The 72089-nt window shown below is 36.0% G+C and overlaps 1 protein-coding gene across 2 annotated transcripts; it reads left to right on the plus strand.

Moving 5' to 3' along the window:
- The first annotated feature begins 17426 nt into the window (after positions 1 to 17426).
- Stx7 (syntaxin 7) lies at positions 17427 to 58456 on the plus strand. Of its 2 annotated transcripts, none has more exons than XM_076859724.2 (10): positions 17427 to 17536; positions 23831 to 23981; positions 48624 to 48693; positions 50574 to 50667; positions 51479 to 51616; positions 52451 to 52503; positions 53028 to 53124; positions 54010 to 54082; positions 55721 to 55803; positions 58274 to 58456. In XM_076859724.2, exons 2-10 carry the CDS (start codon positions 23897 to 23899, stop codon positions 58364 to 58366), a joined length of 786 nt encoding a protein of 261 aa, XP_076715839.1. In that variant the 5' UTR covers positions 17427 to 17536; positions 23831 to 23896; the 3' UTR covers positions 58367 to 58456. The 2 variants fall into 2 exon arrangements, with proteins under 2 accessions (XP_076715839.1, XP_076715840.1); XM_076859725.2 differs by lacking the exon at positions 58274 to 58456 and adding an exon at positions 57622 to 57736.
- The last annotated feature ends 13633 nt before the right edge of the window (positions 58457 to 72089 follow it).

A 72089-nucleotide genomic window follows, 5' to 3' on the forward strand; every position in this document is an offset into this window, starting at 1 on the left:
CAAATGATGTAGTAGGGTTTTTTGTTTGTTTGTTTTGTTTTGTTTTTTCAACAATTTTAAAAGTTTTCGCTTCCTGACAATGTTCCTTAGTCTTCAGCTAAGACTTGTTTCCTTGATTGAAGAAGATCCCTATGATAGAAGGTAAAAGTGCAAAGGGGGTTGAAATATAGTGCAATTTTTTTTTGGCATTTCTTTAATGTTGTATTATATGGAAGGGAGTATCTGTATTCTAAGTTGTGGCCTCTTCTTTTCCCATACTCTGCTGTCCCTTAGTGGTCAATCTGAGCAACACTGGACTGAGTTATCAAGAGGACTCCAAAGCTAAACAGGAAAGCCTCTTTAAAATAAGTCTTAAACACGTTGAAAGCGTGCCAGCTGGCTGGCTCGCTCCCTTCCAAGCCACACTTTTATAAAAATCACTCAAAGGAAGGTTTCTGAGCTGTCAATTTTATTGGAGTCACATGAGGCACTAAAGATTTCCTGGTCCCTTACACAGAACATCTCATCTCTAGGTCTGAAGTAAAACTTAAATGCAATTTCCAAATCATGTACCCCCAATGATTCTAGCATTCCACAGACCACTTTTTGGGCAATATAGTCCCAGGAGAAGTAGTACATTCTAAGAAAGAGGAAGATCTCTAAATTTGGAGTTAGATAAATCACATAGGTTCATTGCAGTCACACTTGCTAAACACTTTCCAGGTGCTTAGATAATCCAGGCATCTAAGCCAGGTGCTAAGAACACAAATAAAAGGGACAGTCCCTGGCCTGAATAAGTTCATAGTCTAGTTTCGGAGAGGCCAAGTAAATAATTGTAATGCCTTGAGATAAGTGTTCTAGAAAGAGAGGCAGAGCTCTTCTGTGAGGGGGAAGGGAAGGAAGGACCTTGGAAAAGCCAAGTTGAAGACATTCATTACTAAACATGTGCCAGTCAGAGAGACTCTGAACTGAGTTAAAACAAATGGCATTCAGGTTTTAAGTTTGTGGGACCTTGTACATATCCCCAAAGTCTCTGAGCTTCGATTTGTCATTTATATAAGGCTGTATGTAAACGTGTGAATTCCTTAATCATTTCGTTTTTTCTAGCATTCTTCACTTTTACCTGATGATGTGTTCCCAGCTTCCAGTCATCACAGTGTGTGTGTGTCATAGGTAAGATGTCACTGGTCAATTCCAAAGAGTGCTGTTTTATGTTCTTGTTCAGCAACATGATCCACATATCTTACACAGAGCAGTTTGCTCTTTGTTCACTACAACATGTTAAGATCTTAAGTACTCATTAAATTTCAGTGTTTCATTTCAGAACAGATCTATATAATGATTTTATGTTTGTTCCTGGCATTGACCATGGAACCTCATTTGAACCTGATTAACATCCAAAGGAAAATAACATGAAGAAGAGATCCACAGACAGAAAGAGATTGTTGGGGAAAAAAGGATAAAAAACAAAGAAAGGGACAGAGGGGACAAGAGAAAGTGATTCCCCACCACTGCCACCTTCATCTGTCAGTATTTTTCTGTCTTGATAGCCTAGCAACTTAAATGCCTCCTTTCTGTGGGGCTTCCTGAAGTAATGCCACAGTCCATGCATGGTGTTTATATCTTTCCCTGAGTGCTTACCTGGTGCTAGGTGCTCTTAAAAATGGTCTTCATTGTTAACTGAATGAATTGCCATGACTGTGAGAGGTACTTGTATAATTTCTACTTGATATGTGAAAACAGAGTTTCACAAATTTGAAGAAAAAGGGACAGAATTAGAATTCAAATCTTTTACTCAGCTTCTACACTTATTTGAAAGGAAGGACTTTTTAATTCCATTTTTCTTCATTTTCCTCAACTCATTGACTTGTGAATATTAGTGAGACACCAAAAAATTATCACTGATTTAAAGAAGGAAAAAAATAAAGAACTTGAAGGAAGAGTGGTTTAGCAGGTTTTGAGGAGAATGTGAATTGATGTTCCTCATAACTAGGATTATTTCACGCCTAGGTTCCGCTGGTTATCTACTAAGCTTTAAGATGTGTAGTAGTTGATTAACTATTGCAGGAAGCACTTGCATATTTTCAGTATTTTTGCCTTTAAGGATTAAATTAACCTCACCACAAATTGAATCCATGAAAATCAACCTCTGTTCAACTCAAAGAATTACTACCCCAGAGCAAACTATAGCACTGAGCTATGATATTCCCACTCCACCCAACTCCCTGACTCTCCACCTCTCTCTTATTTACTTTCAATTAGGAGATTAACATCCAAGGGAAAATAACATGCCTTATATATTTTCCCCATGTATTTTTTTGAAAGAAAAAATTGAATGTTCTGGTTTCTGTCTCTGTCTCTCTGTCTCTGTCTCTGTCTCTCTCTCTCTCTCTCTCTCTCTCTCTCTCTCTATATATATATATATATATATATATATATATATATATCCACATACACATACACACGCACGTGTATACTTGCGTATTTCAAAAATGGCATCATAATATGTACTTCACATTGTAACTGGATTTTCATGTTTAATATATTGTAGACACATTTGTATATCAATAATATGTTATTTGTTAATATGTAATATTGTATTATACATTTTTATACAATGTGCCAAATAATACATGATTTCACAGATTCCCTCATTTAAACTTCTATTGAGCCTGTAAGTTTCAATTTCCCAAGTGAGGAAACTGAGGCACAGAGTATTTAAGTTAATTGCCCAAGATCACATTTAGGATCACTGGAACTGGGTTTAAACCCAGGCAGTCTGACTTAGAGAACACATTCTTCATTACCATACTGTGTTCTATTAACTTTGTTAAATGACCACATGATATTCCATTGTTATATGTGTGTAAATGTCCGTAATAGGTCTCCTTGGCAAATGTTTATGTTGTTCCCAAATATTGGTTATTTCAAACAATAGTGTGATATGTCATCTCAACACCCTTGTCCAAGCATTTTGTCCCTACAACTTTCTAAGGGTGGAGTTGATGGGCTAAGAGTTAGTTTATAGCATTTATGAGTTTGCATAAAGGCTATATCAACTTACAGAGCTGCCACAATATGAGTATGTTCATTCCCCAACTACCCCTTGTCAACACTAAATATTATCATTCTTTCTCATATTGCCTTCTTCTAAACTGGCAATGCTGAATTTCACCTGAGCCTCCTTAGAAAATAGGGATGGCTAAAGATATCCCTCCATGTTTTGTGTCCTCAGAAATGATAATAGCAAAAAACAACCCTTCCTCTAATGACTCAGATAAGACTAACAGACACCCTTGTTTCCCTATGACAAGACCAAATACAGACCTTCCAAATTCCCTTTCTTTGCTGCATAAATGATTAACTGATTCTGATCTCTTAGTCAATATGAACAAAATGCTTACTAACAAAACTTCATTAGAGACTGTCTTTGAATTCTGGTTAACTTCAGCCCAAACCAGCAAACAGCCAGCCCCCTCTTAGTCCTTTCTGAGAATAGGGGCTTAGGGGTACAATGTTCTCTGATTTACTGGATGGTCTTGTCACGGGTGTGACATCCCACTTCTTGTTTACCCTTCTCAGTAAAAGGAAAATCTTTTGCCTGATCCATAGGACTCTTGCAGATTTTATGGTCAAAGTGTTCTCCATATTGCAATAGTCTCTTTCCCTACTGCAAGAACTTTTCAATTCAGAGCCTCTTTACTAAGTCCAGATTTTTTGATTTGATAAATCAAATAACAGCAATGAAACAGCTTGTTTTATTTGTATTTAGTTTTTTCTTATTTTCTTCTGTTTGCTATTCGAATTAGATCATTGGTTATGTAAGTTCTTTCTTTGTAAAACTTCTCAGATGTGCTCAGTCCCAGGTGCCTCCTAGACTTCAGCCATTTATTCCCAGGAGATTCCAGTTACCAAGGATATTGCCTTATGAAACTTGTGGGCCTTTGGCCTCCCCAACACTGAGCTAGTTTCCACAAAACCTCCATCTTGTGCTCGTAGTGAGTCAGAGCAGCGCCAGCATATAGTTCCAAACCAATCAGACCCATAAATGCCATGGCTTCTCTCCCACTAGGCACAGTTCTCTCTTTTGGATCTGACTTTCCAGAAACCTGGGAAACACAATCCATCTAAATCTAGAGCTTTAGATTTGAAAAGGTGTTGTTCTCTTATAGTAAACTCAATGCTTAAAATAGAGATTCACAGGATAAGAAAAATAAGGGAGTATTTAAATGCTTAAAATGCTTTATTTTTCAACTTATTCTAGAAGTGTAGAGAACTTAGTGCCCATTGGAATGCACTTAGATTCCTGAGAATCAAGTAAAGAAAGGAGGCAATGGCTAAATACCTCTCCCTATTCCCCCTTCCCTCACACACCTCTAAATTTTATCCCAAGGCAAAGTGCTTCAGTAAGGCTTGTGTGGAAGATGCCCCTAGTCACTGGTACCAAGTGACTACACCATAGTTTCTTAAACATATGCCACTGTGTATTTGCTCTTTCTTCTGGTTTCACCTGCCTTTAACCTTGATCTTGCTGTCTTAGGATTCCTGCAAAATGTTAGTATGTATGTAAAGTGTGTCTTAGGCTTTTATACAAATTGTTTAGTATATAAATTGTTAGTATGTAAAGTGTGCCCTGGCCTACAATTTATGGGAATTGTTTAGTCTGAGATTTTACTAAATTTTCTAGTGTGGTGTTAGTTTTTCTAGAAATAGAGTAAGGTAATGTGAGGAATAAGAGAATTTAGTTAGAATGCGCTCAGGATAAGGAAAGTAAGGAAAGTTCTATCTTGTGGGTGGGATGAGGAGAGCTAAGGATGTGATCTAGTGTGGAAACCAGCTTCAGTGAGACCCGTGGGGATGTTCTGGAGAACATTTGTCACCTCAGAATTAGTTCTACTATAAGTCCAGGGGCTGATGTAAATTTATCCTGATTAAGGGATCAATTTACCAAGAAGACGTTACCATCTTAAAAGTGTGTACACTTTACAAATGAGCTTTAAAACATGTGAAGCATTTTTGGCTTATTAAAAAAATTTCCATATTCGTAAAAAAAATATGTGAAGCAAATTCCTGATAGAACTAGAAAGAAAAATTCAGCGACATTTGGAGACTTCTTAGTACTAAAGACTCTCTTAGAACTTAAGAAATTCAGAAATGGAATATAAGGGTAAAATCAAGTTATTGTCTCTTATTTTAATTACTCTAAAAAGTGAAGGCCGTCAACAAAATAACAAAAATAGAAAAATATAGTGTGTTCTTATAGCATATGAGAACACATAACATGTATATAATATGAAGAAAGATGCAGATCAATTTTAAAAAGTGGTATAAATTGTTTTTAAAAGAAGTACAGATAACAGTGAAGATAAAACACAATCATTTAAAAATTCTTAAGTCCAGGAAATGAAGAAAAAGGAAAAACAAAGAAAAAAAATGGAACAAATAGATAATCAGCAGAATGGTATACCTTAATTTACATATATCAATTATTCAAATGTGAGTGATCTAAACTAGTTAAAAGATAAAGATTTTAAGATGGAATAAAAAAAAACCAAGACCTGTTCTATTCTGTGTATACAGTACCACTGTAAATTCAAAGATGAAAGATAACCATAAAAAGATGAAGAAAAATATACCTTGAGAACCTTCATCATATGAGAGCTAAAGAGACCAAAATCATACCAGACAAAGTAGGTCTCAGAATGAAGATTATTGTTAGGGATAAAGAGGGACAGATAATGACAAAAGAGTCAATTCTCTGTGAAGATAACAACCCTAAAAATATATACACATAACAAGAGAATTTCAGAACAAGTAAGGCAGAGAGTAGATAAATTCACAGTTACAATTGAAGATATCAACCCTCTTTTTTGGTAAGCGATGAAGTAAGTAGACAGAAAATTAGTAAAATCCCCCCAAACACTGTCAACCAATAACTGCCATTTAAAAAATATTCCATCTAATGCAAAACTCATTCTTTTCTAGTGCACATGAATTATTCATAGTTCATATTCTGGGCCTCCAAACAAAGCATAGCAAATTTAAAAGAATAGAAATTGTTAGGGTTTGGTTGTGAGGTGCCCCACCAAAAGCTCATCTGTGAGATAATGCCAGAAGGTTCAGAGAAGACATGATTGGGTTGTGAGAGTCTTAATCCAAACAGTGAATTAATCCCCTGATAGGGGTTCATTGAGTGGTAACTGAAGCGGTAGAGTGTGGCTGGAGGAGGTGGGAATTGGGGGAATGGCTTTGGGGTATATATTTATATCTAGCAAGTGGAGCCTTCTCTCTTTGCTTTCTGATCATCACATGAGCTGATTTCCTCTGCCATACTTTTTTTGTCATATTCAGCTTCACATGGAGCCCTGAGGAATGGATCTGGCTTGTCTATGGACTGAGACTCTGAAACTGTGAGCTCTTAAACTTTTCCTTCTCTATAATCTATAATTGTTCTCATTGGGTCTTTTAGTCACAGCAGAACAGAAATCATACAAGTCTCTGACCATACAGAAATGAAACTAAAAATTAAGAAAAAAAATAACTGAAACACCATGCATATTTGGGAATTAAATGAGACACTTCTTTAAAAAGTCCATGGATCAAAAACATCTCAAGGAATAAAGAGATAATGAACTAAATGGAAGTGAAAATACAATCGTGTGTAATGCACCTAAACTAATACTTACATGGAAATATATGGCAATACATGCTAATATTAGCAAAGAAAGATCTCAAATTAATACCTAAACTTCCAACTGAAGAAACTAGAGGGGGGAAAATGAGCAAGTTAAACTCAAAGAAAGAAAAGGAAGGAAGTGATAATAAAGATTACAGTAGAAATCAATATATAATACTTTGAAGGCAGGAAAATAACAGGGGAAAAAATGAAACCGAAAGCTTTAAAAAATAACCAGTCATTCTGATAAACCTCTATATAGGCTGACCAAGAAAAGAAGGAAAAGAGAGAGAATATGTAAACTACAATATCTAGAATAAAAGAAGAGATAGTGCTATTAATCCCTGAGACTTTAACAGACGAAAGAGGGAATACTAGAGATAACATTACACATAAATTCAAAGAGTTAAATGAAAAGGACCAATCTTTAAAAGAAGCAAACTACCAAAACTCATTCAAGAAGAAATAGATGATCTGAATGTTTCCACATCCATTAAAGTGTTAGAATGTGTGGTTAAAAGTCTTCAAAATTAAACAAAACAAAAATCCAGGCCCATCTGGTTTTACTAATGTATCCTACCAAACATTTTAGGGAGAAATAATGCCAATTCTACAAAATCTTTTATAGAAAAGTCCTCAAAAATACAAACATAAAAATTCTTAACAAAGCATTAAATCAAATCCAAAAACATGATGTAAGAACCAAGTAGGATTCATCCTAGGAATGTAAGGCTGGCTCAATATTGGAAAGTTAATATAAATTCACCATATTAGTAGATGAAAAAAAAACAAACTATACAATCATCTTAATAGATGAAGAAAAAGAATTTTACAAAACTCAGCATTGACTAATGATAAAAATTCTCAGGCAAGTCAGGAGAAGGAAACTCTCTTAATAGAGGGAATGTTAAAAATACAATAGCAGACATTCGCCTTAGTGGTGAGAAAGGGAATGCTTTCTTCCTAACACTAGAAACACAGCACAGATGTCCTCTCTCACTATTACTATTAAGCATCATACTGAAAGTTCTAACTAGATGGATAGCACAAAAAAAAAAAAAAAAAAAAAACTCATGTAAATAGAAAAAGAAAAAAAACTGGCTCGATTTACAGATTAGTTTTAGATTTTGAGATAGAAGGAAAAAAGTCAAGAAACAATTGTAAAAAAAAATCTCAAGAGATTTCTGAGAAAGCTATTAGTGCTAATAGATTAGTTTACTAAGATCATGGGACAGATGGTCAATATACAAAAGCCAATCATATTCCTGGATATCAGGATTGACCAAGGGTAAGTTTAAGCAAAGACAAGCTACATTTGGGTAACACCAAAACAAATGAGTAAATTACACATGCCTTTCAAAATATGTGTAGGATCTGTATATTGAGATTTACAAAACACTGAAGAATAATAAAAGGAAATCTAAATAGATATAAAGATATACTGTCCATAAATTAAGAATAATATTGTTATGGATCAATTCTACCCAGTGGGTTCTATAGAGTCAATTCTATCTCAATCAAAATTCCATCAAAATTTTGTAGATAGTGACTACCTTTTTCTAAAATTAATGTAGAAAAGACAAGAAACTGAAATAGCAATTCTGGGGTGTGTGTGGCAGAATGGTCTGAAAACATATTACCTAATTTCAAAATTTATACTAAGGCTTCAGAAATCAAAACTGCATATGTTATAGAAAATACAGACACATGGATGAATGGAACAGAATCTAAGGAGTAGAAATAGACACACTATAGAGAAATATAGTCAACAGAGCTTGACAAGAAGTACAAATTTAATGAAGAAAAAAATAGTATTTTCAGGAAAGTTGTTGGAATAATTAGATATCCACATGCAAAAAATGATCTTAACACATAGTTAACATATTATACAAAATTAACTCACAATGAATTGTAGACCTCAGTTTAAAATGCAATACTATAAAACTTTTAGAATAAAATTTAAGAGAAAATCTGAGTTAACTTTGGGTTTGATGATATACAAAATATTATCAAAGGCATGATCCATAGAAGAAAAATTTGGTAAACTGAAGTTTATTAAAATAAAAAAAAATATAAGAATGACAAACAGATCTTAGTTTAAATACCATTTCCTAACAAAAGGAAAAAGGGATCTGTAGTAAAATGACTTGATTATAAGAATGAAAAGACAAAACAACTGTGAGAAAATATTTTCAGATGATACTATTTGATAACAACCCAGAATTATTAAAATTCAAAAAAAGGAAGACAATCTAATATTTAAAAAAATAGTGAAAAGATCATAAATAACACTTCAGTAAAGGAGATATACAGATTTCAAATAAGCATGCATATAGATGTTCAGTGTCACTATGGAAATAAAATTAAAATCACAATGACATACCACTACACTACATAACAATGAGAATGAATATTTAAAAAATGATTATATCAAACTGACAAAGATGTAGAGTAACAGAGATCCTCATTCATTGCTGGTAGAAGTACAAAATGATACAGCCAATTTGGAAAACAATTCAGTGGCTTCTTGTAAAATTGAATGCACATTTATGCAAACTAACAACCTCATTTCTAGATATTTATGGAGATGCATTAACAACATATTTTTACCAAAACCTATATGAAGTAATTTATAGAAGTTTTATTCATAATTGCAAAAATTATAAACAACAAATAATCGAACAGAAAAATTAGTGCTATTATATTTAAACAATGGAATACTAGTCAGACATAAAAATAACAAAGTATTGATTCATAGAAAAATGTAGATATATCTTAAATGCATTCTGCTAAGTAAAAGAAGACAGACTCAAAAGGCTATATATTTTAAGGACAGGGAAAAGGTTAGAATGTACTTGTGGTACTGGATCAGAGTTGGAAACATCTATATGAAATCATGTTTATTCTCTGTACACAAAATCAAATAAAATTATGGATGTGCGTACACATGAATTTATAAGTATACATGTATTTCCTAGCTTTGTCCACTAAGAGATCATAGAAGCAATGATATCCCAGTAATAATAGGAAGGCTAACAACCAGATCTTGGTATAAATATCATTTCCTAACCAAAGCAATAAGGAATCGGTAGTAAAATGACTTGATTCTAGAGCTGAAGCAGGAAAAATAAGGGTAGAAGATAAGCGTAGATTATCTTGCTGCAGTAAGTAAGGAGTGAAAAAATGGGGTCTGTCTAAGGACACAGGAATGAACCTGAAAAGAAATCCCAATGACAGAATAATTAGGAAGCAAATTAATTGTAATCTAAAGAATAAAATATCTGTAAATCTATTCTGATATAAATAAATGACAGAAAAATAAATTTGGGAGAAGTGACAAATTCTTATAGAATAAAATAGAAAAGCAGCCTTAGAACACAAATGTTAAAATGTGCTGAAGAATGTGAAAATTGGTAGGCAGAACTTTAATGAAAAAAAGAGTATGTTTATAGTTTCAAAATCTCTCTCCTCAAAGTATTGATTTTACTATACTGGTTTCAACATGTGCCCATAAATTTTTAATATTCTTTCCCAACTTTGTAGGGCTTGCTTCTCCTCCTTTTGATTGTAGATGGAATTTGGTGATTTTGTTTGTTTATTTGTATTGCACTGAGGCTTGCACCCACGAGTGCTTTACCACTAGGTATATCCCCAGTATTTCTTCTTAACTTTTATTTTGAGATAGGGTCTCTCTGTTACTAAGGGTCTTGCTAAGTTGCTGAGCCTGGCCTGCAACTTCTGATCCTCCTGTCTTAGCTTCCCAAGTGGCTGGTATCATTCTTTTGAATACAATATGGAAATGGAAAAAAACCAAAACAGTACGTTTGTTTTGAAGAAAACTCCATAGACACCACCTTGACTCTATTGATGACGGAGCCGAACACTACCAATAATAGATCCTGCTGATACTACGTCCAGGATATAGTGATAAGGGTGAGAACACTTCATCTCTGTGATATTTTTTTTCCCAAAAATCTACAACCCAGTCTAAACATGTGAACACAGACAAATAAATTTTCAGAGACACCCTGACAAATAAGGAAAGATAGAAAACCAACCAATATGTTATGCTGGATTGAAACCCAGATCAGAAAATGGATATTAGTGGAAAATGGAGGAAGTTCAAGTGAAGTCAGTAGTTTAGTTGATATTACTGTACCAGTGTTAATTACTTTGTTTCGTCAAATGTACCATGGTTATGTAAGATGTTTACCTTCAGGATATATGAATGAGATGCAGGAGAAAGAACATGCTCATATACAGGATGCTGGGACAGCAAACATAAACTGAGACTGTCTTAGGCTAACTGGACACATGGTCACTCTATTTCGCCAGTATAAAGAACTTAGATTTGATTTTGAGAGCAGTGTTTCCCATAATTCACATTCCAAAGTCTTCACAGATAAGAAATGTAGAAAAGTTCCACTGTCAAATACATTCAGAAGTACTGGGTAAAAGAAAGATACAATTGTTTCTTTACTGAACCACTTCTGAAAGGCTTTAATTTATAAACGTGATTCCATGAAACTTCACAAATGTCATATGTTTCTCAAACATTTCTTCATTTAAAAAAAAATCCCCTGATTCCTTATCCCAGCCCACAAAATTTTCCTCCCACCAATTTTTTTTTTATTTTTAATTTTTTCTGGGTATTTATTTATTTTTAATTTTTAAATTTGTTTTAATTAGTTATACATGACAGTAGAATGTGTTTATGCACTTTGATATATCATACATAGGTGGGATATAATTTCTCATTTTTCTGAGCAAACATGTTGTAGAATCATAATGATCATGCAGTCACATATATACATAAAGTAATAATGTCTGTTCCGTTCTACTATCCTTCTTATCCCCACATCACCTCCACTCCCCTCCCTTCCCTTCCCTCTACCTAATCTAAGGTAACGCTATTCTTCTGTAGTGCCCCCTGCCTTATTGTGAGTTAGCATCCACATATTAGAGAAAACATTGGGCCTTTGGTTTTCTGGGGATTGGCTTATTTTGCTTAGCATGATATTCCCCAACTCCATCCATTTACTGGCAAATGCCATAATTTTCATTCTTATGAGTAATATCCCATTGGAGATATATATATATATATCCATACACACACACACACACACACACACCATATTTTATTTATCCATTCATCTAAGCTCTTTTATTTTTTTTATTGGTTGTTCAAAACATTACAAAGCTCTTGACATATCATATTTCATACATTAGATTTAAGTGGGTTATGCACTCCCATTTTTATCCCAAATACAGATTGCAGAATCATATCGGTTACACATCCACATTTTTACATAATGCCCTATTAGTAACTGTTTTATTCTACTACCTTTCCCATCCTCTACTATCCCCCCTCCCCTCCCCTCCCATCTTCTCTCTCTATCCCATCTACTGTAGTTCATTTCTCTCCTTGTTTATTTTCCATTCCCCTCACAACCTCTTATATGTAATTTTGTATAACAATGAGGGTCTCCCTCCATTTCCATGCAATTTTCCTTTTCTCTCCCTTTCCCTCCCACCTCATGTCTCTGTTTAATGTTAATCTTTTCTTCCTGCTCTTCCTCCCTACTCTGTTCTTAGTTGCTCTCATTATATCAAAGAAGACATTTGGTATTTGTTTTTTTAGGGATTGGCTAGCTTCACTAAGCATAATCTGCTCTAGTGCCATCCATTTCCCTGCAAATTCCATGATTTTTTCATTTTTTAGTGCTGCGTAATACTCCATGATGTATAAATGCCACATTTTTTTTATCCATTCATCTATTGAGGGGCATCTGGGTTGGTTCCACAGTCTAGCAATTGTGAATTGTGCTGCTATGAACATCGATGTGGCAGTATCCCTGTAGTACGCTTTTTTAAGGTCTTCAGGGAATAGTCCGAGAAGGGCAATGGCTGGGTCAAATGGTGGTTCCATTCCCAGATTTCCCAGGAATCTCCATACTGTTTTCCAAATTGGCCGCACCAGTTTGCAGTCCCACCAGCAATGCACCAGAGTACACTTTTCCCCACATCCTCGCCAGCACTTGTTGTTGTTTGACTTCATAATGGCTGCCAATCTTACTGGAGTGAGATGGTATCTTAGAGTGGTTTTGATTTGCATTTCTCTGACTTAAGCTTTTTCATTTTTAAGCAACATATTTTAGGGCATGGTGTGATTGTGGGGATGATATAAAGCCTGAAGTGCTGGCTTCATATTCCTGCTTCAAGCCATTCAGTAACAACGTTGAGTGAGGATGATGAAGTAGAGTAGAATTAGATGTACCAATCACAATGTCTATGGCAGTGGGTCAGGACACAGACAATGTGGGACAAAGAGGGCTCATATAAACAGCATTTAGGAGGTAAAATTAGAAACAAACTGCTGTGGTTTGAATGTGTCCCACTAATTTATGAGTTAGAAATCTAATCCTCCAATTTATATGCTAATATATTTGGAGGTGAGGCCTTCAGGAGGAATAAATGGGGCCATGCAGGTGGTGCCCCATGATGGCATTAGTGGCTGTATAGGAAGCTAACGTGTTTTCCATGTGTGGTAGCCTGAGGCCCTGACCAGAAGCCAAGAAGAGGCTGGTGCCACACTCTTGGTCTTCCCAACCTCCAGAATCATAAGCCATAATAAACCTCTCTTCTTTATAAATTACTCAGTCTCATATTTCATTATGGCTACAGAAAATGGACTAAGACACAAAAATACCACTCTGCTATCAACATAGGATTTCTATGGAATGTCTATGTCTTACCCCATGTTTAAAGGTTAGAGCAAAATCTATCCTAGGCTTAGTGTGGTTTTTTTTTTTTTTTTTTTTTTTTTTTTTTTTTTGGCACTTGTGTGGTCTTGGAAAACAAGAGACTGCAGAGACATGCAAGGTGCTTAAAATTAAGTTGTAATAAAATTAGTTCTTGTCTAGAATTTATGAGCAAATTCCCTGCTTCATTTATTTATTTTGTGTCACTTATTTCTCTAGTTTCCCACAAAATCAGTGATCACTGAAAAAAAAAAAAAAACCTGCTTCTGCTGTTTGCTCCTCCTCCTCCCCTTCCCCTCTTCTCCTTTGACTTCTTCTAATTCAATGACTATTAAATGAATAGGGAATTATTCCCTTCTGCTCACTAGAATTGATATTCCAGACACAGGTGATACTGCAGCAGGCAGTTTGCCATCATACAGGGCAGAAGTTATATACGAAAATTTTATCTTAGCAGAGTGTGGTGATAAATGCCTATAATCCCAGCAGCTGGGGAGGCTGAGACAGGAGGATCCAGAGTTCAAAGCCAGCCTCAGCAACAGCGAGGCACTAAGTAACTCAGTGAGACTCTGTCTCTAAATAAAATACAAAATTGGGCTGGGGATGTGGCTCAGTGGTTGAGTCTCCTTGAGTTCAATCCCCAGTACCTCCTCCCCTACCCCCCCCCAAAACAGAATTATTTTTAGTAAGAAAACAAATATTCTAATAACAATTCACACTCAATGATTTACTTTTGATTGCTCCTCAAAATCTTCCCAAGGAGGCCTATAACCCCCAAATGACTAAATCTGAAGTGCTTTAACCATAGGTAATTCACTTCCGCAATTGTGAAAGGATTTGTTTTGCAATAGGTGAATTTATCACTTGTTGATTTAACAACTAATAGACTTAATCACTTGCTGGTAATTATTGAACTCCACTTGGCTCAAGAAATCTTTCTTTATTCCACTGACAGGAATATACTAAAATGGAATACTATAAATGTTAGAAATGCTTTTGAAATTCACTGATCCTCTGGGTTTCTAAATTTTGCAGGGTTATTAAACTATACTTATTTTATTCCATGTGAATACAAAAGGGAGAAATCCTATTCCTAAGTTTTAAAAAGATCAGGAAAGAATTCATTCATGACATATTGTAACAATAGGGGACAAGCCCAGGAGTGGGATTAGGGCTGCTAGCTTTGGTCCTAATATAGTCAGTAACTAGCTGCACAATCTGAAGAAGACACCTAGTCTCAGGGTCTTCCATAAGGCATTGTACCTTCCCCTCCTGTAGTCCAGCATTCCAGCAAAGTTAACATGAATGAATGTTTAAAAGTAGCCTAGAGCTTCACATAGATGTAAGTTCCTTTTGTGATAGTTACTTGAATGGCTGAGACAGTCTTCCTGAGTTCACCAATATATTCTAATTCTCACATCCAAAGCACAACTTTGTTCTTAAATTACTTTATTTTTTTTTGATAACTGACATTATAGATCATTAATTCCTCTTGAAAAGTCTTTCTTCATTCTCTATTTCACCTTTTCCTGGTTTGTTGTGTGTTTGTCTGATTCCTCCTACTCAGGGTTTTCCTTTCACTGCCCATTTCTTAAACACAGATAGTCTGCGACACTCCATACTGAGTTAGTGAGCTCATTTCTTCCCAGAGCCGTAGGCAGGACTCTATCCTGAACTCCAGCTCACATTTTCAAGTGCCAGGAAGAAAATTACATGGATATTTAACGTGGATATTTAACATATCTGGTTTTTAACAATATGTCAAAAGCTAAGTTTATTTTCACTATGTTCTCTCACCTTATCACTACTACACTCATACACAATTGCTGTATTAGCAACTTTACATCTCAGAGAGCCAGCTACATCATGTTCAGCTCAGTTCCATAAGTCATAAGATTAGGAAATATCTCTTTCATTCTCATATCTAATAGATTTCCAAGTCTTCTTAACGATTTCTCAAGTCAATCTCCACCTTTTCTTCTACAGTGTTTACCTTAGTTCAGTCCATCAAAATCTCTGATGTCGTTTTTGTTTTTTTTTTTAATTGAGGAATGCTATCATTTCAGTTACTTCCTAAGTAGTCTTTCTGTCTTTATCCTCAAATGTTTTTTCCCTTTAATTTTCCCAACCTCCCCACAGTTTTCTTCATGGTATAGAATTATGAGTACCTTGTACCTTTGCTTAAAATTCTTTAATAGCTCGACTTCTGTAAGGTAGTCATTGAACATGAATAGAGGTTTTTCATTTTAAAAACCCCATTTGCCTTTCCAGTCTCCCATGCTTTATTTATTAACTTACATAGGAATCCCTAAAAGTTTACACTTGCCTATTGCATTACAACATTTTACATATTGTTTTTTGCCTGAAATATCCTTTTCCATCTTGTATTCAAGTGAAATCTTATACCTGTTTAAAAATCCTGTCATACTTCCTCTTCGAAATTGGCCCTGCCCCAAAGTAAGGCATACCCATCTCTAGGTTTCTACTGTGCTTTATCCAAATCTCTATTAGCACATATTACAGTGTTCTGGGAAAGCTACCACTCCTTGAGATCCTTGATGGAAAATACTATAGCCTATTTGTCTTGAAATCTCTGCGCAATGGCAAAGAACTTAGAACATGGAAGGATCCTATTGAGCATTTCCTGAATGAATAATATGGAAGGAAATACTCTAGATTCTGAATTAGCATATTTGTACCTGTGCTGTTCATAATGATCTGTGTGACCTTGATGTGCTTTGAGGTTTCAGTTTCTTTAATATGTGAAATGAAGAAGTAAACCTAGATTTTCCATTAGGGACTCTCCACCTTTAATTTCTATTATAGAGGTTCAAATATATATAGTGTCTAATCACAGAATTTTTTAAAAATACAAGAATGTAAAAAAAGAAACTTCACACAAAAATCTGACTTCCTGTATGTCTTGAAAAAGCAGTAAATTTAACTGTATTGGGCCAATATTTCTCTAAGTCCCCATCAGGGACTGGGATATAGCTCCGCTATACAGCACTTACCCATCAGGCCCTAGGTTTGGTCCCCAGCACTGGAAACAAAGAAACCAAACAAACTAAAACAAAACCAAAAATCCACAATGTTTTTAGTTGAATCACACTGCCTTTAAGGGTGTATGAGCTCTGAATAACCAACATGCCCACTTCTCTCTAGAAGAGGAGCATTTACAAGAGCCAGAGAGTAATTTAGAAGAGCCAGAGAGTAACCCTGACCTTATTAATTTAATTATGTGTGTATGCATAAGAGCAAACAATCTATAATTTGCTCATGTAGTACTAAAATATTCTGGTTTTGTTTTTTGTCTAAGTGCATCCGGACTTTTGATATCACATATCACGGTGTTCTTTCAGAAAATATTACCTTACTATAGGCAAAGCTAAGCCAATACATCTTCTGATTGATTTGTTGGAGTATTTTGTTTCCTTGAAGCAATTGATGTTTTTCAATTAACAATTACATTATGTTTGAATAATTATCAGTGGAACATTTCTGATCGTTTTCAAACTCTTTGAAAACTATACCCTGCGTTTCAAAGATGACTTGAAGTGTACTAGGATGACTTGCATGCACTACGAAAATCTGTCTACCAAGTGAGCACTCGGAGGGGACTCCTCATTTATTCCTTCATAGTTCTTGCTAGGATTCCATATTTGTGTTCGCATTTTCAAATGGAGCTGTGAATACAGCCCACTGAGAGTTAAAGGTTAGCAAACAGGATAGGAATGAACTGATGGGGCGGGGTGAAGACACGAGTCCAGGGGTTAGCTTCAGCGAATAAAGAACGCCACCGCCCTCCATTTCCTGCGCTTCGGTTCTGCACGCAGGCCTTCATCATCTGTACTTCAAGCTTCAAAGAACAGCTCTCTTGGAATTTTGCTGGTACCTCCATTCCTTAGCTTGAAAAGAAGGGGTGGGAAGGGCCGCTGTCACTCAGCCCCACGGGCCAATGGGAGAGAAGTGAGCCCCGCCTCCTTTCCTGGGCTGGACTCCGAGCCTGCGCACTGGGCGCCGTCTCGCCACCGCCCATCAGCTGAGAATTGCTGCTGGGGGCTCTGGGACCGGCGGATGACAGTCGCCGCAGGTGGAGGAGGAAGCGGAGGAGGTCGGGGTAAGCCTGGAGAGCGAGCAGAGGTTTTCCATGGCTAGGTGTCCGGGGCACGCAGTGTCCCTGCAGCTGTCGCGCGTTTGTGAGCGTTGCCTGGTGGCCACCGCCCTGCGGCAGGCTCCCGAGAGGCGAAGGGCCGCGCTGCGGGGGCCCTGGGAGCGCCCGCAGCTGTCCACGCCCCCCACTCGGCGCGGCTGCGCGGCGCGTTCCGTTTTCCCCACACGCTCCATGGGGCTCCGGAGGGCCGGGCTGGGCGGGTCAGCACGACTGACCGGGTCAGCTCCTCCAGCCCCACAGGCTTCCCCAGTCTGGTCCGCCCCGCCTTCCTCGTCGGTCCAGCCGTCACCTTCCCGCCGACACCCTGGTCGCACTGCCGAGCCTTCTAGATCCAACCAGTTGCCCTGTTCCTCATTTTAACTCACGAATTGAAAAAAAAAAAAAAAAAAAAAAAGCCACTTAGGTTATAGAGGAACTGAAACACTTATGTAGCAAACGAGCTATTTGCATTTTTTCCGAGGCTCATCGTGTTCGGTTTTGTATGGCTTGATGATTGACAAGCTAACATTATTATTGTTATTATTATTATTATTATTATTATTATTATTACCTTCTCAGTACATGTCTTTAATAGTTATATAGGTAAAGATCTTTAAAACAAATTCTTTCAAGGATTCCCACCTTCCCACCTTGTTTTCAAGATTACTTAAATTCAGACAAAAAGCATTTCTGGTCAAATGCTGTCACTTTTTATTTCCTCTCAAATTTCTTATATTTGTTTGGAGACATTTTATGTGTGTGTGTGTGTGTGTGTAAATATGTATATATGTAAATATATACATATATGAAAATATATACATGTATGTAAATATATGTATCATTTTGATCACTTCAGATCCTTGTATTCTGATTATAACTATGATTTACAACTTGGCCAGAATTTGAAGGAAAGGAAGTAATCATGAAATGCTGTGCTGTTTGGTAATGTTGAAGGTGGATGTTTCTTTTGCTCATGTGTGCTCAGTGCCAAATCTGGCAAAGATAGATATGAATGTTAAATTGTGTCTTGTGATGTGAATGAGCCTTTGGTCTGCAGGAACCTTTGAGAAGTTGGCCTCAGACTTGTGACCAGTTAAGAATTAGGCTGTAGTTCAAAATTTCTGTAGAAATTAATGTGACACTATATTAGCTCATTAAAGTCTGTCTCATTTTTCTTTAAATATTTTATTTGTGCTGCTTCTGATTAACACAGGCAGTCCTAATTTTGTTATGATCCCTTAATCTGAGTGCTGGTGATTGAGAAATGAATCATATAAGGATCTGCAGTAAATGTGGGTAAAATTGGCTGTAGTCCCATAAAACTTGAAACTTTAGTATGTAAAAGAGTGAAAAAAAATTCTTGGTGCGGTGAACTAAAATCAAATACTATAGTATGATAGTTCAACTAATTAAAGAACTGAGTTAAAGAATGCACTTCATGTAGTTTGTGTAGAGAATACTCAATTTGTAGACTGAGCACCCTCATATTCACTGAGCATCTACTATTTATTGGGCTATGGGCCATCTCTCCCCTGTTTGTATTCCAGAGGTAAGAATAGATAACGAACAACATATTAAGTGGATCATTTCAAATAGCAATGAGTGTTTTGAGGCAGTAAGTTAGATTGGTGGAGAGTGTGAGGAGTGGTGACTTCTTATTTCATATCAGGCATCTCTAGCATATGATTCCACCTTGCTGGGAAAAGGAGCCAGTCACATGGAGATCATGGGATTCGAGTCTTCTAGAGAGAGAATGGCACTCAGAAAGGTTCAGGGCTGCAATAAACCTTTATCATTCAGGTCTAAAAGAAAGCAGTTGACTTCATTGTTTTAGAAATGATATTATTTACCATCAGACTGGGTGTGTGCTTTGAGGAAGTAAGTACATTTGTTTATTCATTCTACAAACATTTATTCAGCGTGTACTATGTAGCTAAATGCTGAGAATAGAACAGGTCCACAAATAGACAAAAACAAAACAACAACAAAAATACATCTACTTACAAACACACACACACACACACACACACACACATTTGGGGGCACAGGTGGAGGAAAGTACAGTATTTTATGTCAGTGCTCTTATTGACAAAGTGAAACTGACCACTTCTTTGCCTAGGCCAGATTTTAAAAAAACATGAAGCTTGTGCTTAATGGAAATCTTAAGGATGTTGCAATATGTCCAGTACTAACTGAGGATAGTGTTTGACATTCAAGATTCTGTATTAAAGTTCCCTTTGTTCATTATTGTTCCTTAGAAGCAGTCTTGAGAAACCTCTCTTTATGAGTGTTGTACTTTGATCTTCCCTTCCCCTTTTTCTCTTTACAGTGCTTTTATATCTTCATAGAAAGATAATTATTGAGATGATGAGTTGACCACTGTCCAGCAGAATTTTCTGCAGAAATGTAAATGAAGAATAAATGAGCTATCCAAGCTGCTGGTCACTAGCCACATGAAATTTTTGAACATTTGGAAGGTGGCTGATATGACTTGCATTTGTCTCTTAATTTTCATTTTAACAGTCCACTGACACCAGGAATTCCTAATGGGCTTTCAAAGAGTGCTGTAGTGCATAGCATCTTGGACTGGGACTGGAGATAGTGATAACATTTGAAAAATAGCGTTGATTTAGCCTACATGCAAAGATCGTAAACTTTTATAGTTATTTCTATATTCATTTGTGTGTATTTTTTTAGAGTAAAGTTAGTTATTTGGTCTCTTTATTTCTCTTGTCTCGTATCTCACATCTCAACAGAGGAGCCTTTTAGGTATCACTTATTAGTAGAAAAGGAATGTGTTGTTCAATTGTTACCTTGATCAACTCATGTTGTCCTAATTTTAGGAGTGAAGATAGCAAAAGTTCATATGGGCCCTACAGAAAGGTGGTAAATTGGCTAATTCGAATTTAATGGGTGCAACTGTCCTTGATTTTGTTATACAGAAAGGTTTATTGTTTTAAGAAAATGAGCTCTAAGATTTAGTTCAAATTTTAGCTTTCTTGTTTATCCTCAACAAGTTACTTGCTCTCATTATGCTTCAGTTTCTTCATGTGAAAAACCACAATAATTATATATCCTTCATAGACTTGCTGTAGGAATTAATGGAAAATGTTAAAAGCACATTGCAAATTGCTTTTTATTCTTCACTCACGTGGTCACGTCTGTGTTCTTTGTCTAAGAAGTTCTGGACGATGGAAGAGTAGCAGCTCTTTGGATAAATGAGCCCAGATTGCTCACTAACAGGAACTTTTTAAAATTTAGTTGCAAATTTATTTAGCATTTCAATTGGGATGATGACAACTGGTTGTCTTGTGTCTAATTGATTCTTTGGAAAGAAGATAGCTACTCTTGAAACACTGAGAAGACTTAGGCTAGATGTGCATGAGTTTTGAGGGTTGAGGAAAATACTACAAATCGGTACATGAATTAACAGGACTCTGATAATACTCTGTCTGTGGAGAGAGGTAGGTCACAGTTGACTGTGTGGTTGAAGAGTTAAGAGGCAGACCCTGCACATACATAAGCACATCACACCTTTCCTCTGTGTAGGCTTTAAGGGCATTTCGTTCCTGGACATGCATTATCTCATTTTGATCCTGGCAGAAGACCCAGATGATAAGTATCTTGCCCAAGGTCAAGATTTCCCATTGCCAATTGCATTGGCAGCTGTACAGGAAATAGGTGAGTTCACTTAGTTTCAAAGACATGTAAACTCTAAACTAAGACAAAGTTAAGAGTATGACTTAGAGATGTGGATGTGATACTCATTCTGTCCATGGTTAAAGTGGGTGGAATACTCCCCCAAAAGAACACATTAATAACAAATAGAACATTTTCTTATTCACAATGTATTTGTGTTAGCTATAAGCCAGTTTTTCTAGAGATTTAGTTGATAAAAGTCAAGGAAGAAAGATGTAATTGAGTGAAAAGAAAATTGTCTTTATCCATATAGTAGAATATTACTTGTCAATTTAAAAAGTCCTACATGTAGGACTTGGTTCAGAAGAGACAAACTGAACCTGTGAAACAAGGAGAATAAAAAGCATCTAGAAGCCCCCAGAACCTCAGGTGGCCCAGCACATTCCACAATGCAACAGAAATGCAGGCATGTTCTGCCATGCCATGGATTGGGCAGATCCCTGCTGTTCTACCAGCTCATTCAGTGTTCAGCGCTGTCCCTCAAGACAAAGGTACATGCAGTCGGTCCTCTGTACCCTTGAGCTCCACATCTGTAGATTGAACCAACTGTGTGTAAAAATTATATTGTTTGAATCACATCTGTATAGAACATTTACAGACCTTTCCCCAACCCCATTATTCCTTACACAATGCAGTATAGCAACTATCTACAGTGCATTTACATTGCATTGGGCATTATAAGTAATCTAGAGATGATTTAAAGTCCAAGAGAAGGTATATGTGAGTAATTGCAAATAAACTTTTTTCATAGGAGGGACTTCAGCATCCTCAAAATTTGGCTATCTTTGTAACCTCTTCTCCCCTATTCAAAATCTCCAGTGGTCTTTTTATTGCAATGTATTTTGACCAAGCTTGGCATCCAGGGCCCTTCCTATTCTGTGGCATTTGTTCTGTGTGGTAACTTTTATTATGAATCCTGGATTGAATCCCCTCTCCACAAGTGGAAGGGTTTTGTTACCTTGGACCAACTGGTGAATCTTTAAAAGCCACAGGTTGCTTACCAATCATTGGACATTCTCTGAGAAAGTCTTCTCATTTCAGATATGTGGTAGATGTTAGGTTGTTCTTCTCTTTTCTTTTCTATCCTGCCTCCCTTTTGTCCAGCCATGAATCATCAGATCCAGGACTGGGCAAGAGCCTCCCCTTCCTTTGGCAAATACTTGAGTCCTTTTCACATGTTGTAGGTCTATCAGCCCTGGTCTTCATGTTCTCACCTTTGTTCTCCATACTAGTAATACCCAAGTCTCCGGATCTCATGTTTCTCTTTCATGGATGCTTTTGGAACAAGGGCAATAGTAATTTTTCCTTTCTGTGGCCTTTGTCACTTTTGTTGAGCACATGACTTTTTATTGAATTGCATTGTTTTTTGTTGGTTTACCTTATTAATTTTATCCTTTCTCCTAATTGACAAGCTGGATTGGAGTTTTGTATCTACTAAGTGCTTCATTTAGTGGTAGACTTGGAGGAGGCTTTTTTTTTTTTTTAGTTTAACTCTTCCTTTTAGGAAGGCCTAAAAGGCTTGTATACTTTAATGATTTTAAGTACTCAAATACAGCTGATTTGGATTTAGTATATTACGGTGAAAATATATTCCTAAAGTAGTAATTTCTTGCAACATCAATTAGAAATTCAAATATCATTTACATTTTAAGTATATACAACACATAAGCATATGGGTATTAATTTTGGGGGAGTACACAGAGCTTAAATAAAAATAGATAATACATTGGCTTACTAGTATCTGATGACTTTGCAGTGTTCTGAGGCACATGTAGTGGGGAGATGGATGTAGTAGTTGAAATTCTTTGTTTTCACAGTGCTGTGCTCTGTGAATACCCCTTTGCAACTTCCTTCCTAAACCCAGAATGGCATGGTGTGGATTGAAGACAAGAAAGAAGTTCATCTTCCTTTCCTCCTGTAGCAACCCCTTGCTTTGCCTCATATTTTGAGATGCTGGCTGCTGGAAGAGAAGAGGAGTTCATTCTCCTTGCTGTCAAGAACATGATGAGAAAATTATAGGATATCTTTTCACTTCTCAGTTGTGTCTCTGCCCTTTCAAAATTTAATCTTTCCCATGAAAATTAGAAACCCATTAATTATGTGTCCCTGAGCTGCCCCTGTGTATGGTACATTAGATACAATGAAGTTTCTGGGAATAGCCCAAAGTCTTGTTTTCTGTTAATAATTACATGCCTAATCCATGCTGAGAGTTGTTTTGAATGTTGGAGAAAGATTAATAGCATGTGGGTCCTGCTTTAGAGTTGCTTGCAGTTTCTTTAAGGGGGAATTATACACAAAAAATACACCTAATCTTTCTTAGATCAAAGAAATTTTCAAAGAGAATGTACAGTTAGAACCTATTTTAATTGTTAAGCATGTTGAATACAACTTTGTCCCTAAAAGTCCAGCCTTGTTTTTTGTTTGTTTGTTCGATAGGCATGAGAGTTTTGCTAATGATGTATCATGTTGCCAGATTTCAACCCTATAATCTCCCAGATTGATGACTTGGAAAATGTAAACAAATCACTTTTAAAATACAATTATGTGACTATGTCTTTCTAGATGACCGCTTAGAAAACTGAACAGCCAATCAACATCTGATGAATTTAGTGAGTCAACAAATCAGCCATGTCTTACACTCCAGGAATTGGTGGAGACCCTGCCCAGCTGGCTCAGCGAATCTCTTCCAACATCCAGAAGATCACACAGTGTTGTGAGTTGAGTTTCAAATTGACTTCACTATTTGTTTTCAATTCTTAACTGAACTTAGTGGAGGTTCTTAGAAGGATAATTTCAGCAGTTGTTGGAAGGTGGAGCATTCTTCTAAGGACAGAGTTTAAAGTAATAGAACTCTTTAGAATGAATATAAGAGTTAAGTGTAATAGAAGAGATGATACTGCATTTTTCTGAAGAATGCCAGAGCATTCATGATACATTATTTCATTAATGAAATAAAGACTTAAAAGGATGAGAGATACCTGTATTTGTTCTAAAACCATTGGTTCTGTAGTAGATTTGAGACTTGCTGACTCAGTTCCATAGATTTAGAATTGAAGAACACTACCAAGAACTCAAGGGACACATATTTCTTAAGAATAAGATCTGACTAGCTATTGATTAGGTTAGTTTTATAAAGGCAAATACATGGTGTATAATTAAGAAACAAGGAAGAACTAAGCAGAGTAATCCTTTTTGTGTTGCTATAACAAAATACTGGGAGTGGTAGGTTATTAAGCAAAAATTTTTTTTTGTCTTTTGGTACTGAGTATTGAACCTAGGAATGTTTGACTGCTGAGCCACATCCTATCCCTTTTTTATCTTTTTTGTATCTTGAACAGTGTCTCACTATGTTACTTAGGGCTTCACTAAACGGCTGAGGCTGGCCTTGAACTTGCAATCCTCTTGTTCTCAACACCCTGGAGCTGCTGCGCCTAGCACACATTAATTATTTAACTCACAGTTTTGTACTTCTAAGAGCATAATATCCACATCTGCTCAGCTTCTGGTGAGATCCATATGGCAGAAGGGATCACATGGCAAGAGAGCAAGCCGAGGAAGCCAGTCTTGCTTTAGGAAAGCCCACTGTCATGATGACTACTTTAGTTCCAAGAGAGAAAATAATTAATTCCTCCTAGCAACATAATCACTTCTCAAAGGCACCTCCCAACTATTTGGGGACCAAGCCTCACCATGCATTTTGGTAGGGACAGACCATGTTCAATCCATAGCACAATGGACGTTTTAATCTATAGAGACAGATGTTATAGAAGATTCCCCCCAAATTATCCCTTGCTGTACTACTCAGAGACTGATTCAATGTGATGTTTTATTAGAAATTATTACTCCTCAGAGTATATGTACAAATTAAAGGAAATCATCTAGTTTGAGCCAACAAGATTTTATTTTGTTTTTTTCTTTTTTCCTAAATCACAGCTAAATCATACATTGTGAATTATTCTAGTCATCTTGCTATCATTGATTTTCCATCAGGGCATTGCCAGAATTCTTTGAGAGTAGGTATTCTTCAGTCTACGTCCTTAAGACTACTTCTTATTATCAGAATTTTAACACACTGCTGAAATATAAATGTTTGCAAATGACTGCATTGTTACTTTAACTAATCATTAACCTCCCAACAGTTAACACTTTACCTGTATGGTTTAAATGAGATGCTAGTGTTTTGGAGGCAAAAGGTGTAATTAGATTATGGATGGTTCTATAAAAGTGCCACTGTGTACAGCCATGTAAAATAACCCTTATTCTGATTGGGATTTTTCTTTGCTATTCTTAGAGGAGCAAGGAAGTGAATATCCCTGAGTATCATGCTGTCCAGAACAGGCAGTGTATAAAGGGTCCATTGTGGACTGTCCCAGTTTTTCCCAGGGCACCATCACTGATTCTGCCTTCCTCTTCCAGCCTCAGATCTGTTCTGATGGTGGCTACGGAGCCACTCCTTTTTGTGACTTCTCCTGCTGGTTAGAAATGTTGCTGATCTGCATCAGGTGAATCTAGGTACCTGTGTGAAAATTAAGAAAGTTCATAATTTTAATTTACACATGTGGGAAATCAAGACATTTGTGAAGAAAGGAGACCGAAGGCCTCCTTCCAAAAAAATAGGGTATGTCTCCTCTGCTGGCAACAGTAAATGTTGTCAGGAATTTGAGGAAGATAATGAGGAGTGACTACAGTGTTCTCAGATTGTAGAAGTAATAAGCACTAGGTGATGTGAAAGTACACGGATTGGAGACTATGTGTGAACTGGAACTGGAAGGAGATAAGGGAATCAGGCCACAGTTACTAAGAGCTCAGTTAATCTAGCCAGAAGTGATAAATTGGGCCAGAGTTGAACATTCATGGCCGGGTTGCTAGCTCTGTGTATGATTTTACTGTGATCCCCCAACTATCCCACGTTTAGAACTGTTAAGAAGACTGGGACCATTAAGTCAAGAGAAAGTACAGTCACCATCCTCGATAAGCAAAGCAATGTCCTGTGTGGAAGCTGTGTGTTCTGCATGAACATGGGCCTCCACACCTGTTCAGAAGCTGCAGGTAGCCAGGACTCAACTGAGAAGGGCTTTCAAATAATACAGGTTGTTAAGGGATGGGATCACCTCCCTCAGGAAGAGTGAAAGCACTGTTGCTAAGTGAACAGAAATGGTGACCAGATGCTTCTCAGGTCTGTTAATCAGAGTTTTAAATGCTGGAATAATGGTTCAGACTAAGTGATTTTTAATTTTGATATTGTCCCCATTTGTTCAGCAAATAATTCTTTTAACACCTCATACTTGCTAGAAAACTATTTTATACCATTGCAATTTAGCAATAAGTAAAATCTATAAGGTCCTATTCTCATGTCGTTTAGAGTGGATTAAGTAGGAACAGGTGATATAAAAAAATAATGAACAGTCCAATTTCCTATGAAGAAAATATAGTAAGGTAAAAATGATGTGAGAGCAAGTACCTGGCAGAAGCTACCTTCACTTAGGTAGTCCCTAAATAAGGACAAGGACGGGCTTGCAGAGAAAAGATATAGGGAAAGAACACTGCAGATGGAGGGAATGGCTAGTATTAAAAACAATAGTGTATTACTCAACTGTTAAGAGTGACTTTATGACGCTTTCCAGTAAATGGATGGATCATGCTAAATTAAATAAGCCAGCCCCCCAAAACCAAAGGTTGTATGTTTTCACTGATATATGGAAATTAACTCTCAATAAGTGGGTAGAGGAGAGGAATAGATAACGACTGGGATTGTAGCTCCATGGTAGGATCAAGGGAAGGAAGGGGGAATAGGAAAAGGAAAGATAGTGTAATGAATCTAAATAATTTCCCTATATACTATATGAGTACACCATAGTGAATCCCACCATTGTGTACATCCACAAGAATGGAGACCTAATCAGAATAAAATACATTCCATGCTTATATAATCATATCAAAATGAATCCTACTGTCATGTATAACTAAAAATAACCAATTTTAAAAAAGAGAAAATGACCTTTTAATGCTTTTTAAAAAATTCTAAAGCAGTCCAGAGCCTGAGATAGTCAGAACAATGGAGCAAGGAGCAAGGGTGAGAGGAAGAACCAAGCCAGTATGTCCAAAGTAAGCACCTGAGGCCAGAGTGGCTAGAGAGGGCTGGCTTAGTGGCATACAGCTGAAAATTCTAGTGACTTAGGAGGCCAAGGCAGGAAGATCACAAGTTGGGCAAGTCAGCAAGGTCCTGTCTCAAAATAAAAAGGATAAGGCTGGGGATGTAGCTCCATGGTAAAGTGTCCTTGGGTTCAATCCCCAGTACCACAGAAACAGAGTAGCTGGAGAGGAACCAGAGAGGAGGCTGTGTGACTCATGTAGGGCTTTGTAGGCTGTGTGGAGAGTTTAGATTTCATTCTAAGAGGGAGTAGAAATCAATTGAAAACTTTTAAGCAGCGAGAAATACAATCAATCTGTGCTTTGAAACTATTACTTTGACTGCTACTTAGGGAGAATAGCCAGGGGATATAGTGGTCTTTGTAGAGGTCTGTAGAGAGAGAGATGCTGGCTTGTACCAGGGTGATAAAAAGGATGGAAAGAAGCGATGGGTGTATTTTGGAAGCAGAGCCAGTAGGACTTGCTTATGAAAGTGAGTGGTGCTGAGAGGGAGGAGTCAGAGGTGACTCTGTAAGTTTTGCATTGAGCAACTGAGTGAATGGTAGTAAGTATATGTGAGATGGAATGGACTCGTCAGGGAGAGTTCTGTTTTGGCCTAGCAAATTTTGAGATGTCTTACGGACATCTAAGTGATTTATGAGATGTAGCTGAGTGGTAGACTGCTTACCTAACATGTGAAAAAAAGTCAGTAAGGGAGATAACAAATAGTTTAGGTATATGCCTTTGGAAATCAGAGTGTCATCAGGCATAAGTGGTTATTAAAACCATAAATTTGAAATAATCCTAAAAGTATGAGTTAAGAGTAAAGGGCTAGAGAACTAACAACTGTTAAAGCAGGAGGACAGGGAAACGCAACATGGGGAATCTGAGAAGACATAACTAGGGAAGTAAGAACAAAAAGAACATACGGTAGATTCCTAGAAATTAAGGAATGTTCAAGAGTGAGGCATCATCTGTGGCTAATGCTACTGAGAAACTAAGATAAAAGCAGAGAATTGGATTCAGCAAACTGCTAACTTTGAAAAGAGTGGTCTCATGTCTATTTTCAAAGTGTAGATTTGCAGAGTTCTGCACACCTCAGCTTTATTGATCTCAAGGTTACACATAGCCACTGGGGAGGCTACAAACCTCTTTGAGCTGTTGTTCACCAAAATTGGGGATTGCTTTCATTAGAGAGAAAAGGGATGGCTCAGTATTTAGTAGCTAGCAGACTCTGCCATGGAAGTAGAATGAGGGTCAGGGAAGGTGTTACATTTTTCCACCAGAAAAGGAAGATTCTAATGAGAGTATAAGTATAAAACAAATGTATTTGAAGGCCAGAGGGGATTGGGGATGTACTGCTAGTGAGAGATTTGCCTTTTATTCACTGTACAAGGCATGGCTGATCTGGATGGAAACGGTTGAGCAAAGATGGGAGAACTCTCCGGCTGGCCTGTTTTTAAGTGAAATATGAGGGAAAGTCATCAGAAAATTAGAGGGAAAATAGAATTTTATGCAATGGAATGAAAGTTTATAAAATGGAATGTTTTTGAAAGAAAAGAGAGTGCACTGCTTATGGTTGGGAAAGTTGAGACATTGAACATACCAGAGGAGTGGAGGAGGAGGATTTGACAAATTGAGTACACTTTTGAGATTTTTGGGGTCATGAATTTAGTGAAACCAGTCACCACTGTGTAATTGTTCTAATTTCTGAGATTCAATATCTAAATGAAGAGAGGTGTAGATTTAGACAGAGCAAACCACTGTTAAAAATCTAGCCCATCATCCAGTACACCTTCCTGGTGAGGACTATGCAAAAACCATGTGGAAGTGAGAAGCAGAAGTGAGAAACTTTAGTTCATTCCCCCCAGCCCCCAATCTGGTGATGCTAATAATACTGGATGGATGTGATGAATAAAAGTACTCAGCACCCTGTTTAGGCTCTTTTCTTCACACTAGCATTTGCATCTTCTGAATTCATGTTAGTGCAAATTATTTATTTTGTAGGACAATCTAAAGATAGGGCATTATAAGTACAGTAGTTAGCATGTCAGCATCTGCTCAGCCAAAGCTAAAGGTTTCCTGAGGGCTGTAATGAGGAAGTTCACTTTCATCTTGGATTCAATCAGATATATGGCAGCTTGTAAAACATCTGAGTTGTATTGTTTAGTTTATACCAGAAAACAAAACAGCAGTCAAAAAGATTTTTGGTTCTTAGAGAAACCCCCCCCCCCCAAAACAGTAAGATTGGAATTTTGTTTTATTTTACCAGTATTGTAATCTGGCAATTCTGTTTGTTCAAGAACAGAATAGAATAAACAAAGTGTTTTTAAACCTAAAAGTTTTTTTTTTGTTTTTTTTTTTACTATACCAGTCTTTGTTAAAGATATTCTAAAGTGCTATGTTTGCTTCATTAGTACAGCAATTAAACCATATTACAGTGATATAACTTGAATATGTTTAAATTTTATAGTTGTTTACATACATATGTGATAAGTATATTTTACATATTGTAGATATATGATTATATTAAAATTATGTAATTACAGAAATTAAAATCATAATTATTATAGACATACACTTATTAAGATAATGCGGGTTTTAAAGAATAAGTATAAGAACTGTAATGAGCTAGAAGTTTATTGTAGAATTTCTCTGTGGAACATTAAAGTGGTTAAGCAAATACTTTTATCCTTTGGAAGCACTGACTCTACAGCAGAGTCAGTCAGTTGTTTTTGTCACTGTCCTCTCACTGCATAGACATTTTTCTTTATTGCAGGCCTCTCATGGCATCTAGTCATTTTTTTAAAAAATTTATTTTTAGTTGTAGATGGACACAATACCTTTGCTTGCTTTATTTATTTATTTATTTATTTATTTATTTATTTAATGTGCTGAGTTTCGGACCCAGTGCCTTAAGTGTGATAGGCAGGCACTCTACCTCAGCCTACATCTCATCATCCTTCACCCAGTATTCCGGGCAGTCATTCCCAGTAGACTGAAACTGACATGTAAATAAAACTGTTATTCTAGATTTAGAAGATCATCATGCATGTAAGGAATACTTACATTTCATCCCAAACTCCAGATTGAGATTTTCAAAAGTAACATTTTTGTTTGCAACCTGGAAATAAAATACATACCAATTAGCTTTCTCTGTCATCCCTCTGAATTTTCTTTGAGACAAACTCCTACCTGTGATATGTAGCATAAAAGTAAGCAAGCCTTTCTGGGTTGAAATGTCTGAGCCTATCATGTGAGTAAACCTCAGAAGAATGTTTTCCCCTGGACCATTCATCCTTGCTCAAACACCAGCAATATAGAAAAAATGTCTCTAGAACACACAGAGAGAACTCACATTTTTAAAAGAAGCAGAAGATATGTATTGAAATATGTACCATGTATAAAGTTGGGATTTTTAAAAAAACTTTTAAAAGTAGAAGCATGCTCATATTATGTAGTACACAGATTATTAATGTGTAGTTCAATGAATTATCCATCACAACACCACATGTCAAGAAATAGAATATTATGCACCCCAGAAGTCTATCTCATGCTTATATGCCATCCATGCCTTCCAGAGTATCCCAACTTTTAACATCATTGATGAATTTCCCTGGTTTTTGAACGTTAATCGAATCAATTGGTATGTTTTACTTTGTACTGGGCTTCATTCTCTCATCATGTTTGTGGGAATTATCCATTTAGCTGTAGGCCATTAGTTCTCATTTATAGTATTCCACATTCAAATGTACCACAAGCTGTTCTTTCCAATATTTGTGGACATTTGTTGTATTTCTGCTCTTTGATTTATTTTGGTTTTGTTTTTTACTATTATAAACAGTGCTTCTCTGAACATTCTGTATTTTTCTGTTGCATGTGTGCACTTCAAATTTGAGTTGTTGGGGCATAGGATATGTGTTTGATCAGCTTCAGTAGATACAGCAAAAAATAGTTTCCTAAAATGGTTGTACCTGGTTGTACTCCCACCAGTCAGTGTATTAAATTGCTCAAAATCCTTGCCAGCTTTTACAGACTAAAATTTTACCCATTTTAGCTATAGTTTTATCGCATTGTGGCTTATATTGTAATTCCCTGATTAATCAGAGTTTTGAGAAAGTAAACAAGTTGGGAAATTCAGTAGATAATAGGAAAATTTCTATGTGTGTGTGTGCACGTTCATTTCCTGAATTGGATCCAAGTAGAATGAGCTTGAATAAGTTGTTCAACTTTCCAGGATATGGTTTTCTTACATATTTTTTCTGTGGGCTGAATTTTGGTCTCTCCAACTTTAACAGAATAAAATTCTAAACAAAACTTCAGAGTCCTGAAAGCTCTTTTAACATATGCAGGATTATTACTAAAAGGCCAGTTGTCATATCTGGGTCCATGATACAAACATATTTATAAAATTCCACAGTGAAAATAACCATTTACTAAACCAACTAGAGTCCCACCAAGATTTGTGAACTTTTTCTAAGCATTAGGAGATGGGATTGTTGTGAGTACGAAAGTTTCTGGTGCAAATCCAATCAGAATTAATAAAACTATGAATTGTAGAAATTGATGAATAAAAATGAGAATAACTGACTCTAAGATGCAGTCCTTGAGATAAAATTTTCCCATACTTACGTCTTATAGTAAGTCTTACTGCTAATGCTCATGAGAATTCCTGCGTTTGAGAATTTTTTAAACAAATAATTTGAAAAAGGAAAATGGGGAGTGACTAAAAGTTAACCACTAAAAAATAATTAAGCAGATCCATCGGTGACATAAAATCTATGCTTCAGAATTTACGACTATAGAAGTTTCTGCTTAAATATGTATAGTGTATCACATGTTCATCTCTGTGTGTTTTCCCTAAAATTGGGGATGTCAGAACTTTCTAGGGAGGCATGAAGTGTAAACTTCAACCATGTTATGAATGTTAAGAGAGGTGATTGAAAAACATTTTTGTTAAATGATTATCTCACTTTTTATTATTTGCTTCCTTCAGAATACAGTTATTACTTCAACACATTCGTGTTTAGAACTGAAAAAACACTGTGTTGTTAAGTAGCTTTTCAGACTGTGCAGATGCTTTCCCTGTTTTAAGAAAGATCACTTCATGACTTTTGTCTGCTTAAGGTTCTTAGGACTTTGAGATGAAATTAAAAGTCTGTATAAATGTATACCGAGTGAGCCCAGGTCTTCACTTCAGGGTCTGGTGAAGCTGACTCTTGTTTTTTTGCATGTTAACACATGACTGCGCCAAAGGGAAGCTAGCATCGTTGACTTCTCTTTTTGGTGAGCTTTTCATTAGTAAGAGTTCCAGTCCTGAGAAGCTAGTGAGTTTACTCATATTTTTTAAAAATATGAGTGAACTTAAGTGCTGTGTCTGACTGAACTGTGTATTTATTCTGGAATAGGGGATGGGGATGTATATCAATGTTTTTTTTTTTTCTTTTTCTTTTCTGGGTTAGTAAAATAAGAATGCAGCTTATACAGGAAAAGTGAGGGGGGTGGTGGTAAAAATTGCCCCTCCCCTCCTGAACAATGCTGTCTGTCTACTTCTAATGTCGTATATCTGAAAATATTTGGTTGAGTTTATTTTACCTTGAGGAGAAAAATTCAGTAGCTTTGATTTCATTATTGAAATTTTCCCAAGCTTAAGGTGTGGAAATTAATAAATGATCCAAGGCAGTTTATTTTCTTGGTACTGGGGTTAGAACTCAGGGGTACTCAAACACTGAGCCACATCCCCAGCTCTAATATGTACTATTATATGCTTTATTTAGAGACAGGGTCTCACTGAGATGCTTAGTGCCTTGCTGTTGCTGAGGCTGGCTTTGAACTCAGGATCTTCCTGCCTCAGCCTCCCATGCCACTGGGCCCAGCTCCCAAGGGAGCTGAAGAGTGAAAATCTTCTTTCCAGTGACTTTTTAAAAAAAAAAATATGAATGAACATAGTGCTGTGTCTGACTGAACTTGAGCAAAACTCTTTGTTTTTTGAATTAAATCTTTTACAATGTGACTCAGTGGTGCTGCAGGGAGCCTTATCTGACTAATCCTGTCCGTGAACCATCTTTGCGCCTCCGCCCAGAGCATGAACTTTCATATCCTTGGTCCTAACCCTGAACTCTGACAGTGGGAGTCTTCCCTCCCTGCATTTAATGTAAATGCAGATCTCATTTGTCTAAGACCCGTTTGCCCATCTCTCCCTCTCTGCTGTCACCACCCAGAAGGAAGCTGCTGTTACTTCTCTGGAAGCCTACCGCCTCCAAACTGTTCTCACTCCTTCCACTCTTGCCTGTCTGTAGTCTTTTCTACTTAGTAGCCAAGGCATATTTTTAAACCAGTCAATCAGATCATGTCATTCCACAACTTAAAACTCAGCAACAGCGCTTGAAACTTACTATCACTTGTGAATCCCAATGTGCCCCCCCCCCCCCCGAGAGCGTCCTCCATATCTAATCCCTGCCCCACTCGTCATCTCCTACCTCTCTCTTCCTTGCCACTGCCACAGTCTAGCACACAGGCCTTCTTCTTGCTTCTTGAACAAGCGGACTCATTGCACCCCAGATCCTTTGCACTTACTGTTCCTCTGCTTCACACTTCTCAGATTGTTATGTAACTGGCTCCTTCTTGGCATTCAGGCCTCTGAGCAAAGGTCACTTCTTTAGAGATGTCTTCCCTGATCTTTATTTTGTTTCCTCCGTCATTCCTTTTCTCACTAACTTGTTTTGTTTTTATCAGTAAATTAAAGTACTATTATTGTTTGTTTTTTAATGTGGTCCTTACTAAAATGTCAGTGCTTAAAAGAAAGGTTTTAATATGTCTTGCCTACAGAAGTATTTACATATTTTTTAATGAAAAGGAGGTCATACTGTACTTATTTTTGGCTGTTTTTTTCCCCCTCCATGTCGACTGCATGTTTTTCATTATATAGATACATCAGACATCATGCAACCAGTCCTTCGTTAATGGACATTTTATGCTAAGACTGCGTGTTTAAAAGTTGAGCCTTCCCCACAAATGAACCTCTTAGTTCTACATAGATAAAGTGTAATGCTTATTGTATGACAGAAATCTTTGTATATTTTTTGTTACATTTATTTTTAAGTTATTACAATAATTATTAGTTTTTATCACCATAAATATAATCTATGCTCAGCAGTTGTATTATGGGACTGCTTTTTGTTTATTAAAATACATTTTGTGGTCAGTTGTGTAATGGCCATTCAGCTGCCCTGTGAGCCTACCCCCTTGTATTTGTGGTTGACTTGGCAATGTGCAAGAGTCAGACTGCAGAAGTTAGGCACAGCTAGTTAGTTTTGATTTCCTGAAATGACAATTTTTGTCCTCATTTCTCTCTTATGTTTTCACTAATCCCTAAGCAATATTTTTATTAAGGAATAATTAATTGCCTTTTGTACTGTTGCAAACAGGGTTTTTCTTAAGGCAGTTGGTTAATTGTTCTGCTTATTAGTTGCTTTAGAAGAACCCAGATATGCTACAAAATACTGTCCTGTGAGTCCAGGTGCATTTATTTTCCCAGTCTTCCTTCTTGTTCTGGTGACATACCATTATCATTATTTGAAGGAATCATCAGTGGAATAACATTAATCATACTGAGTATTGGTCATCGGCACATATGAAGTCAAAGATAATGTGCACAGTCATTGCTGAGATCCACTTCTAGTTCACAGTCTAGAAGCCTTCAGCAAAGTCGAGCTTATACCTGCTTAATGTAAGCACTCAGAGCACTGCCCTCCTGCAGGTGTGAGTAGAAAGCCAGACAGGGGGTCCAGATACATTGGTGAACATAGTTGTATTAAAATACCTGTACTCCCTGCTTTATTTAAGTCTCTTTCTAGAAGGCATCTAAACTAGTATTTTTTAATGCTTATTTATTTGTGTCCCAGGGATTGAACCCAGGGGCACTTAACCACTGAGCCACATCCCCAGCCCTTTTTATATTTTATTTACATACACGGTCTCACTAGGTTGCCTAGGGCCTCAATAAGTTACTGAGGCTGGCTTTGAACTACCAATCCTCCTGCCTCAGCCTCCTGAGCCTCTGGGATTATAGGTGTGTGCCACTACACCCAGCCTGCTCTTTTATTAACTATTCACTTTATGCCTTATATCAGGTATTATGTGTCTTTTTTTTTTTTTTTTTTTTTTTTGGTACATTGTTATCTTCCAGTATCTGGTGAGATTTAAAAAAACAATATATTAGATTTAGAGCAGTTAAGTCAGTGGCTCAAGTTCATACAACTGTGGGAATGCTAATACTTGAACTCAGGACAGTCTGATTGACATAGCATTAGGGTTTTAAATTATATCTTATTATGCCCCCCGGATTATTTATGCATTTATGTTCATTCATTCATTTCATGAGTATTTATGAAGTACCTATGATGAGCCAAGCAGTCTGGATACTAGCAATATCAGTGAATAGGATAAGCAGAAATACCTGTCTTTATGGAGTGAGACTTTAGTGAAGGAAGACAGACATAAAATAAACAAGTCAATTATATAATATATTGGGAATATTAAGTGTTATGAAACACAGCAGAGACCAAAAATGTATTGCTCTGGTAGAGGGGACTGTGTTTATTAAGAGGATATTTGGGGAGTCAGGCTTTACTGAGGAGTTGAAAGTGGAACAGATATTGGGAGGAAATAGGGAATGGGTCCCGCAGAATTTGAGGGAAGAACATTTTACATGGGAAGAACATGTACAAGGGCCCTTAGTGGAAGTTCACCAGCTGCACTAGAGGAATGGTGGGGTGGGAGAGTAGGAGCCTGGGTCCAGTTGGATAGGGCCTTGCAGGACTTACACTTTTAACTTGGATGGAATAAGAATTGAGGCTGGGGATGTGGCTCAAGCCGTAGCGCACTCGCCTGGCATGCATGCGGTCGGGGTTTGATCCTCAGCACCACATACAAAAAAAAAAAAAAAACAAAGATGTCGTGTCCGCCGATAACTAAAAAATAAATATTAAAATTCTTTCTCTCTCTCCCTCCCTCTCTCATTGTCTCTTTAAAAAAAAAAAAAAAAAAAAGAAAGAATTGGAGCTGAGGATGATGGTGTATGAGAAGAGGCAAAATTCTAGATTTGTCAGGAGCCAGGACAGAGGGAGAGGGGCCAGAACAGATATGGTGGCAGACTGCAGAATTTTAGTTTAGTCAGGAGGCCCGTGAAGACATGGGAGGTGAGGACAAGAGGCAGGACCAATGTATGGTAGCTTGGTGGTCCATGTGTCCCTGTTAATGATCTGGACATACATGGGATGATAATTTGTAAGTGACCCATGTGAAATCAGGATTGTGGAAGAGGTGTAGCTGTTGGTGATGAGAAAGTATCCTGGGAGCCTGTGACAGAGGGAGACAGTCTTCTGGGGAGAAGTGAGCAAAGAACTAGAGCAGGACAGTTGAAGGATTCAGCACCAAGAATTAAGACAGGCAGTGGAACGAATGACAGTGGGCCAGAGCTGTGGTCTCCAGGGTGAGGGCCGAGGCCAGGAAACCAAAATGACCACAGCTGCCCTGGAAGGTGTAGAGTGCTGAGGGCCATTAGCCAAGTAGGTATGACAATTTCCTTGCCAGCGTACCCCATTGTTGCTTAGTGGAAGGACTCGTGGAAATAGGACATTTTGCAGTAACAGTGCAGGTAAGGTGACCTTGCTCAAGGACCAGGGCGGATCCGGGTTTAGGACGGTTCCAGGTGTGCTTTCAGTGTGTCCGTCTGTCTTGTGCTCCTTGTCATTTGGTCTTCATGTCCGAATTCACTTTTCTGTTTCTTTCCTGAGCTCTTCTAATTTCTGCTTCACCCGTGCCTTTTATCTGTCCATGTCCTCTAGGAGCTCTTTTGTGATCATCCTTTAAAACTTCAATTGTGTCAATTTTTTTTGTGTTTTTTTTTAAAGGAAAAAAATTTGTGGGTGGTTTGGGTTATATTTTTTAGTTTACCCACTTTGTGGCAGCCTTGCTCCTGCTGTGTATCCAAGTTTTACCACTTCTTCCACACTTTAAAGTGATCTTTTGTGAGGTTGTTATTCCTCTTTTTTATTCAAATGGAATGAGTTTGGTTTTCCTGGCAGGAGGTTCCTGTGGCTCTGGCAGGAGAGTGTCTCCTTTCCCTGCTCAGGCCTCTTTCTGTACTGTCCTCAGGGACTTGATTCTCTCCTCTTCTGCTTCTCAGAACCTCACCTGGTGTAGGAGGCTTCCCCCTCCAGTCCTAATGTCACTCCATCACCTCATGAGTCCCAGAACGCACAGCCACTTCTTTGCAAGGCCTTGCCCTCCTTTTAGAGAAAGGTCACATCAGCGGTCTGTTGACCTCTTTTCACCTGCCCTGTCAGGCTGCCCACTCCTCCTTAGCCCTGCTATGGTCAGTTCCCTCTCAGGGTGAGATCTTCTCTCTGCTAAAGGTTGAGTGTTCCTTATCCAAAATGCTTGGGACCAGCAAGTGTTTCAGATGTCAGACTTTGCATTTTAGTATATATGTTCACTCTTAAAGAAATACCTTGGGGATGAGGCCCAAGTCAAACATAAACGTCATTTATGTTTCATAGACCCCCTGGTACATATAGCCTTCATGTAACTTTATATAATATTTTTAATAATTTTGTGCATGGGTTGGGGGGTGTAACTCAGTGGTAGAGTGCTGGCCTAGCACCCACAAGGCCCTGAGTTTGATCCCCAGCACTCCACTTGTAGCATCTTGTTGCCACTCAAAAAGTTTTAGATTTTGGAACATTTCAGATTTTGGATTTTCAGATGAGGGATGCTCAAGCTATAGTGAATGCTGGTGACCATTTGTAGTTCTGTCTGTCACCTCCTTCCCTCTGCGACTCCCATTACTCCCTGCCTAACCATCAGGCTTCCTGCTCAGGATCTGCTCTTTTCTTTTCCTTTTGGCCATATTTATATCCCCACATTGGGGATATATTTCTAATTTCTATTAAAATGTAGTTTTCATGACTGTTCTCCAGCCAGCCCCCTCTGTTCTGTATTGTTTGCAGAGGGAAGATGGGGATAGTGTCAGAAACAAGCTTCTGCCCTGTTCCTATAGAAGCAGATATATTCAGTGTTTTAGATACATCTAGATAGTAATATCTTGGCAGTGAGAACTGATCAGAAATTGGGAATGAGGTAAGGGTTTGAGAATCACTGCCACATATACTGAGGCACTTGTAACATGGCTAATCCTCAGCTGCTTTGATAGCAGAATTTTGGGGCCATATAAGGGGTGATGAAAAGGAAGCTCTTGGATGTCCTGGGCCATAGGAGGCACCAGGAGGGCTGCAGAACTGCAAGGTACTTCACCATCGCCATGTCCCTGCCTGTTTGCTCCTAACACAGTCACATTCTTCAGAGGCTGCTCCAGTCTACCTCAGAACAGGTAAACTGAGCAGGTCTGTGTGATAAAATGTGAGCAATGAATATCTTTGCTAAGAGAGACAGGTTGTAATGTTCAGGCCACCTAAAATCCCAGATTATTATTTACACACAGTTTTCAGGTAACTTGTTTTGTACTTTATTGTTAAGAATCATATCTTCAGATTTAACTCTTTAATCTACAATAGTGTTGAGCTGCCCAACTTACATTTTGTTAACGTGTATACTTTTCTGCCTTAGAAGTATCTGGGAAGAAAACCAATGAAAAACTTAAAGCACATTCTAAATTCAATATTGCTTTACAGAAGTTGAAGTTACCTGTAGGGATTCTGAGCTGGGAGTGAAAGCACAATAAACTGGGACTTGGGTCCCTGGAGGCAGAGGCTCCCCAGTGAGCTTCTCCACCCTAGACTCACACTTTAGAGGATCTGTCTTCACAGTTTGCATCATTGCTTTTACCCACTAGCAAGATAAGCTTCTTCCTATTCTGGTCACAAGACAGAGCAGGAGATAGCTCATTTAAAAAAGCCACAATTATTTTAGTAGCTGCCTTTCAGATCTTCTAGAAAGTTTTTTCACTTGTGAACTGCTTTTGAGAACTTTGCTTTTCTTAGTTTTTCTTGATACATGAAATAAGTGAATAAAGTTCATTTGTTTTGTTGTTGTTAATAATTGACTTTTTGTGTTGATAATTGATTTATTTTCAACTCATTGATATTTTCAAATAATGTATTTTCCTCTACACCTTTTGCTTTTTAATGAACCTGAATTCTAACTGTAAATTTACCAGTAATAGCCTGTTTCATTCTTATAGAGATGTATACTGTATCCAGAATGTATATATTCACATATATCACTTTGTTTAATACTCAAACTCTGATACAGAGAATTTTTGGTAAATGAAGGAAGATTTGAACCTAAACAAAGATATGAGTTTGTTTCTTATGACATTCACTATATGTAACTGCATTATAATAATTATATATGTGTAAATATGTGTGTGTTTGTAAAACCTGCACACACACACACACACACACACACACACACACACACATTCTTTGCTAGAAAGCTTTATTTTTTTAACCAGTGATTGAGCTCAGGGTGCTTAACCACTCAGCCACAGTCCTTTTTATTTTTATTTCATTTTTTTTATTTTGAGACAGGGTCTCACTAAATTGCTTAGGGCCTTGCTAAATTGCTAAGGCTGGCTTTGAATTTGTGATCCTCTTGCCTCAGCCTCCCACACCACTCAGATTACAGGAGTGTTGTTATACCTGACAACTAGAAATCACTACTCCACTAGATGGCAGCAGACCCACGTGGAACTGAATGGATTTTCCCTGCTGCTGCTGAAGAGCCAGAAATGGAACTGTTTCATTTTGGAGGAAGCAGTAACACCTTTTTAGCATGCCTCAAAAGTAGTTTTCTTTTTTCTTTTTTTAAAAATCCTTTTGTTTTGAAAACTGTAATATATTCTTTAAATTTCCTCTCTGAAAGTAAGTAATGGTGAGAATGGGTTCAAAATTGTAGAAAGTGCAAAAATAATTTGTTCATTGTAGTCTCATAAAGGTATATCTTGATTTAATCTTATCTCTGTGAATTAGATAATTTTTTATTCAAGAATCTGATTACTTCATAGAGGTAAAATTAATAGTTTCTTTTATAATTTTAGATTTATTCCTTTATTTTCCTATTTAGTGAATTTTTCTCTTTAACTGTAGATAGTATTCTACATTAGTAGAATATAACTATCCTAAAACTCATATGTAACACCCCAGATAAGATAATGCAACAGAACCATAAAGACCAGACTTTGGGAGAAACTAGGAGGATTATTAGTTTTTAGATCACCATCCTGCTTGTCATCTGCCTAGAAACCTCTTGTCTTCCTTTTTCTCAGCTCATTTTTCTCAGACATTTTTACCATTGTCAACTGGGAAATGAGAAAATAGCCTTTGAAACATTTATCCTACTATTCTTAATCTTCCAGAACCTGGAGAATAATGAAATAATGGAGTGGTAATACAGCAAGTACTCTACAAAAATACTCGACATAATGAAAAAGTAACTGATTCTGTATCTAAGTTGAAAATTACAGAGATTCAACTCAGTATATGTGCATCTTCAGTGGAAATTTTGTAGCTTGATAAATATTTTAGTAGATAGTGCTAATAATACAATGAGTACTTAGTACATTTAACATATTGAGTCTAGTTCATAAATATAAAGTTTAGTGATTTTTAATAATTCAGGACAGGGAGCAGCCAGTTTTTTCTGTGAAGGGTTAATTACTAAATATTTTATATTTTTAGACATATGGTCTCTTGCACAGTCTTCATTTTGTTAGTGGTATTGATTTGGGTTTTTGTTAAATCCCTAAATATAATACCCATTCTTAGCTTGGAGGACTGTACAAAACTAGGCTGCTGGCTCGTCAGGGTCTGTAATTTGCTGACCCTCGTATAGGAAGGTAATGTTAGTCCTATGTAGAATGATGTCTCTGGAATCTTTAAGTTTTATAAAACCTGAAGAAAGGGAAGACATTTATCTATTGATTTGTTTCAGCTGCACAGAAGGATGCTATGCACCACTGCTTGGCATGAAATTTACTTGTAGCACTGTTAATACTCTGAAGATCTAAGCCCAGTTTCTTTAGATGACTTCTTAAAGTGAGACACATTTAACAACCTGTTAGTTGTGGAGACTACTAGGTAATCTCTTTATATCTCAGTATGGTAAAAATGTTTGAATTTCCAAACTGAAGTGTTCTGTTTCTAAACTCAATGCAAGTACAACCTCCATTTAAGATATATTTAGATATCTTAAGATATATTTAGATATCTTCAAAACTCAGTGCAAGTACAACCTTCATTTAGGACACCTATATTAGAGGTTAATTTTTGTGTTTGGAGCATTTTTATAACATTCATTTTATTTATTGTTACTACCTTCTCTTTGGATATGATTTTGTGACTTTTTTTCTTTCCTTTTACAGATGAGATACTACATGAGTGTAGGGTCTTGTATTCTGTTCGCATTCATGAGAAGTACCTCACACTCATTCAGTAGATGCATTGTCTTAGGCAATAATGTAATGGTTGCATTCCTAAGAGACTTTATTTTATGAGGCATCATGTTATTTAAACAGTTGTTTGAGTGAAAAATGAGATTGCTAGCCAAAGCATTTGATTTGTAAGGAATTTCAATATCCATACAATCTAAATAATACTGAGTAAATCCAGCTTTTGCTCACTAACTAGTTTGTATATGAGTCTAGTATTTTGTTTTTGTAATAGTTACTACTACTATTTCTATTAAATCACCTGAATTACTTGCACTGAAGACATACAAAGCTCAGAGACTCTCTTAAAATAGGTTTGTTATTTTAACAACTGTTTTTTTTTCCCTTTCAAAGACTGGTCTGTGATACTATGTTTTATTGGTCATAATAACCAACAAGATCCCAATTTTATAGAAATTTAGGGTATTAATGTGACCAAAAATAGATTGCCTTTATAGTTTATCTCTTTTTGTGTCCTACACGAACATGTTTCTTCTTTTTCTTTCTTAAGCCTAAAAAGAAAAAGAAAAAAAAACCTTGCTAACATGCTAATACTCTGTCATATAACCAGAATTCCTCTCCTCTTTCAAAAAAAAGAGGGGGGGGGGCAAACTAAAGAATATTCATTTTGTCTAGTACAAAGCCTAATAGGTGTTTTTTTGGTTCATCTATTATCTTCTTTCAGATTGAACTGCAGTATTCCTTAGCCTGTGGGCTAAACCCCAAGTCAGTGCAGCCACTAACAACACAACCCATATGAAACAGTAGAGGAAATGGATAGGGAAGTCGACACAGTTAAGATATCTAAATATATACATTGTGAGGCAAGAAAGAAAACAGTCACAGGCTGCAGTGCAGTATTTATTACTAGTTTCTCCTATAGTAATTATAGTAATAACTCCATGCTCCTTTTGCCTTTATTCAACACTTCAGCTGTTTGGGATAAATCACACATTCAGTCTTGGGTTCCCATTGCTCCCGTTCACATGCTCTGTGGTTCTGATGGTTATAATTGAAAATGGCAGTATTATCAGGTTCCCCCCTTTCCATCTCCTGAGGTTTATATCCCCTGCTCTTATTTTTGTATGGACATATCTTTATTTCCTCTTAATAATGACTTCAGTTGACATTATACTACCTTGACCTTAAATGGCCAGATGGGGTCTTAGCTTCTGCTTCACTGGGGACATAACTACATTCCCATGAGTGTTGTCTCTAAGTCACCTTGAGGTATGGAAGAAAATTACAAATGGGTAATTAGGTGGAATTGTGAAGCATTTTGCTCTACTTTCACCCTTTAGTTCTCAAGTCTAAGCTTTTATATGGTTATTTGTGAAGTCGCACCTTAGAATGGTTCTTTGAGAATATAAAGATCCTGTAGTGTAGCACATTTGCTTCACAAGATTTTTGTCCCCTGGAAGGCATTATAATTGAGTCTTCATGGACTATCAAACACTTCTAGAAGTCCAGCAGCTTCTAGATAATGGAGATCAGTGAATCCCTTTGTCCTTAAAGCATCCATTATTTTTTTTCTCTGTAATTTCTTGGTCTGAAGCACTCATGTGTGGGATGTCATTATTGGTATTAATTTTTGGAATTAGGAATGGTAGAAGTGTGGGGGAAGGGTAGAATAAGCATTACAAAAACCCAGAGAAGGTCTGGGTTGTGGCTCAGTGGTAGAGTACTTGCCCAGCACATGTGAGAATTCAATCCTTAACACATCATAAAAATAATAATAATAACTAAATAAAATAAAGTTATTTTTAAAAAACAGAGTAGCACTATTTCAGTGAGTAAAAAATTCTGCCTCCTCTAAAGTGGAAGGGACATAATCATCTTGCCCCTCAAGAATGGCAGGCACCCTAATCACCAGTATACTTTCGATTGTGATCGCTAAATATTAGTATACAGTAGTGTCAGTAGTCATGTTTGTCTGAGTAAGGAAAGTTGGTGTTCATGAATCTGTAGGTGGCTTTTATTCCTACAACATAGGCAGTTTATTATGAACAGATACTATAGGAGCTGGTTAGAGGTGGGCTGACTGACATACTTAGAATGAAATATAGAAAGAAATGCCAACATAGACCATAACACTTAATTCATGGTGGGCAGTTCAGGTCTCTTGGTTATCGGGTATATTTTTCTTTATTCCAGGGTTCAATAGCAAGGTACTGAACTAATCCTTATAAAGATAACATGGGCTTTCCAAAGGGAGCATGGTTTGGTAACCAGATGTTAAGGGATTCCTATGGTCTTCCCATTAGAACTTGGCCCTAGTAGTACAGTGTTCTGATAACTACACAGTCTACCATTGGTCCATCTAGGTCTTTAATGATAGAGCTGCCAAATGATAGAGCTGCTTTCCCCACTGCTTGAATTTGTTGGGTAGCCTTTTCTTTTTGGAGAGGTTAAAGTCAAAACTGGTAACTTTAGGGACAGTCAGAAAAGAATTGAAGCTTTGTTAGGTTTTCATTGCTATGACCAAAACACCTTGGATAAGTTTATTTTGGGCTCTTGGTTTTAAAGGTGCCATTCCCATAGTCAGCCTGCTCCATTGTTCTGGGCCTGAAGTTAGGCAGAACATCATAGAAGAAAGGTGGTGGGGGAAGCTGCTCAGCTCATGATAGACTGGAAGCAGAAAGGTTGAGATGCCAGAGACAAAATATAAACCCCAAAGACATGCCCCCAGTGACCCCCCTTCCTCCAGTCACACCCCCACCTGCTTCTGTTTAGTACCCAGCACAGTAGTTCTGTCAAATTAGTAATCTGTCAGATACATTGATCCACCAATGAGGTTACACCTCGCATAATCTAATCATTTTACCTCTGAACATTTCTGAATTTTTTATCACATGAGCTATTAGGGGATATCTCACATCCAAACCATAACAGGAATAGTGTTAAATATTCTCCCTTTGTACTTGAGAATGCATAGAAAAGTACTTTGCAGGAGAATGGCAATGCTAATACAGATTAGTTGACCAAGATTCCTTACTACAGAACCCAGAGTCTGTGTTTTCATGGGATTTTTCTTTTTCTTGCTGGCCTGTTTACATCCTTGCACTAATGGCTCATATTGTTTTAGGTCCTAAAAGCAGATGTCAGCAGTATATTGGGCTAGTATAAGGTCCCATAGGAAGAGATATGGTTAATATCCTTGAAAACTAAATTATATTACAGAGAGTGGGTAGGTCTATAACATTGAGATAAGACTGGGAAGGCTCACAGCAGTTTGATTCAAGTGTAGCATATTCATTTTCACATTCTCTTATTTTTTTAGGGTACAGCAAAAAGTATTTGCTATGTCAGCAGTTGTATACAAGGTGCCAGAGATGGCAATGATCTGTTCTAGTAAACAGACCACATTTTGCACTCGGAGTCACCATCTGAATTAGCTTTGGCTGTTAGCCATCTGCATCCTCCAGACAGTCCACTTAGATGGGAACTGCAGACATCACCACTCCTTGCTCCTGCGCTCCTTTGCAGTGGCATTTCTGAGCAGTTGCCTAGGATTAGGTATTGCTCTTAATTTACTGTTTTGTCCAAGTGAGTGTATTAGCTTTGCATCACTGTGACAAAATACCTGAAATAAAGGACTTCAAAGGAGAAAACACTTAGTTGGGTTTGCAGTTTTAGAGCTTTCAGTCCATGGTTGCCTAGTCCAGTTGGTTTTAAGCCTATGGTGAGGTGGGGTGGTACAACATGGAAGAGAAGAGCTGCTCACCTCATGGTGGTCAGCAAGTAGAGGGGTTGGGGGAAGAGAGCAGGGAACAGAATGTATCCTTTGAAGACATGTTCTCCTTCCTTCCATGAGGCCCCACCTTCTGAGGTTTCTGCCATCTCGCAGTAGCCCATGAAGTGATTTATAAATCCGTAGTAATGGATTAATCCATTGAGGAAGTCAGAGCCCTCCTGATCTAATGACCTCCCAAAGGCCCACCTCTGATTGTACCAGACCTTCAACACATGAACTTTTGAAGACATCTCAAATCCAAATCATAACAGTGAGGAATCCCTAAGGACCCCAGGGGTCTCTTGCTTCCTATAAGAGCTGTTTCTCAGGGAGTGTGGGAGAGAACTGGGGACGGGTAAGTATCTGTTGAGAAACTGGGGAAATTACCTTGTAATGGATTAAGGCTCCCACTGCGCCTACCAGAAGCAGTTCTTTCTCCTTACTTCTTAAAGCCTGAATAATTGTATACCATACATCATAGTTATTTTTGTCTTTCCAGTTATCTTTTTCTTTCCAAGATTGATAAGATTTTTTTTATCTTTTTTTGCTATTGAATTTATTCATAAATATGGAAGTTCCTTTGCTTGGTCAGTTTCTACTAGATTGTTAGTCTCTAACTTTTGTTTTTAAGGCTTTTGATTTTGTAGTAACAGCCATACTCATTTCTTTTCCTAATTTTTTACCAATCTGGGAGGTGAAAAGTTGATTATCAATGGAATTTATGTTTATTTGCCTTTTATAAACTATAAGATTATAACTTTTGTCCATTTTATAATGGAGTTGTTTTTCTATTACCAGTTGTAGGAGTTTTTTCTGTATTAGATTTTCATCACAGTCTACGGTTATTTTTCTCCCATGTATACACACACAGGTTATACAATATATATATTTGTAATGTATGTGCATATTTTTCACATAACATTTTAAAATTTTATGTGGTCAAATTTGTCAGAACCTTGATAGTTTTTATTTTATATCTTATTCAGTTAATATTGTATTCCCAACTCCAAGATCATACATCAGATCACATGAGAAGTACATATTTATATTTACATGCAGTAATTTATTTTCAGTTTTTAATATTTAAATTCATAATTCATTATAAATTTATTTTGCTAAATGATGTGAAATAGGGTTACATAATGTGACTTTCTTATAGAAGAAAAACCCTCTAGAATGGAGATAAATATGCCTCTGTTCTATAGAGAGCCATATCACACTTTGTATTATCAACATCGTTTTGTTTTTTAAATAAAAGCTGTAAGTCCTATAAGGCATCCCAGGAATATCTGTTAAGGTTGAGAGGGAAATATGTAACTGATTATAAGCAGCCACACATTAAACACAACAAACAAAATTTCTCATCCCACAAAAACAAACTTGATCCCCCCAAAAGCAAGAAGAAATTCCTCTGAATCTAGCAGAATGTTGAATAACTGTAGCTATATACAGTTTCCTCTTAAATATTTATATTTTCCACTTTAACTTGAAAGCAGTGTTTATTGTCTCATACTCAGTGAACAAAAGTTATCCTGCATGTTGGAATAGTTTATCATTGCCTTGATGCTATAAATAAATAATGACTGTTTAAAGCATTAGGCTTTATAAATAAACTACTCATTTTAAATAAAAACAGTGGGTGGTTTGGATTGTTCTTCTCTAGTTCTTGGAAATGAGAAAGTTCTTTAAGATGAATTTCCAACTTATTTCTTCTTGGCATTTTTATGTATAATATTCATAAAAATATGAATTTGTAAAGAATCTTTTTTAATTGCAGTGATCATAAGCTTATGATCACTAACAAAAATATGAATCTCCTAATTTTTTGTCTTAAATTATGTACATAATCTAAACCTAGAGAAAGGGAAAATTATATGAACCGTTCACCTGGATTCAACAAAAATTGTTGACATTTTTCAAGTTTTGTTTAATATCTCTCTCTCTATATATATATATATCCAGATTTTTCCAGTTTCTACACTGTTTTTTAATGCTTTTTTTTAAAAAAATTAGAATCCAGTAAAAAAAAAAATGTAGTTCCTTTTGGGTGTTTCAGTCTTTTAGTTCTTTAATTTTAAAAAGCTCCTCTGGAAGTGGGGATGTAGCTCAGTGACAGAGCACCTGCTTAGCCTGTGTGAGACCCTGGGTTCAATTGCCAGCAACACAGTAAAAATAAAACACTTCACTGCCTTCTTTGTCTTTTTCTTCTTCTTTTGCGATATTGACATTTTTGAAAGTCCAGCCAGTTTTCTTGTACATTATTCCACAGTCTAGATTGATCTGATCGCTTCTTCATTATTAGATTCAGGATGAAACTTTTGGCAAGCAAAATACTGAAGTCATATTGTGACTTCTCTCCTGCGTCAGGCCAGGAGGTTGACCATGTCTGTGCATCCTGTTCTTGGTGCTAATTTGATCATGTTTTAAACAACAGATTTATCTATGATCAGGTTATCTTCTAAACGTCATCTGTGTCTTTGATAATTTGAAGTTGAATGAATATCTTCTGATTTTAGTGTCCTTTAATGATCCTTGCCTGAATCAGTTAATATGTAATAATTGAAAAGTGATTTTTTTTTTCTAATTTTGTCATTCCTTCCTCATTTACAAACTATAATCCATTCACTTTATATTATAATGAAATATGCAGTTGTCATAGTTACTTGCTTCATGAGTTTTAAGCCTCACAAGTCTATGCCAGTAAAGTTAAGTTAAAGTCTATGTAGAATTTTATTTATTTGCCATCCTGATAGAGTAGGGAAAATATTATTTTTTGATAATAAATGCAGTTGCACATGTTTACATTCCCACTCAATTTTCTTTCAAAATTAATCCATTTTTGTTACTAATTAGATTTGAATAAAAACCACTGATTTTTTCCTTCTCTTCTCAGTGTTGTATATCATTATCTCTTTCCTTTTCTTTTTAAACTGCCAGATTACATAATTGCTTCTAACTTGATTATTTCTGTAGCCCTAACATTTGTAAATAATAATAAATAAATAATTTGTAAAAAATCACACTTTTATTTTACATTATAATAGCTGTGGAAATACAGAGGAGCCTAAATCAACTTGGAACACCTCAAGATTCACCTGAATTGAGACAACAGCTGTAAGTATTTAATTAAACAAGAAAAGAAATGAAAAGAAAACCTATTTCTATTATTATATGGCTCTTGTAGAATGTGTTTACTGGGAAAAAATAGAAAACTAAAAAGGTGTCCTTGCAGCCTTATCCAGACCAAGCTATCATGTATTCTTTTTCCCTGTCCAGAAAGGCATATGTTTTTATTTTAGAGATCTGGCTTATTCTATCAAATCAAAACTTCTTTAGTTAGTTTTTCTTACATTTTTAAAATAGGTTGGTTTCATAGCTTTTGAAAAATGACCCTCCAAGCTCCTCAATTGATGTGATTATTTCCCACAGTCAACAGTCCATGCAGTGACTAGATTTTTACTTGATTCTGGTACATATCCAGTTATTTGAACCGTCTCCCCAAAAGTTTATACCTATATCCCTGAATTTCAGAGTGTTAGCATCTATTAAATGAAAGTTATAATTAAGTTGTGTAATACATGTTCCCGTAAATTAATATTCTCTATGGAAAATAATAATATTTGTCTGTGACATAGAGTTTACAGTGTTTATACATATCATCTCATCTGAACTATACAAAATTAAAATGAGATAGATTAAAAGAACTACTTCTAGTTTGCTTTTGGGAATTTGATGATTTGCCCAACGTTTTTCAGAACCTGACTCTAAGTCCTCAATGTTGTTATAGCTACAGATTTCATGTAGCATATATGTAATAAATGATATCTCCAAATAACAGTACCCATGGAAGGAAAATTACAAATAAGGAGAAATTCAAAGGTAGGTAATAGCAATTAATATTTTTTAAGAAGTGCAACTTGAAAAATTTATACTTGTCTATAATTGATATTTTATTTTTCTGTAATGGATAGCTGTCAGCATGGTAAAAATGCTCCAAATCTAACAGTTGCATATTAAAGTAAAGTGGAATGGAATTGCACAATTCTTAACAGTTATAGTATTAAGAGTTAATTGTTGAAATTCTGAGTATATAGATATGATTATTATTGTGTCCTTTTGGAACTTTGACCATAATACCTTTCCCAAGATTCAAAATTTGGTAGAGATGAAAATAGGTTATAATTCTTGTTGATCCCATACAGTTATCTATACTTAGACATATTCTCAGTCTCTCTTTAATGTGGCCAGTCCATGTTTAAAATACATGGCATTATATATGAGAGCACTGATGTTTATAAAGCATCAACTTAATACAGCTTATTTTTTTCAGTGTCAAAGTTCTTAAGTTAAAAATTGTACCTTATAAGCTAGCTAGGATGATACAGACACAAGTATAATTTACTTCTTTTCTTGTGTTTCGTTCCCTTTACAAGAAAATGCTATTACTTTTTCCATATCAAGTTAAATAATAGTAAATTTGTATTATTATTATGTATTTTTCCTTTTTTAAAGATATTTAGAGGATATAAATGTCCATATAAAGAATTAGGAAAGACCACCATGTATGTAAGATGTGGGAAATAAGTCAAAGGCAACAGCTAACTTCCGAGGTGTAGGACTCAAAGTAAAGACTCCTACACTTTCAGTACCTCAAACATAGAGGACCAGACAACCAGAAATCTGTCAAATTCCCTCCCCACTGGAGTCATTTGTGTTCCTAAAAGGCTACTGATATTATTTTGCAAGCTTGATTGTCACCTGTAAATGAAGAACTTTTGCTGAATGTTTACCAAAAAATAGGATCAGAAAATTCTGTTTTGATAGAGGAAATTTAGAACCAGTTTATAAAACTACTTCAAGTAGTTTAAATACTTGGTAAAAAGAGATCTTTTCTAAATCTGTTCATCTGCATTGATTCAAGTGGCAGAATTGTAGCTTTAAAAAAAATATATAGGTTCTTTGGCTGTAATGCATGTTTTTTTTTCTCACTTTAGGCAACAGAAGCAGCAGTATACTAATCAACTTGCCAAGGAAACAGACAAGTATATTAAAGAGTTTGGATCTCTACCCACAACCCCCAGTGAACAGGTATCAAGCTTTAAGACACATCGTTGACGTGTTGAACGTGAAAGAAGTTACAATGATTGTAGGGTCTTTGAACTGTGATGCTAGAAAGGAAATGAGGGGACAAAAAATAAGTTATTAGAGATTAGTTCATGGAACAGAAAACTGTATTTAATTTCTCAGGTAGTATCTTGTGGTTTAATAAAGCAAAAATTATTGCAATGTAGGAGCCCTGACCCATAATTAAGTAAGAGCCCAGAAAGTGCTTCCTGAGTAATTGCTTCCAGGCCTTCAGACTGACTCTGTGCATCTCCCACACTTGTTCAAGATGTGAGGTCGCCTAGGGGCACATTTTTGTGTTCTTTAATAGAAGTTAAGCTATTACTTAGGTAAGAATAAAAGATTTTATTTACAAAAAAAAAACTACTTGAAAATAACCTCAAAGTCATGACCCAGGTTTTAGCAGCTGTGAAAATCTGAGGTGAGAAATTCAACAGAATGGGCATTTTGGCTTACAGTAAATGCCATTAAAGAGTTTGAATCTCTGGCCACCATCCTCCAGTAAACAGGTATCAAGATACATGGTTTGTGTATTAATGTGAAAATAGTCAAATGCATTGTAGGATCTTTGAACTGTGATTTTAATATTCTGTCAAAATGTTATTTGAACATACTGTCAAAGTGTTATTGAGAGTTAATCAGTAAGTCCCTGTAATTGCAGAGAGTGCAAATTTCATGATGAAGTAAAGAGCCAGCCAGTGGTAAAACAACTATTGCAAAATCTGTTGAACTTCACAGCTTGATTCTAGTACACATTTTCCTCCCTTTCTTCTAGCGTCAAAGGAAAATACAAAAGGATCGATTAGTGGCTGAATTTACAACATCACTAACAAACTTTCAGAAGGTCCAGAGACAAGCTGCTGAAAGAGAGAAAGAGTTTGTTGCTCGAGTAAGAGCAAGTTCCAGAGTATCTGTAAGTATTTTTCCTTACGGGTAGAAATATTCTGAAAGTGTCCCATAAAAGTCTGCATTAGCATGATTTTATATATCATAAAGATCTGTGAATATCTTGGAGATCTACATTTGAATATTTATTTTCAGGCTTTTTTGCTCAATTTTTAAGAAGATTGTGGGTTATGTATTGTTGTGGTTGTTTTGTTCATGCCATGGAACAACAGATTACAGATCATATAAAATTATAGAAACATATTTTGTCAAAAAAAAATTAGGAGTTGAATCCTGATAGTGTTTTCACAGGGACTTGATCTGAAGCTTCCCACTGTGTACATGCTAATGTAGGTAGCACTTTACTCCTGCATTATTTAAAAATAATATTGGAGGTGAACAGAATGAATGTACTGTAGAAATACTGAAAACAAGTATGATCCTGGAGAAAATAAATGAAAATATGATTTAAGGTGGAACATTGAGTTAGTCCAATTTTAAAATCTAATTTTAATTGAAACCATCACAAGATATTTTGTTATTCTTTAATATAGAGGTTCCACAATTATATTAAATTTTAACCAAGTAATATTTATTATTTTGCCTTTGAGAATATTTAATGAATTTCTTCCTTACCAACTTTCATTACTACTTGAAGCAGTTGGCCTAGAAAATTAGAACAAGAACTTTTCTTTCTCTCCTTCCTTACAAACACACACACACACACACACACACACACACAGAAAACCCATATATATAAATAAATTTAGATTATTTATTTTAAGGGAAAACATTGAGTATTTTTTCCTTGTCTGTGATTTCTTTGATCTTTCTTAATCCAACCTATTACTAAATTATGCAGGGCACATTTCCTGAGGACGGCTCAAAAGAAAGGAATCTTGTATCCTGGGAAAGGTAAAAAAAAATACAAAACAGTTTATAGATCAAAATATAATTTTTAAAATTTGATACATTATAGTTCCTAGTAGAATGCTTTCAATATATGGTAACACAAATACCCTACGTTATTTATAAATTGAAAACAGTAAATTGAAAAAAATTTCCAAATAAGTATTTATAAAGCATTTATTATAAAATATGTAAAATAATTATCCAAATAAATATTTATTGATGTAATTTTAGTATAGATTTTTCTTTTATATAAGGTTTAAGTCGGCTAAAAAGAAACCCAGTTGCCAAATACAGCTTTCAAAAATAAAATAATAAATCTGAAACCATATAAGATAAAATAATTAGTAGAATGAAAAATGACTATAATTTGAGTCAATATGGCTATTGTTTTTTTTTAACACTTTTAAAAATGAGCAATGCTGTGACTTTGAAGAATGAGGTCTCCTATTTAGGGTTTCTTAAATAGAAAATAAGCCCCATTATTTTGAATGTCAGTTCATATATATATATTCTTTTCTTTTTATTAGCCAAACACAGCCTCCAGTGCAAGTGCAAGATGAAGAAATCACAGAGGATGACCTCCGCCTTATTCATGAGAGAGAGTCTTCTATCAGGCAGCTTGAAGTAAGCTTCACATCACAGAGTTGGGCTGCTGCATTATTGTCTTAGTTGATGCTCAGAGTGCTTAGATAATGCTGGGGAAAGGTCAAGATTGAAACATTTACTTAAGTTTTCTTTCATCAAGACAACTACAGTCTGTTGAGGGCCTCCTATGTACTAGTCCCTATATTATAATTTCTTCATGTTCATTATCTTCTTTAGTAGTCCTTGTTAAGCTCTCTGAACTACTTAGTTAACTATATCATTAGCATTGCCATTTTACAGATGGGAAAATTAAGACCCATAATGAATATGTAAATTGCCCCACCTACTTAAATAAAATATTTAAACTTTACTCCTAAATTGAGCTAACTGATAGTTATATATTGAAGATAAGTAAATTTATAACTTTATTTTCTAATAAATTTAATTCTTTATCCCGTAAGTGAAATTTATAACTTGACTAATCCATTGCATATTTAAATTTATTAATGTGAGGCTTTAAATTTAAAATTTTATTCTTTTAAATTGTCTAATTGGTATATATTTTTGCTAAAAATATGTCATAAGAATATTTACTCTTCAAAGCAGGTACTGCTTTGATAATAAAAATATCAGATTGCATAAAATGTATCTTGAAATCCACAGCCCTTCTTTTATTATAGATCCTTCATTTCCATCCTGCCTCACTTCATATTTTTAATGTTGCAACTTTATTTTAGAGACATAGTAGCTGTTGTTCAGTCTTTTAAGATGAGATTGCTTGTAGTAAAATATTTCCTGATGTTAAATCTAAGTGCATTATTGCCTATGTTGAATATTGGTTTGGATATTTAAAAAATTCCTCCCTTTATAGATCAGTAGCTAAATTTCATATATTACATAATTATATATGTCTTTTTGTCTTAGGCTGATATTATGGATATTAATGAAATATTTAAAGATTTGGGAATGATGATTCATGAACAGGGAGACGTGATAGGTAAGCCCTACTCTTGCAGACATAATGGGGTGGGTGTAAGTAAGTTACATGTAATTTACCTGTAGTAACTTTCTCCACAAAAGAAAACTGCTTACATTTTTTTTCTCATTGGGTTCCGTGGAATCAAAAGCATAACCTCTACAACAAAGTGTCATCCTTGACCTCATCTAAAACAGACCTCTTGTTGTGATTGTAGTTGAAATGATCAGCTTCATTTATTTCAGAAGCCCCAAATTAATCAGGGATTACTGCTTCTGAGACCATAGAAGGCACTGTGTAACATCATTCCAGTTTATTTCCAAGGCCTCTCTTTTCAGACTTATCTCAAGTTAATTCTTATCATGCCTTGGAACTTTAGGGCTACTTAAGGCATTTGTAATTGTGCATGCTGTCTTGTCTTCTGGCCTATAGAGAATAGGCAGCCATTTGCCTGATCATCCATGCTAATAGCTTTTGGTATATTCATTTCAGTAGATTATTTAGATACCAGGATTTTTTTTTTAAGTTACCAAAATTCCTTGTAAGTTTAGATATAATACTTCTTCACTTAAGTTGTAATTATCAGCATTGATCCAGGATCCTGATAATTTTTACATTTTGAAATATAGTACCTATGTATAAATATATATTTAATGTTTTCCTGGATTTGGTTCAATTGAAATACTGCACCATTAGTTTAATATAAATATTATTTGTTCATTCTTACTCTCCTCTGTAATCACAGGATAACATTAAAAAAAAACAAAAAACAATTTAGTCATTCATCCAATGAATGTTTATTGAGCCGTATGTCCAGGCACAAATTTAGGCATTTAGTATTCAACTGAAAGTAAACAGCAGATAAAAAGCCCTGCCATTATGGATCTTATGTTTGGGGGAAAGAGACAGTTTTTAAAAAAATAAAAGCTAAGTAAGTAAATGGTGATAAGTAGTATGGGGAAAGTAAGGGTAGGATAGGGAGATGGGACTTCTGGGATCAGCACAGAGGTGGGCTGATTATGGCTACAGAGCAAATGACAGTTTTCAGTCTCTGAAAGTAGATTTCAAATTTTAAAGTAGATTGGATTTACAAAGATAAGGGAATAAGAAACTGAAAAACATTAAGGACTAACATGATAATTTGATAACTAAATATATGTATATTAGGGACCAGACTTTAGCATTTGGGTCGTTTTTGTTGTTGTTGCCCTATAAGGAAGTGATATTCTTTGGAAAGTCAAGGTACTATCTTTTTCCCCAAGTGATGAAAATCTTTGGTAGTAAGAAGAAGAGGTTTGATCTCCCGCTTTGCATACTGGTCTTGAGATAGAACAAGCATTGGAGCTTGAGACTGAGACAAGCCCTTTTTACTGACACTGATTTGATAAGGTCAGAGTGATAGTTCTTTTGGGGGCCTTCCAGTTAGAACTGGAGTTGTATTAAAATGAGGACAATCAGGGTTCTTTTGTTCAAATTTTTTTGTATTGCTTGGACTAACTGAGAAATAATATAGGAAAGAATTATAGCCAACTTAAAAAGTTCAACTTTGTGATAAACTACTATTCACCTTTGAAGAATAAGCATATTTATTCATACTTTGAATGAAAATGGAGCATGAGTATGTTTTTAACAGTTTTATGTGTGTGTTTTATTTTAAAGATAGCATAGAAGCCAACGTAGAAAGTGCAGATGTACACGTTCAGCAGGCGAACCAGCAGCTGTCAAGGGCAGCAAATTATCAGGTAATGTGAACTGTGATAGATTTTCTAATAACTTGAAATGGAGAGAGAGAGAGGGCGGGGGGAATGAGAATGAATATGAGAATCACACACACAGAGATCAGTCATGTTTAAAGTGATTATAGATGTTAATTTTTAAATCTCATGGATTTAAAATTTTAAATCTCATGAAGCTAGAAATATGCCAGGCAGTTTAAAATTGGTTTTCACCTGGATATGCTCAGGGTTGAACTAGAGGTACTGTGATCCCCAAGGGTAGTGTTAAAAATTTAATGTTAAGAGTTCTGATTGTGGCAGTAGATAGCTCCAAGCTTTCTAGTGGTCGTCTCTGAGATCATTGTGACATTTCAACCCAGAACCCTCCATTTCTCACTCTTCCCTTTTATCTTTTCTTTCTTGTTGTCAGTGGCAATTTGGGTTAATGGTGGAGATGCTTGTCCTAGAAAGATTGCTTCTGATCCTAATAATAATTTTATTTGCTTGGAGTGTTATTAATCATTAGATATTATCCACATTCTGCCCTTCTCCAGGAATTAATGTATTTCTTTATTGAATCAGAATCCATATTTATGTGTCAAATATAAGTTGTGTCATCTATACAAATGTTAGGACCATGAACTAATAATGTATCATATTATACTTAAACTTTTGATATTTAACAAGTATAATGCCAGGCTTGGGGCAACCCCTAAATAGCACAATAGCATTTGATTTCTCTTTTAGAGCCTATTTTTTTTTTTTGTCATGATAATTATCATTTTTCTCAGATCTTGTTACTTTCTTATAAAATACCTAAGATATTTTCAACTTCTTAGACGTTTTCCATTGTTTTAAACCTTTCTCACTTAGCAGTTGCCTTTCATGTCACTGCCATTTTTACACAGGACAAATCACTGCATAAGTGACATGGAAAGAACAGTGAAGCTGTATGTAGATTGCTGAGGAAAATAGTGATAGCCAATCATATTTGCTGTCAGTATCTCCGATTTACCATTGTGTGTATACTTCAAATCTGCAGCTCAGCAGCATCTCCTGATGTGGACTTTAGATGTCCCTCATGAATAGTTGAATCACATACACACAGGGTAATCTGTAAATACCAGGGGTCTTTTTGAGCTGTTAGCACATAACTGCTGAAACAGTGTATAACAGGATTCGTCAGTGACTAGATTTATGTTGTTTTGTTTTGCTTTTGGATTTTTCCTCCTTACTTTCCCTCTTCCTTGTGGAAGGTCAAGCCTACATGCACCCTGGGGGAAAGGCACATGTCTTCCCAGGCTGCACTCCAAATCTGAGAGCTGCCTCCAGGCTTCATTCCCACAGGCCTCAAAGGGGTAACACTTGGCTAGACCGCCCAGGTGTTGAGAAAGGAACTAGCTTTCCTATCATTCCACTTGGAAGCCTGGTATTAAACTTATGCCCTGTAAACCTTGGTGCTTCTAAATGGTTGGCTAGAAGCATGAACATAAAACTATGAGCATAAAGAAAGTTGATAAATGCTCTTTATCAGCCAAGGACTTCATTCCCCAACATTAGGGGAAGTACCTCTGGGCACCAAATGAACCATGACTGAGACTAGGCGATACATGGGTCTGTAACCAAGTAGAGTCTGGGAGAAATATTTATGCCTGATTGATATCAAAACTTCAGAAAATTGTGTTTAATATATGAAAAAGGCACAATTGAATAATTAATATGTGAAATACTTAAAGAATTTATATTTGTCAGGGTAATTTCAGAGTCTGACATGTATTGTTTTGTAAATGTTATAGTACTGCTAATTGACACAAAGTACATTTACAAATTTTCCTACTTTGTAAGAAAAAGGATTCCTGCATGTTGGTGTGAGATGCACAGCCATTAAAGAAATACAGAAATCTACAGCAGAGCCAGGAACGAAGAATGGAACAAAATTCTTAACTTCTGTATTTTGAATGACAACTTATAATTTTGTTAGATCTTCAGTGTTTTATTTGTGTGTTGAGATTTGAAATATAATTTCCATTAATATTAAAGAATGGGAACAATTTTGCAAACTAATAAATTTACTATAGGAAAAATTGCCAAACATTTATGCTTGCTGATTGATATTTTCAGAGAACTCATATTTTAGAGCAGCTATTTGATATAAATTTTTTAAAAATGTATAAGCTTTTAAGCTGTTCTTTGTTTTCATTTATAGGTAATCTGTTATCTCTTAACTCTGTATCTTTTTTAAGCCCAACCACGTGCCCAGAAAAAATGTCTGACATTTAAAAATTTCTCCCTGACGTATAGCATTAATTCAAGAATATTTTTTGAAATAATAGTGCCATATGTGTTGTAGAGATTTTTGAGACACAAAACACAGCCAGAAATTTGAGGTCAATAAACTGTTATTGATTTTACTCTTGAAATGAACCAAATTATCTTCAGTTGCCATAGAGACACCCCACTGAATCTGTAAACATGTTTTTTGTTTTTGCACCTGCAGCGCAAATCCAGAAAAACCCTGTGCATCATCATTTTTATCCTTGTCATTGGAGCTTTGATTATCGGTGTCATCATATGGAGATTGACAAGCTAAAATTAAAAAGGAACACACCATTGCACTACATTGTCTAAATTATGTAGGAAGATCCTGTAATCATGTTTTTATTATTATTTTAAAGTTCTTGCATTAAGGATGGTTCTCATACTTATTTTTATTGGCAGGGGGCTCCTTTGGATTAAATCTGATATTTTCTAATACTGAAACTTTTTCTAAATATTGCTGGTGAAACTTCCATACTTTTTGATTTAGTAATTGTTAGTTTTTTGCCCACATTGTATATGCCTTTCATTTATAATTTATTTACTCTATTTGACTCAGTTTTAGAATTAGTACATTTAAAGGTATATGTGCTGTGTTCATATCTGTCACTGTATAAAATGCACTTGATTTATGATATTTTGATTAAAAAAATCTCAAATTTAATTTTGATTTGGGCCAGCAGAGGAAATAATTTTGGAGAATTTACATAATTAACCTATCATTTTATGGGGTTGTTTTTCTAGTTCACAACAGCACATTTTCTCGATTTCATTGTTATTGTTGGATTTCTTTTAAGACCCTTGGTTTCTGTGAATAAAATCAATGAATAATGTCCTTGAATCTCTCATGTACCTGATGTGTATATATTAAGCATTTGCTGTAGATTGCCTAGTAAAAATACTGAGGATAGATTGTTTTCCCATCCCATCTATTTAAGTCTGATGTCTACTAGGGAAAGTGTAATTACTCTAAATGTCTGACATAATTTGGAGGAAAGGTATGGAAAATCCTTACTAATATCTATTCTGATTTGTTTTAAAGATTCCTACTTGTTATTCCATTCAGCTTTCTTAATGCTGTCTGGTTTTGTAGGTAATTATCTCCTTTCCTTGTATCCTATAGAATAAGGGTTATATATGTATTTTAGGGTCAAAATTACTTTTAGGAAGTAACTTCCCACCGTTGTTGTTTTTGATCACCTAAAACTTAAAATTTATTGTTTATATTGAATTCCATTTTATACCATTATTCATCAGAAAAGGAATTGGATGTTTGCCAGTTAACTCACTTGCCTTTTCTAATCAATGTTGTTTTAATGCACTAATCTGAATACTGTAAAGAGGATTCTCTTAGTTTATAGTATTTTATAATGTTCTTGTTATAGCGGTTTGGTAGTGAAGACAGTGTTTACTATGACAGCTCTGAGACTTCAAATGAGAACAAACAAAATATTATGTAACTAAGTAGATTGTATCCTTGCAAACAAATAAAGCTGATTTCAAAGGTCTTTGGGGTAGGTTTATTTTATGGGGATTCTGTGTCCAAGAGACTCACACTTCTCTTACACTTTTGGTGCTGTCCTCACTGAACCGTCAACACTGGAGATGTAAACCACATAGCCTGTGGCCATTCCATTATGCATCTTTTGGGATTACCAGTTGACTTCAAGTTTTTTTGGGGGGAATCTTGAACAGTTTCATCACTAATAAGTAGAAGCAACTTTGCCCATCAGCAAAACTCAGTTCTTTCCATGAAAAGACTCTACAGAAAACTTGTTGGTGAGTGATTGGAATTTTTAGACTTTGTGTTGCTTTAGTCAACAGGGTGGGTGATGTCAGGAAAATTTATACAAATACCCTCTATTCTGGTGGTCAGCACAGTCCCACAAGGCCTGCTGAACATGGTCTTTCTTTACTAATGAATAGAAGCACACATGCTGTTGCATGCATTACCCTACAGTCTTATAACTATATGAAAGTCTCAGTGGCATCCACATATCAGTTTTTACCAGTTATATTTGAAAAATGCTTATTCTCATACAGGCCAACCACCTTTATTTACTTCATGGTAAGTTCTCAATAACACCAAAAGCACTTATAATATTTTAGCCGGGCATGGTGGTATTTGCTTATAATCCCAACATCTTGGGAAACTGAGGCAGGAAGATTACAAATTCAAAGCCAGTCTCAGCTACTTAGCAAGGTCCTAAGCAATTTGGCAAGACCCTGTCTCAAAATTCAAAAAATGGGGCAATGGCTCAGTTGTTAAGTGCCCCTAGTACCAAAATAAATTAATTAAAAATTTAAAAAGAATATTTTAGCATAATTTTGGTATATTTAAGATATAATCATTTATAAATAATTTTAATTTTAACTGAACACTTATTAGTGATTTAAAACCAGAACTTTAGTATCTTTTTTATAAATTTATTCTGATTATGTGTATATAACACAGAATGCATTTTGATTCATTGTACACAATTGCAGCACAACTTTTCATTTCTCTGATTGTACACCATGTAGCATCATACCATATGTGCAGTCATACATGTTCCTAGGATAATAATGTCGATCACATTCTACCATCTTTCCTGCCCTCACACCCACTCTCCTTCTCTCCCTCCACTTTGCCCAATCAAAGATCCTCCTTTTGTCCTATGCCCCCCCCCCCAATCCCCGCCATTATGGATCAGCATCCACTTACCAGAGAGAATGTTCAGCTTTTGGTTTGGGGGGATTGGCTTATTCCCTCAGCATGATATTCCCCAACTCCGTCTATTTACCTGCAAATACCATAATTTTATTCTCTTTTAATGCTGTGTAATATTCCATTGTATATATATATATACACCACAGTTTCTTTATCCATTCATCTGTTGAAGGACATCTAGGTTGCTTCCACAATTTAGCTACTGTGAATTGAGCTGCTATAAAATTGATGACTATGTTACTATAGAATGCTGATTTTAAGTCCTTTGGGTGTGAACTGAGGGGTGGGAGAGCTAGGTCAAATAGTGATTCCATTCCAAGTTTTCTAAGGAATTTTCATACTCCTTTCCAGATTGGTTGCACCAATTTGCAGTCCCACCAGCAATGTATGAGTGTGCCTTCTCCCCTACATCCTCACTAACATTTATTTTTGCTTGTATTCTTGATAACTCCCATTCTGACTAGAATGAGATGAAATATTAGAGTAATTTGAACATTTTTTCATTTATTTGTTGATCAATTGTATATCTTCCGGAAAGTTTCTGTTCAGCTCCTTAGCCTATTTATTGATTGGAATGTTTGTTTTTGTGGTGTTAAATTTTTTGAGTTCTTTATACTGGAGTGCTCTATCTGATGTGCCTGTGTGGCAAAAATTTGCACCTAAAATATAGGCTCTCTGTTTACCTCATTGATTGTTTCTTTTGCTGAGAAGAAGCTTTTTAATTTGAATTCATACCATTTATTGATTCTTATTTTTATTTCTTACACTTAAGGAGTCTTGTTAAGGAAGTCAGAGTCTAATCTGACATGATGAAGATTTAGACCTACTTTTTCCTCTATTAGGAGCAGGGTTTCTGATCTAATTCTTAGGTCCTTGATCCACTTTGAGTTGAGTTCTGTGCATGGTGAGAGAGAGAGGGGTTTAGTTTTATTTTGCTCATATGGATTTCCAGTTCTCCCAGCACCATTTGTTGAAGAAGCTTTCTTTTCTCCACTGTATGTTTTCGGCTCCTTTGTCTAGTGTGAGATAACTTTGTTTATGTAGTTTTGTCTCTGTGTCTTCTATTCTGTACCATTGGTCTACTTGTCTATTTTGGTGCCACTACCATGCCATTTTTATTAATGTAGCTTTGTAGTATGGTATTGTGATGCCTCCTGCTTCCCTCTTCTTGTTAAGGATTTCTTTGGCTATTTCTTTGGCTATTCTGGGTCTCTTATTTTTACAAGTGAATTTCATGTTTACTTTTTCTATTTCTATAAGGAATGAAGTTGGGATTTTAATTGGAATCACATTGAATCTGTATAGCGCTTTGGGTAGTATGGCCATTTTGACAATATTAATTTTGCCCATCCAAGAGCATAGGAGATCTTTCTATCTTCTAAAGTCTTCTTTAATTTCTTTCTATAATGTTCTGTAGTTTTCATTGTAGAGATCTTTCACCTCTTCTGTTGATTCCCACGTTTTTGTTGTTGTTGTTTTTTAAGGCTATTGTGTATGGAGTAGTTTTCCTAATTTCTCTTTCAGAGGATTTATCACTGATATATAGAAATGCATTTGATTTATGGGTATTAATTTTATACCCTGCTACTTTGCTGAATTCATTTACTAATTCAGGAAGTTTTCTGGTGGAGTTTTTTGGATACTCTTAGTATAGAATCATGTCATCATTAAATAATGATAGTTTTGAGTTCTTCTTTTCCTGTTTGTATCCCTTTAATTTCTTTTCTCTAATTGCTCTAGACAGGCTAGAGTTTCAAGTACTATGTTGAATAGAAATGGTGAAAGAAGGCATCCCTGTCTTGTTCCAGTTTTTAGAGGGAATGCTTCCAATTGTTGTCCACTTAGAATGATGTTGGCCTTGGGTTTAGCATAGATAGTTTTACAATATTGAGGTATGTTACTACTATCCCTAGTTATTCTAGTGTTTTGAACATGCTGTATTTTGTCAAATGATTTCTCTCACATTTTGTCATATGATTATATCAATTGATATAATGACATGATTCTTTAAGTTTATTGATGTGATAAATTATGTTTATTGATTTCCATATGTTGAACCAATCTTAAATCCCTGGAATGAACCCCATTTAATCATGGTGCACTATTTTTTTAAATATGTTTTTATATGTGATTTGCCAGATTTTTATTGAGAATTTTTGCATCAATATTCACCAGGGATATTGGTCCAAAATTTTCATTCCTTGATATGTCTCTGCCTGGTTTTGGTATCAGGATGATATTAGCTTCATAGAATGGTTTGGAAGGGTTCCCTCCTTTTCTATTTCATGGAATAATTCGAGAAGTACTGGTATTAGTTCTTCTTTGTAGGTCTTATTCAGCTCAGCTGTAAATTGTCTGGTCCTGGGCTTTTCTTGGTTGGTAGACTTGTGATTGCATCTCCTATTTCCTTGCTCGAGATTGATGTGTTTAAATTGTGTATGTCCTCTTGATTCAGTTTGGGTTGATCATATGCCTCTAGAAATTTGTTAGTATCTTCAAGGTTTTTTATTTTGCTGGATTATATGTTTTCAAAATAGTTTCTAATTGTCTTTTATATTTCAGTAGTGTCTGTTTTTCCTTTTTCATCCTGAATTTTAGTGATTTGAGTTTTCTTTCCTCTTCTTTTCATTTGGGTAGCTAAGTGTTTGTCAATTTTATTTATTTTTTTTCAAAGAACCAGCTTTTTGTTTTGTCAATTTTTTTGAATTGTTTCTTCAATTTCAGTTTCAATTCCATTCATTTCTCCCTGATTTTAATTATTTCCTGTAGCTTCTATTTTTTTTTTTATTTTATCATTGATTTCTAATTTCATTCCATTATGGTCAAATACAGTGCAGGGTAGTATCTCTATTTATTTATTTATTTATTTTAAATATTTTTTTATTTGCTAAGACTTGCCTTCTGGCATAACATGGTCTGTTTGGAGAAGGATCCATGTGCTGTTGAAAAGAAAGTGTATTCGCTCATTGCTGGAGAGAACATTCTATTTATATCTGTTAAGTCTAGCTTATTAATTATCTTATTGTGTTCTATAGTTTCTCTGATTAGTTTTTGTTTGGAAGATCTATCCAGCGGTGAGAGAGGTGTCACACAGTATTATTGTGTTGTGGTCTATTTGGTTCTTGTAGTTGAGAAGGGTTTGTTTGATATACATAGATGCCCCCGTTGTTTGGGGCATAGGTATTTATGATTGTTATGTCTTGTTGATGCATGAATCCCTTAAGCAGTATGAAATGGACTTCTTTATCCCTTTTCACTAACTTTGGTTCGAAGGTCCACTCCACTTTATCTGATTTGAAGATGAAAACCCCTGCTTATTTACATGGTCCATGTGAGTGGTATGTTTTTCCCCACCCTTTCACCTTCAGTCTGTGGTTGTCTTTTTCTGTGAGATGAGTCTCTTGAAGGCTGCATATTGTTGGGTCTTTTTCTAAATTCAGCCTGTCAATCAATCTATGTCTTTTAATTGGTGAGTTTAGGCCATTCACGTTCAGGGTTATAATTGAAATATGATTTGTATTCCAGGTCACTTTGGTTTATTTTTGGTTTTAACTTGACTTGGTTTCTCCTTTGATTGGCCTTTCCTTTAGTGTAGTTCCTTCCTTTGCTGATTTTCATTGTTAATTTTCATTTCCTCCTGGAATATTTTGCTGGGAGTTCTCTGTAGTGCAGGCTTTCTCGCTGGAAATTCTTTTGTTTATCATGAAAAGTTTTTATTTCGTCATCAAATCTAAAGCTTAATTTACTCCACTCACATGGACCATCTAAATAAGCAGGGGTTTCCATCCTCACATAAAGTGGAGTTCAAACCAAAGCTAGTGAAAAAGGATAAAGAAGGACATTTTCACATTCATTTTCTTTCAGAGCTTGGTATATGTTGTTCCAGGGTCTCCTAGCTTTGAGGGTCTGGGTTGAAAAAATCTCCTAAGATACAATTGGTCTCCCCCTATATGTGATCTGATTCCTCTCTCATGGCCTTTAAGATTCTATCCTTATTCTGTGTGCTAGGCATTTTCATTATAATGTGCCTTGGTATAGATCTGTTGTAATTTTGTATATTTGGTGTTCTGTAAGCCTCTTACTTTTGATTTTTCAATTCATTCTTCATATTCGGGAAATTTTCTGATAGTATTTCATTGAAGAGATTGTACATTCCTTTGGTTTGAATCTCTAGGCCTTCCTCTATTGCAATAAATCTTAGATTTGGTCTTTTGATACTGTCCCATAATTTTTGAATGTTCTGTTCATGGTTTCTTGCCATCTTCACTGTGTGATCAACTTTGTTTTCAAGATCATATATTTTGTCTTCATTATCTGACGTTCTGTCTTCCAAGTGATCTAATCTGTTGGTGATGCTTTCTATTGAGTTTTTTATTTGGTGTATTATTTCCTTCATTTCAAGGATTTCTGATTTTTTTTTCCAGAATCTCTCTCTCTTTCTTGAAGTAATCTTTTGCTACCTGTATTTGCTCCTTGTATTTGCTCTCTTTGTTGGAGAATTTTTGCCTTAATTCACTTAACTCAGTATTTAATTCATAGATCATTTTAATTATGTATGTTCTGAACTCCTCTGACATTTCATCAACTGCACCGTCCATGGATTCTATTATTGTAGTATCTTGATTTGTTGGGGCACTTTTCTCCCTTGTTTTTTCATGATTTCTATGTGTCTCCCTTTCTTGCAGTGTGGATTTGCGATATTACAGTTTCTACCCTATAATCTTGTAGTGTCCCTACAGATTACCTGTACCTCACCTTGGTGTTGGGCTTCTGGTCCCCGGCCATTGTTCCACGATAAATGCTGCTGCATCTAAAGGTGGTGGTAGCAATAGTGGAGGTAACTCAGGATAGCAGTGAGGGTGTCCCAAGATGGCTGCAACCACTTTCAGAGTTGAGGCTGAAAGGGTAGGCTGGCCTATTCAGAGATGCAGCTGCCTCCAGACCCTATCTGTTGTCCCAAGGTGGAGGCTGCTGCATGGAGAGGGCTATGACAATGGCTGCAGTTTCCAAGGATGGAGATGAGCTAGACCTGGGCTCCATTGTCCCAAGATGGAGGTGAGCTAGGCCTGGGCTCCGGCATGGGTCTTGTCTTCCTTTCTATGGAAAACAATTTTGAGGGAAAATTTGACACAAAATATTTGGAACACAAAAAGAGTACTCTTGATGAGAAAAAAAAATGAAAACAAAATAGCAAAATAAAAGGATTCTTGAAGTTTTTAAGTCAATTTTAGAATTTGTATGAAAGGTGTAGGTTGTAGTATGGAAAACAGAGATGTTTTTGTGACATGACTGAGTCTGATTCAAACTGAAGAAGTTTCCTCATCAGTATGCTTGCAAGGCATCCTTGAAAAACACAGATCAAGATTATCCTGCCTTTTAAATCAAATGGAAGTATAGCATTCTTTGACTGTTGTATTGGTTATTAAATACTATGGTAATGTTTCAATTTTGCAAAGTGATTTATGGTAAAAGAATAACTAGTGCCATTTTCACAGAGTACAGTATTTTTTCAGTAGGAATGGGCTTATCTTAAAAAAAAAAAAAAAAAAAGTATAGATACAGATGTAGATGGAGTCCAGCCTAGAAGAGCAAACCCTGGATGCAGTGTCTGGAGTGGGGTCCACTCAGCACGCTAGGTGCCCCAGCAGTACCTGCATCAGAGACCAATAACACCGCTCCTTGAAGAGCGTGTCATGGGCTGTTCATTGTTTTCCCTGCTTTTGTTCAAGATGGCAAAATCATGTGTAAAAAATTGTGTTTTGGATATTTATCTATTTAGATAAATCTATTATGAAAATAAAAATGACTTTAAAGACTTCCTAGTGCATGAAACAGGTCTTTGTAGTTAGTGTAATCTTTATTTGTTAATGTAGAAAAATTAATGTCATAGTAAAAAAGTAAAACCTATATAAAGAAAATAGTTACTGTCCCCTTTAATAGGTAAGAGTGATTTACAAGACTAGCTTATTTCACATTTATCATTTGAAAGTCAAAATTGAATGTATTTTTTAGATGCAATCAGATTGCTGCAATATAAAGTTTCAGAATAGGATACAGGAAGTTCGTTGGGTAAGTTGAATGACATTTCAGTTCACTTAAATGTGATGAAAATTCCTCCTTAGTCGTAAGTGAAGAACATCCGCCTTTCTTTCTTTCCTATAAAAATATATTTCACAATTCAGTAAATAAAAAACAAATTAACTTATAAATCCAAGACTTCTGCAATCTACCATAAGATTTAAAGCAGCTTAACCTTTTAGCAAGGAAATGCATTTAGTCAAAATTTACACCTAACAGATGTCTGAAAATGTTACAGCTTGCCACCTTGGCAAAATTCACAACGTCTCTACTTAGGTGCCCTCACATAGTTCATAGATCAATGAAGAGAAAATCATTTCCCCACATACTTAGGAATCTGTATCCTCAGAATACTGTGACACTGGAAATAGGAAAGAAATTGTCTGGATGCTAAACATGGAGTTGTTTTCCTTCAGCTGGATTTTCCAGTTAGTAGATTCCATGAAGCACACAACTTATGCACCACGTTAACAAGATAGGACATTTTTCGCCTTGGTGCTGATTTAAATGCTTTCAATATTTCAGTCAGAAAAACAGAATTCACTTTATTTCCAAGCATAAAACATTTTAATGTAGGAAATTAGAAGTTTCCAGTTAACAAATGAGGCAGAAGATGTCTGCTGCACTGAGAGAGTGAATCTCAGGAGCCCCTGCTCTGAGTCTTCAGAACATATGGAAGTTCTTGCAGTCCAGATGTGTTCAGGAGCCCTGACCAGCCAGCCTGCTGTTAACAGCAACAATGCAGGTGAAACGCAAGAGATTTGGAAGCTGCTGTGAAGACCCTGTCCCCTACCTGCCCACACTTTTGCCTGTTGTGGCATCTGAGGATGGAGGCCCTGTCCTTTTCTCTGCCTTCCAAATCTCATGGAAACTTCTCCTCTCACTGCCAACCCTAACTTAGAATCAGACAGAGAAGAAGATTCTGGGAAATGTAGTTTCTGGTTTCCCTGCAACGCAGAGGACACTACAGCCTGCCATGGTAATGAAGCAAACACTGTGATGTACAGAGAGGACAAAGCAAGAAAAGAACTCTCTTCCATTAGGGATTCTGTGATGAAAATTAGGACTGCATCTAGATGGTAAGTGGGTCAATTTTTCTGACCATGATAAGATGAATATAGTTAAGACTGGAGCCCCAGTACCCACCGGTTTCCTTTCTATCTCGTTTCCTTTGTACCTACTCTCCCTCCTATAGTAATTGCTCAATAAATACTGAACTTAATTTAGCACTTATTTGGGGCCAGCTTTTTTCCAGGCTGCTACATGCTTGGGTACAGAGAGTTTAAGAATAAACTGGAAGAATATGGTCCTTGCCCTCAGGGAGCTTACATTTGGCAGTTGTCATATGAAAAGCTCTAATTAGAAGAAAAATGACCATTGGGAAAGCAAGAAAAGGGATGTGTGAGGATGGAGTCCTCCTGTTTATCTTGTTATACACTCACCAAGTAACTGAATCTAATTTTCTTTTCTCAATTAACAGACTAATATAAAATCAATAGTTTTCTAAAAAGAAGCTACTCATTTGAGTGATGATCTCTGTGTAATGTGTCCAAAAGAAACTGTTCTCCTTGGGGCAGCAGTTGGATAAGAGCTGGGGTGTCTTGAGAGTCAGGTCTGACATTTATGAGACATTCACAGTTATTGCTGCCAATAGAGAGCAGAGAATTAGAAATAAGGGAGAGAATGGAGTTTGAAATCTAAGCTAGGCATGGTGGTGCAAGTCTATTATCCCAATGACTTAGGAGCCTGAGGCAGGAGAATCAAGTTCAGTGCCAGCCTGTGCAATTTAGCAAGGCTCTATCTCACAAATAAAATAATTTGTGGATATAGTTTAGTTGGTAGAATGCTTGCCTAGCATGCATGAGGCCCTGGATTCAATCTCTAGTACTAGGGATGGGGGTGGGGAGCATTTCATCAGAATGCATTTGAATAAATGCATTAATTATGCACCTTATAAAATGTACCCTAAAATGTTTGTGATTTAATCTTATCCTGTCCCTTAGCAATTTTTAATGAAAATGGAATACAGAGAAAATCCTCTTAATGCTTCATACTAACGCTTTTTTTTCCCCCATAATTCAAATACTGTATCAACCGTTCTTCATTTGGTTAACATGAAAATGAAGCAATATCATACTTTTCTCTAAAGTATCCTAACTTTAAATGCATAAATTGAACTAAATAACTAACACACTAAATAAGATTTTATATACACTATTGTCCCTGGCAAATTTTTAAGAGGTTAGTCACCTAATTACTCAGAGTGAAATTTTGCAGGTTTTGTGTAGATGGCGTTTCTGCGTTTCTGCTTAAAATGGAAGTGGTGGGAGGCAAAAACCAGATTTCCTGCATGGTCATTACATGCATAACACCCCTCCTTGTTTCAGAGGGAGTCTCCTAGAACTGAACTGAATTTTTAAATAAATGTGAAAAGGCATCAATTCCCACATTGGCCAACCCCAAGTACAAACTTTTAAGCATTTACTGTAAGTACTGTTGGACAGTAGTTGCTAACTCTAATACCTATTAGCCTTGGCAGATAATTTAGAAATGTAATTACTTAGCCTCAACTAGGATTGATTTGTACCTAGTTTCACTTTCTAATGCCCAGTGAAAGTTTTTATCAGCGGTTTAGTGGTATGCCTGAAATACTGCATTAAGACCAGGAAAGAAAGAATTATTTTTCTAGAAACCAGGGAGTTAAGGTACTCAAGAGTTAAGGTACAGTCTTTTGCCTTTTTAATAATTTTTCTAGATAAAGATTTGACAGTGAAAAGCTTTCAGATCAAAGCTGATCTTTCTGTCAGTAATGAGTCCAGAAACATGCCAAATTTTAGTGGGGAATAAGTCATATTTTATTGCATTCTTTTTCCAAACCTAGATGCTATGTTCATTTTTACTTCATTTCAAGGTGTTTCCAAGTAAGCCTGACCAGTCTGACCTCTTTCCTGCCAAATTGAATGTTTCAAGCTCCCTAAAGATTACCATGGTTTTAATATTTATTACTAGTTCACAGTGGGGAGTATACCAAGATTTAACAAGATAACCTTTGTCATATTCATTTTAGTTCTACCCTGGATGATTAGGGCATTTCTTACTCAAAATTAGGGCTTTCCTGTTTTTTTCATTTCTTTTCCTGATCTGTGGTCAAAGATTTTTCTTAGTACTTCAGAAAGTTTTTTATGTTGTATTAAGCTTTCTTAGGTCTGGAACTGAGGCAAGTGACCATTACTTTCCTTTGGAGTAGCCAGGATGTTTGTAATAAAGAGCCCATTCTCTATAATGTGTAAATATATTAATGCTGATATTTAATGATAACTTTAATTTCAGATAACTAGATTCTTGTAAGTTGTGAGAAACAATTCAGATGTCTTATATACCCTCCATGCTTTTTCTCCCAAAGTATCTTAGAAAAGTATAGTCCAATATCACAATAAAGATATTTACATAGATCCAGTCAAGAGAAATTTTTCACATAGGACCTTTTCCAGCACAGGGATCCCTCATGTTGCTTTTATACCCATACCCACTTTGCTCCCATCCCTATCCATGCCTTGATCTTTGGCAACCATAATCTGTTCACTTTTTTTTTTTTCCATTTCAACAATGTCGTATACCTGGAATCATGGTAGTACGTAGCCTTTTGGGTTTGATTTCTCATTCAGCATACTTCTCTGGAGATTTCTCCCAAATGCTGTGTATACTGAGTCCATCTGTGTTCCCTGGGAATACTGATCATACAACACTTCATTGAACTATTCACCTGCTGAGAGGTATCTGGTCAGTTCTTTGCTATTATGAAAAAAAATTGCTATAAACATTTGTGCACAGGTTTTTGTAGAGCATGGTCTCCATTTCCTTAGGATAAATGCCTAGCAGTGCAGTTGTTGGATCATATGGTTGTTGAATGTCTAGTTTTTAAGAAATTGCCAAAATTACTAGTTTCCAAAGTAACTGTACTGTTTTACATTCCCTTATGAGTGATTTAGTATCTTCATGTCCTTGAACAACAGCTTTGATGGTATCATTATTGTTTATTTACTCATTCTGATAGGTATATAGAGATAACTGTGGTTTTGATTTCAATAATGGTTAAAAATGTTGAACATATTGTCTATTGCTTATTTGCCAACCATATTTCTTCTCTAGTTACATATTTCTTCATGTTTTTCCCCTTTTTCTAATTGAACTTTGTTTAGTTGTTTTGGGATGTCAGTTTTAAAAAAAAAACACGTATTCTACATGCCAGTCCTTTATTGCATACGTGATTTGCAAATATTTTCTTCCAGCTGGTAGCACATCTTTTCATCCTCTCAACTGAGTGTTCTGCAGAGCAAAAATATTTACTTTTGATGAAGTCCAATTTATCAATTTTTCTTTTTGAGTCATGCTTCTGGTATCAAAAACTCTTTGCCTGACTCTGATTCCCCAAGATTTTCTCTTTTATGTTCTTTTTAAAAAGTATTATAATTTTCCATTACTTTTAAGTGCAGGTGCATTTTGAGTTAAATATGTATGAAATGTAATATTTAGGTTGAAGATCTTTTTTTTTTTTTTTTTTTTTTTTTGCTTACGGATGTCCTGTTGCTCCAGCACCACTTTTTCCCCGGTACTAGAGATGAACCAGGGGCACTGTACCAGAGAGCTACATTTCCAGTTCTTTTCATATTTTACTTTGAGACAGATCTCACAAAGTTGCCAAGACTGGCCATAAACTTGCGATCTTCCTGCCTCAGCATCCCCAGTCATTGATCCCCAGTCATTGTGAACAAACGGGACATTTTAAAAGGAATTTCCCCATAGGAGGAGGGTTTAACAAAACTAGGTATCAATGCCCCAGCACCATATTTCCTTCATTGAATAGTTTTTGTTCCTCTGTCAAAATCATTTGGGCAAAAATGAAATAATGATAAAAGGTCAGTTGGACATTTTTTGTGGGTGTGTAGCTATGTTCTCCCTTGTGCTCCATTAATCTATACATCTACCTCCACCAATACCAGTCTTGATTACTATAACTGTTGAGAAGCTTGTGGGAAGCCGGTGGTGGCAGCTGAGCTCTGAGGGTTTTCCTGCGGAGCTATGTGGTGCGGTGTGAGTGTTCTAAAAATAAAGTTAGTTTCTTTTGACAAGTGGCTCCTGAATTGTGCCCAGCCAGACTGTGGCATTTGGTGGCCCGCACGGGGAACGACTGAGGGTAAGTGATAAGGTA

This window comes from Callospermophilus lateralis, chromosome 6 (assembly GCF_048772815.1).
Source record: "Callospermophilus lateralis isolate mCalLat2 chromosome 6, mCalLat2.hap1, whole genome shotgun sequence".
NCBI lineage: Eukaryota > Metazoa > Chordata > Mammalia > Rodentia > Sciuridae > Callospermophilus > Callospermophilus lateralis.

What these genes read in the sequence shown, in the direction of transcription:
- Stx7 (XM_076859724.2), top strand. Translation starts at nt 23,897, where the DNA reads ATGTCTTACACTCCAGGAATTGGTGGAGACCCTGCCCAGCTGGCTCAG. An exon ending in CCAGAAGATCACACAGTGTT is followed by an intron (nt 23,982 to 48,623) that starts GTGAGTTGAGTT and finishes ACATTATAATAG; the next exon opens with CTGTGGAAATACAGAGGAGC. An exon ending in CCACAACCCCCAGTGAACAG is followed by an intron (nt 50,668 to 51,478) that starts GTATCAAGCTTT and finishes CCTTTCTTCTAG; the next exon opens with CGTCAAAGGAAAATACAAAA.